Below are 72089 nucleotides of genomic sequence, written 5' to 3'. Positions count from 1 at the left end.
ACACCAGAATATGACGATGTTCACCAAAAAGTGCTATGGAAAGGACGTATAGCCACAGCACTGACACTCTGCCCCAAAGCTACCAGAAATAAGCTGCAAAATTACGAAAATCTGGACCAAATCAATATGAAAGAACTATAGCAAGAGGTTTGTATAATTCTTAAAGTCTGGGAAAAGATATGAAACAGGTAAAAAAAGAGGAGGTATGGACTCTCTGAATCCCCACCCTCTCTAGATCCAACACTGAGAGGATTAGGGAAGAGGGGAAGCGTGTGAAAGGGGAATAAGGCTGAGAGAAGGGGATATAATGAGGGGAAATAGGGAGTGTGTAACAGAGATGAATGAGACGGGGAGAAATGGAGATGATGATGACAAATGGAGTAGTGTGTGTGTGTGTGTGTGTGTGTGTGTGTGTGTGTGTGTGTGTGTGTGTGTGTGTGTGTGTGTGTGTGTGTGTGTGTGTGTGTGTGTGTGTGTGTGTGTGTGTGTGTGTGTGTGTGTGTGTGTGTGTGTGTGTGTGTGTGTGTGTGTGTGTGTGTGTGTGTGTGTGAGAGAGAGAGAAAGAGTTACGTGCTCAAAGGTCTTTCACCCTCTCACAACACTTCACACTCCTTTCCCCATATCCCGCAGTCAAATATATATTCTCTTAGCTCAGTGGCAGGAAGAGACAATACTAAGCTACACATCCTTTCTATAACACTTCTTCGTGACTAGCACCCCGTTTTCGTATCAATCCATGGTAACAACACAACGCTTAAGATGAAGCAACGGCAATTTTAAGCCAAGTTAAAGTGAAAAGAGTACCCAAAAAATCTGACCTTTTCCACAGCAAGTTAAATATAGCGAAATAAAAAAAAATAATTCACAAGTAGAGGACAATATTATCCTCATGCACACACACTGGCTACACGCACACATAAATATACATGAATACAGAGTGCACACGCTAGACACACGCACACAGTTCACACACACACACACACACACACACACACACACACACACACACACACAGGTTAATTTCTGATGGGGTCGATAGATACGAGTAGTTAGAGGGAATCGTCATAATTACAACCCCTTCCAATCGAGTGCGTCTCTTCTGTTTCATTCCTGCTACCTCCAGACGATTTTATTCAGCTTATGAGAGACTTTTCTAGCTGGAGGGGTTTGATAGGGCCTCCGTCAACCCCTCCAGACTCCCCTGAAGCTGAGTAAAATCGTAGGAAGATAGAAAGAATATGGTTAAAATGACGTGCTTGTACTGAAGGTGTTAATAGCAATGAGACGGCCGTGAAGTTAATGATATTCGGTATGTCTCGTGTGTGTGTGTGTGTGTGTGTGTGTGTGTGTGTGTGTGTGTGTGTGTGTGTGTGTGTGTGTGTGTGTGTGTGTGTGTGTGTGTGTGTGAATATTAGTCTTAGTAATTTTTCGTTCGGTATCCAGCCGTGTGCTCATGATACGATAGGATACGATAGGAAATGATAATCACCCTACCTCCCAGAGAGAGAGAGAGAGAGAAAGAGAGAGAGAGATAATGTTCAAATAGCAGTACTACTTTCAAAACTAACAATGCAACTGGTTACCAAACATCAGACTGACAAATAATATTCCAACAACCATTCCTTTATGACCTCCAAAGCATACCTGTGCGACTACAAGCATCCGCATAAAAAGTAATTGGTAATGAATGTTTCTCTTAGTTTTTTGCTTTTTTTTTTTTTTTTTTTTTTTGAGAGGGAGAGGACGAGATCGTAAGATGGCTATGTAAACCTAATCAGGACAATGCATTTTAAGACCAGCAATCATATTTTCCGTATCAATTTGCATGCAGAGTTTACTGAAATCCATCATGTCAATTAGGACCTATTCTCCACAAGGAACACGGAGGCAAAACTAAACCTAATCCTTACACTCCTTCCGCAAGATTTAACAGGAAAATATAAAAGCACTGACATGGTAATCCTGTTTCCTTCGATCACATGGAATGGAGATAATTCATAACATGACCTTTGATCTCTTTCAGGACATAAATCAAAGGTGAAACGGGTCTTAACCGCAGTCTCCCTCCTACTATTGTGTAGCTAGTGGCTATGAGGGTTCTTATACAAGGAGCAATTTATGTCGCCAAGTTCCACGTCAGGACAAGGAAGGGGAGTGTTCCTTGTCCCTCCTTGCTTAACCTATTACTTTTTTCTTTTTTTTATGTGTCTGACATAGACTTGGAGGCTGGTTCCGAAGGGTCTAGAAATCCCCCTACATGCTTCTTCACGTGTGGTTCATTCAGGACTAATGTAATGGTATTAGCGGGGATGTTTTTATGGCACGCCGGTGAGTCATGTAGATAATCAATAGTCTGTTGTAACGAAATTCAAATGATCAAACTATTTCCTTCCCCAGTCTGGGATTGAACATACGAACAATATCCAACTTCTCTGGCCGTTCTACCACCTCTTCCCCCGTTGCCTTTTATAAAGCGCGGGGAATAAATGGCAATAATTTGGGGGAAATCATTCGTTGTCCATCCCAGGAATAACAGGACGAAGACTAAGATTCTCATTTTCGTCACTTAGAGGCTTCCTAGCACTTCTTCCTTGCTAGTTAATTTTCATAAAGTACACCGATATATTCTTGTGTGTAATGTAGACTATGCGGTCTATAACATGAAAAAGGGACTAATAACAAAGTGAATAATAAGCTGCAATATGCTAAATGAATAGTTAAGAAAGAGGTGGTAAAAAAAACTCCTGCGTTGATGATAGTACATGTCGAAGAACAAGAGACAAAGCTTAAATAAGGACACGACAATTAAAGGCTACATCGCAACTCTTACCGCCTTTATCCTACGCACCGCACGGAACAAAACTCTCATGCCGTTGGTCACAGCGAAGAAGGAAAAAGCAGGGGCACGAGTAGAGGCAGGAGCAGAATCAGGGGCCAGATCAAGCATCAAGTAGAGCAGACACAAGCACAGGGACCGGCCAAGCAGGGTGCCGGTAATGATCTGCGCTGATGACCCGAGAGGCGCTAGAGGGGGCAACAGGGTTTTTGTTTACCCGTGCCTGGACGTTTCGGTGTCATTCAATGTTCGCCATTATTTCGCTGTAACTTTTGACTTTCCATATCGTGTACTTCTACTTGTTTAATATATAAACTTAATTTATTTCTGGGTAATAACAAAAGTTAACAAAGTATATCGAAAAAATAACAAAAAAAGGTTTAGCAAAGTTATGTAACAACATCGAGCTTTGAATTTCCTTTTAATGGGGGGAGGAAAGGGGGATCGGACTCCAAACACACACACACACACACACACACACACACACACACACACACACACTCTCTCTCTCTCTCTCTCTATCTATCTATCTATCTATCTATCTATCTATCTATCTCTATCTCTATCTGTCTATCTATCTATCTCGTGGGGAAGGATGTTGGAAAGGAAGAATAGGGAAAAGTAAAATAAAAGAGACGAGAGGGGTGAAAGAAGGGAAATGGAGTGGGAGGGTATGGGCTGCGGAGGAGGAGGAGGAGGAGGACCGAAGATAAAGGGAAGCGGAGGGGAGGAAGACCATAAATTAAGAGCATTTATCTATCCCTCCCTCACTCCCTCCATTCCACCTTTCTAAACATTTTGCCTTCATCAACCCCACAATAGACTGACAAATTGAACCAAGCGTCTGGTACATAAAAAGTGCTCATAAACTCATAAAGACATTCCGTAACCTCTGAGAAACAGGAGAGAAAAAGGAAAAGGAAAAGAAAAAACCAATCCGATATCGAGATTCACTTTTTCACACACCCAACTCTGTCCAAAGTAACTAGCCCCTTTCACCAACGCCAAGGTCTTAGCAAGGGACGCCTTCGTGTGGTGGCGCCGATATAACCAGGCGGCCCCACTGCCTGGTTATACAGACGTCCCTCAGTTACTTCCTAGTCCCCATAAAAGAAGGATTAATTAGGCCTGCAGTCCACTGGGTTCACTTTTCACATGAACCTGGGGCCGCAACAACAACAATCACAAAATACAACCCTCACGCAATCCACTATGCTCTCACTGTAATGCAACCACCCACACCACACCGTATAACTCTCATCAGGCACTACACTATCACAACATAAGCATTCTTCGCCATAACCTTAACAAAAGATCTTCGTGAGCGACCGGTTAAAGTGCCCAGTTTTTTAAGGTCCACTGCATTCACGTCGAGTTGAGTCAGGGGTTACAACAACAAAAACAAGAACAACAATGACGATGGCAATAATAATAATAATAATAATAATAATAGTAATAATAATAACAAAAGTAGTAGTACTAGTAGTAGCAGTAGTAGTAGTAGCAGAAACAACTCCTACGAGGGGTATCTCAAGTTGAATACAATAATTTGGCGCTAACGGGATCGATATTAAAAACTCGTTACTCAACATTAGCGGGTAAGATGGCTGAATGCATACTAAAAAGAAAAAAACATCGTAAAAAATGGATCCTGTAATTTTCCTTATGGCGCCAAAACACCTCAAGCCTAATGGTGCTCTTAGGTTAATGGAAAGATAATATGAGACACCGAAAAGCATATTAATGTACGCCACACCTCTTCCCTTACCTGCATACAGAAATTCCCGCTCCCCTCTCATACCACATCACACCACAGTACACCACAACACTACCATATCACACCACATCATAACACCTGAGACCACAATACACCACAGTCATCATAATACCACCACACCTCACACCACATCACATCGTCCCCCCTGCCCCCCCTTTTTGCGTCCATGCGACTCCCACCTCCCCTAACACCACAGCACCACAAAAGAGCAAGTCCTACCACAATATCACAAGCTTTATACCACATACTACAGTACCACACCTCACACATCACACCACAACACCCCCCCCATGATCATGCCACCCCTCCCTCTTCCTCATGCCACGACACCACACCATTAAAGTAACCCAACTCCGCAACACAACTATACTTAACACTTCACACCATACTACCACAACAGCTAACACCATCACAACATGTCACACCACAATTTAACTGCATTTTACACCAGAACAGTTCGTACCACAGCACCACACCACAATACACCACAACATAACATTTTACTTTATATCACAATACCACAACGTCTGGCACTAAAAAAGGATAAGACTACCTCACTTACACACACACACACACACACACACACACACACACACACACACACACACGAAAGAGAGAGACAGAGAAAGAGGGGGAAGATCAATACAAACAAGTAATGATCAAGGAGTACTGAGACAACTGTACCCAGCACCTACGTGTTTACAGACATTAGTACACTGGATGGCTTCGTAATTGATTGACCAGAATACAGTGTTGACCTTAAATACCACGAAACCCTTGAAAATTAGAGGTTAAAATAGACATAGATAGATAGACAAATAGACAGATAGATAGACTGAGAGAGAGAGAGAGAGAGAGAGAGAGAGAGAGAGAGAGAGAAACAAAGCCTCATCGAGACCAATTAAACACACCAACTGCTAGACTTTCTTGCAAACAAAATGGCCTGATGGTAGCCTCAGTAATATACCCAGGCGCATCCATGGCAGAGAGGGGTTTCATGACTGATTTTACACCATACACCGCCTCAGCAAATTTATCTACCTTATCCTAAATCACGTAACTATGTGCGTTCAGAATACCGATGGGACTTACCTGTTCAATGTGACTACGCTTTTTTTTTTTTTTATCGCCAAACTATTCTATTCAACAAAGAAGAACCATCCAATAATAAAGGGTTAGGTACAACTTCCACAGCCCCATTCAGTAGAGTCTATCATTCTATCTATCTATCCATATTTTGTTGCCACAGTGCAAAAGTTATTCATCTGAAAAAGGACCTCTTAAAGTGAAAGCAGTCCCACACACGGACCGCCTAATCCTCCTGTCACCAGTAATCTTCCTGTTGCCTGCTGTCGCTCTCTGATGTGTGACGAGCAATTGCACACCATGGCCACGTAATCCATAATCAATTTGTCACGATTATACTTCCCCCGCGGCATTGAAAGCTGTGCCATCAATAATTTAAATGTACTGAATTAAGAGTGCTACTACTACTACTGTTACTACTATTACTACTACTGCTGCAACTACTACTACTACTACTACTACTACTGCTGCCATTACATAACAGACAAGCGCCAAAAAGGAGGATTGAAATATCTGTCAGGTAAGAGCAAACTGACTAACTCCTTCACCCCGAGCGGTCACTCCTAAACTAAATAAAATCGTTTGGGGTTTGGCAAAATATGATGCAAAATACCTCCTTATGCAAGCGGCGTTAGTAGAGGATGAGTAACTTCCTTCATCACACACACACACACACACACACACACACACACACACACACACACACACACACACACACACACACACACACACTGACCTAACCAAACAAAATACTCAGGTAGCACAAGAACCCTCAAACTAGTCACTCACAAGTACTCAGGCTGTGGTTGTTAAGTGCTGGTGGAGTGGAATGATAATGATAACGCAATATCGACACGGCTAAGTCAGGGAACAGTTTGAAGATTTTAAGCCCGTGCACGCAGACCTCTCTCTCTCTCTCCCTCTCTCTCTCTCTCATCATAACTTTTCAAACTAGATGGGTTAAATACAGCCTTCACTAAACCCTTCCCTACAATAGGTCTCCCTTAAGTAGAAGAAAAGAGCAGTAGAGAGAGAGAGAGAGAGAAAGAGAATCTGTTTTTGTTTTTTCTCGCCATGACGTGTGGGTCGAAGCCTGACACTTGAGGCGGAAGGGGTGGTAGGAGGGGAAAGGGTAGAGAGGGAGGAAGAATAGGGAGGGAGGAGCAGATGGAAGGGAGGGGAGGAGTGAAGGGGAGGAAAAGGAAGAGAAGGAAGATGGGGGAGTAGAACGATGGGAGGGGAGGGGTGAAGGAGAGGGAAGGGGGGGAAGGAAGGGAGGGGAGAGGTGAAGGGGAAGGAACACGGGCGAGGGGAAGGAAGAAGAGGAAGACGTGTGAGGGGTGAGGCGGGAAGAAGAGGGAAATGAGTGAAGTAATAGCTGTGGGGAGATGAAGGGGAAGGCAGAGGGATGACAGGAAGGAGGAAGGGGGGATGGAGGGGAGTAGAGATGGGAGAAGAAAGAGGGGAGGGTGGAAGGAGACATGACAGTTACCTCAAGTGCACTGTCAACACACACACCAAACGAAGCGGCAGAGGGAGGAAGAGGTAGGCAGGAGTAGGTAGGAGTGACAAAAGGAGGCAGTGGTAGGCAGGGGCTGAGACACGGGCAGGAAGGGAAAGATAGGGGTAAACAGGGGGAGGCAGAAAGAAGCAAGGAGGAGGTAAAGGGAAACAGGAAACAGTACAGGGACGCAGGACGTGAGGGAACGGGTTGACTCTTCTATACTCACTGTGTGACATAATGAAAACGGAAAGCCAGAAGAAGTTAAAAACAGAGGGAAGATGAGGAAGGCACAGAGAGGAAGAGGGGGGCAAGGTAAGGCATAGAGGGGAAGGAAAAGGCAGAGGGAGGTAGGATAAAGCAGAAGGAGGCAGGGTAGGGCAGAGGGGGTGGGATCAAGGGGGGTATCGTACAGGGAGATAGGGAGATGTACTGTGCACTCGTGGGGTAAAGTATCTGCTCATTCTGTACCCCTACCGAAATATTACCTGCTGTTGGTAGTTCAAAGCTTTTTTAAACAGCACAAGTAACAGTGTCATCGCCAGCTGTTCCTCGTATAGTCTATCAAAGCTTCAAACTAGCACCTTCACAATGGAAAAAAAAAAATCTTCGTTCGGTGCTAAACCTTGGCCAGGGCGTACCTTCATCAACGGGTAAAATCAGAGGGTTGGCAGAAATTACAGGTCGCTTTTTAGGAGACACAGGAAGATTCGTGGCACCTATTCCTTAGCAAATTATTCTGCACATTATGCTTCAACAGTCTCTTCTATGTTATTTCTAGTATATCAAGCTAATAATGACAGTCTCTATCGTTAAATTATAAAAGCATATCATGGTTTAATGTGCAGAGTAAATAGAGGGGGCATGAAACCTTCAAAGACATTTCCAATACGACTCCATGGCTTACGAGTGTAGAGGGAGGCAGGGAATGGCTAGAATGATTATTGCATCCATGGCGGAGACCCATCTAAGCGTGCTATGTGCATTGCGCAGGTTACCCTCTCGGGCTTACAAGAGTATATTTCTTCTTCTTACCCTCTACCTAATGTCAAAGCTTTGTTTTAATCATGCTGGTTGTAATGCTGTCCACAACAAGGAAGTGGCTCTCATTACAAGGAGGTTATGGTTTATTGCTCACATAATGTCAATCAGGGATATGAGACTGGTCATACGCCTTACGTGTCTAGACATGGCCGCAGTCAAGGGGTGGGGGCTTTGACCCTCACCCCTTCCTTTTCAACAGAAGCTGAACAGGTAGTCATGAGTCATTTATATCTTCATTTATTCAGTCCAGTATTGCTTATTGATTCCTGGGCTGCTTCCTGTACTATTTAATACTAAATTCTATTAAATTAATCTAGATACAGTTATAATAATTTTCAAGCAGCTGTACATCAGTAATAATGACAACTAAGGTTTGACCACCAGAACAAAATCGTGGCTGTCTCTGTGTTTAGACGAAATAACCTGGCCAGTGGCTCCTATGCTCCTATGGGACAATAAAACGATTGGTTGATACAATATGGTCGAGAATGGGTTAAAGAGATGAGTATGACAGATCGATAAAGGAAGGAAGAGGAAAGGATGATGATGAAAGGAGGGTGAATGGCGGAGGAAAAAGGTGAGGGAAAAGGGGGGGGGGCAGAAGTAGAAATTGAAAAGATCATAGGACTAGAGTAGTATGAGAAATTGATAATAGGAGAGATAGATGGGATGGATGATGATGAAAGGAGGAAGAAGACTGTAGATGAGGAAGTAAGAATAATGAAGAGTAAAGATGACGTACAGACTGATGAAAGAATAGAGAGGAAAAGGATGAAATAAAAGGAGAAGAAAAACAACGATAACAAAAGAACATTATAATGAAAAATGATGAGAGGATGAAGATGAAACTGAATAGATGAAGGAGAAAACAGAATTACGTCGATGAACATGAACGAGAACAGAGTAGGAAAGAACAAAAGTTAGACTGATAACAGGAGTGAAAGTAAGGGTGAATTAGAACGAAAAAAAATAAATGAAAAATGATGGAAGGAAGACGAGGAGGGTGATGGAGAGGGACATGTGGAGACGGGGAAAAAATCTGGATAATGATGAGAGAGAGAGAGAGAGAGAGAGAGAGAGAGAGAGAACGATATTTTCCAGTCCAGTATAGATCTTTCGAATCGGTGTGGTTAGATACAGTCTTACTTAACGTTTTCAGTCAAATCACGGGTTTTATTTATTTATTTTTGTTATTCTAGGTTATTTTATTTAAATTTTGGAGAGACGTCGTGTTATGAAGGAATAATTTAAGGCTACATCTAACTTCCCCAGTTCAAAAAGTCTCTCAAAAGCTGAATAAGTCTCCAAAAATAGCAAGAATAGCATATAACGAACAGTACGTCTTTGGAGGGAAGGGATTAATGTTTTCAATAAGATAAGTCCCTCCAAAAGTAAATTAAATCGTTCTGATGATGTCTATTGTATTCTTTTTCAAACTCCAACACTGTAAGGAGTATCTAATAATCAAAATAAATCGTCTAGTGATGCAATAATAAATGTAAATGGACATGACTGCTAAAGGGGTTAATGGAGGAGCGTTAAGGGTCTTTCACTACACGGGGTATCTCCTGAGCTGAGTAAAATCGTCTGGGGAAAGTAAGAGAAGAATATCACAGGCGTCAACGTGATTAAGGGAATAAAAACACACGCTACGAGAAAGAGATGAAGAAATATGTAAATCACTCCTTGATGATTTAAACGTCCCGGCACAAACAGACGTAATAATGAAAATGATGCAAAGAAGTGGCATACCCTGACGCGAACTATGTACAACTCATTTTAACCACACACACACACACACACACACACACACACACAGTCGCTATTTACTGCCTTCAATTTACAGCTGCACGTTGCCTGAAAATTACACATTATCTAGCGGGTTAATGCACTCCAACCTCGTGTGATCAATAGCGGTTAAAAATGAAGGGGATTTTGAGGTTAACTGCTCACATAACATCACTCGTTGGTAAAGAGACAGGCCCCTCTAGCCTTCATTGTCTGGACTGAGTAAACTAGCCCCGGACCCCTACTTTCCTGATGGTGCAACAAAGGATGAAGGAAGATAACAGAAAAGAGAACACGTACAGCTGTTTCACATTTCCGAACGAGAATCACGAAAACTCTAAACATATTATTCTGAAATGTTTGTTAGTGTTACAAATAGCTCTTTCTGGATTTCGAAAGTCACCACTCACCGTCTCATTATTTATTACTATGCAGTGGATTGATAGTTATATCCGCAGCTGTATTACCACAAACAAAAGTTCGTCAATAATCTCCTGCCAGTATTGTGTCCTGCCTTCCATCCTTTTCACTCCTCCCCAAACTTTAAAGAATATCCTCCGTTCTCATATTCTTGTGTTCTGCTTCATACTTCTATCATAAAAATATTTAATGTTGTTGTTGTTGTTGCTCTACCTCGGTCTGTCTGGCCGAGCAGATTCATAGACCACAGTCAGGCAACTGCTTTCCTATGGCAGATGGAGCCTCCCTGGGGGTCGGAACTTGGTCCATGCACTTGGCGAGATGCAGGGAAATCGGCCTCCACGAGGATGAACTGTGTATAGTAGTTATGTATAAATGGTACGTTCAGCCTGGACTTTGGCTGTTTGGTAAATGTGGTTGAGTTTCCCGCCTGGAAGTGTCGTGCAAGGCCAGCTACCGGGCCTTGGCTCCACATTACCGCCATGATGGTACCTCCCGAAACGATAGTAACCATCCATCTCCTGATTTTTGGTGGGCTAACGGATGTTACACCATGCCCAAAGGTGACTGGGACCATGCAGGGCAGAGGCACTCAACTTCCCTGAGCCGGGCACATGCTCCGACCGCGTACCCCAGAAATTTCATATAATGCCTCCCATTGCCACAACCTTCAAGGATGTGTCGATAAACTTTTGATAATGACAGTACAATGGCAGTCAAGAATGTTGTTCCACTTCCTTATGATAAACAGTCAGTGAACAAGGACTTTCGAAACCCAGGAATGTGATCTGTGGAACCCAATAAACTTTCAAAATATTGTGTAAGAGTTTCATAATCCTTCAACTAAAAATTTAAAATAATAAAGATCAAGGCTTCCATTCGCGACTATACATGGCATCCACTAACCAGGAGCCGCTGCAGACTGTCGGGTATTGAGCTGGTGTTGAGGGATGGGCCGCCGTCCGTCATGCCCTGCAGCCTCACCCTCTTCCACGCAGTCAGGGACTTGAGCAGGGTCGTCGGGAAGCTCGACATGGCGCTGAAAGGGGCAGAGGTTCGGTTAACTTGGGTTAGCTTTCGTTACGACGGATAAGTTCGGGTTAAGCTAGGTTAGGTTAGAATACGTCATGTTAGGTCTGTTAGGTTAGGTAGGTTAAGTCAAGTTATATCATGTTTGCTATGTTAAGTAAGATTAAGACAGCTAAGTCACACCATGTTATGTCTTACTAGGGGGAATCTGCAAAGATAAACTAGAGGGCACTTATTTAATGAAAAAATATATATCCAGTCATCAGTGTGATTTTCAATCTTAAAGAGAGAAAAAGGGAGGTGGGAGAGGAGATTTTAAGCTTCTACACTCACTTTTTCTGCGCATCCAGTCTTGTGGCGGAAGAGGTGAGGGGCTGAAGAGCCGACATCCAGAGTCTAAGCCGAAGAGATGAGCAGCCAAGGCCAGCCAACAAAATCCAAGAGTGCAGAGTCGAGTACACCAGGAACCGATAAAGCGAGGAACTGAAATAACAAAAAGATAAAACAATGTATTGAACCGAGATCGCTAGAAGTAGGGAGTACAATAAAAAAGCTGAAGTGGGCTGTAAAAGTAAGGATCCGAGACTGTTACACACCGGGAGTTCGAGCCAGCAGCAAAAAGTCGTAAAGATAAAGCACAGATAGTTTTGTTAGTTATAACCCGCCTATAGCAAACAGCTTCAAAAAGATCAGTAGGTATGTTGCTGTTTGCTGGCCTTCGTACTTCGTACTGTACCTCTGCACTTTACTGAGAGCACGACGAGATGACTGAGGTGAGACGATCTAGAAAGATCCGAACCCTAGTCTGCGACGCTCCGTCGACCGAGTAATCCCTACCCCTTCCATCAGTCTGGGAAAACTAAGAGATGTTGTATAGTGAGGCAACTACATCAGTATGGTTACACTTGGTAAATTTCAGTCAGCCGATGCCTGCCCAAATAAAGTAGGGAAAGCGTTACTAAAGAACAAGAAAGATCCGAACCTTTGGCACTGCACAGATCGAGCTATCGTGCCCACCTCTTACCACCAACCTGGGAGAACTGAGAGATGCAAGAGGGGGTAGCTGCGTCACTGTGGTACAGGAGGTGGTACACCGTAATTTGATGCCTGCCTAACGACAGCAGGGAAAGTATTATTGGAGAACCGTCTAGAAGGATCCAAAGCTGTGTCGCTGCGTCGGACGGCTTATCCCTCCCTCTGCCACCAACCTACGACAACTGAGGTATGCGCTGAAGGAGGGTAACTACGTCATTATGGTGTAACTTACCACTAATTGGTGGCTCCCGTTAAAAATGCAGATAAAGAGTTGCTCGAGAACATTCTAAAAGCATCTGAACATTGACGCTGCCCCCAACGACTTATCCCTCCCACCACCACCAACCTAAAAGAACTGCGACGCGGGAGGTTTAGAGGTGGAACTACGTCATTATGGCTGCACGAAGTAATATGCCACTAATTGAACGATAACGAAGGTGATAACAGCAAACACCCCGGTATCGGCGAGAGGGTGGGGATGTGGGGAGAGGGACTGGAGAGTACAGATTTTTACTGTGGGTGAAATTTGATATGAAAAAGGTACAGATTTTTATATCAGGTGAAATTTATACAAGGCACGGAGGACGAAGTACAGATTTTTATGGAAGATCAAACTTATTCTCTTCAATCCGTGATAATCTGTTTTATTTATATATTTATTTTACTTTATTTTTGCTACCTCCAAACGATTCTAGGAAACTTAGGGTGATTTTTCGAACTGAAGGTTACATGTAGCGGCTCTTCCTTGACCGCTTCACTTTTAGAGATCACCTCATAGATTAATATAATCGTTTCAAACAAAAAAAAAAGTCCTCGGATTGAAGGGATTAAACAAGGAAGTGCAGATTTTTTGACAGGTGACATATAGATAGATAGATAGGAAGGTAGATAGACAGATAGATAGATAGAGATAGATAGACAGACAGATAGATAAATAGATAGATAGATAAAGTTACTTAACATCGCTTTTATCACCTTAAGAGAGCGTCCTAATAGTGAAATAATTAATGCAGACTAATATCTAACCTCTCCAGTTCGATGTCTCAATAGCTAAAGAAAACCGTCTGGAGATAGCTTGATAAAATTAAAATCGTCAACGTGTCGTTAGTACGATGGTCTTCATTTTTTATACTTGCTACCGATGGACGATTTTATGTAGCTTAGGATGGATCATTCTGAATACAGGCACTGAGAACAGGCTTAATGTAGTGGTTTACCCCTTCACCGTGATAACCTATTTATTTATTTATTTATTGATGCATCCAAATGACTCGGCTCAGCTTACTACACAACGCTCACACTGAAGAGCTTAATGAAGGCGATATGCAGCCCTTCCACTTCGAATTAGATCTGACCATTTCCTCTTACACTACCAGGGTACTCTCCTACTCTTTAGAAGAAATCGTCTGGATAGCGAGAATAAAATGTAAACAACGGCATCATAGTGAAAGGGTTAATAATCCTTCTGGCCTTTGGTTCCTTCTCCTTCGTAAAAAATTATATATATTTTCCGTTTTTCTCCCGACGATTTATTCCAGCTGAAGAAAGACCTCCATGACTGAGTGAAATCATCAGACGAAGGAATAAGGATGGGGAGGGGAAGTGGAGGGAGAATGGGTGGAGGAAGTTGGGGAGAGGGGAAGAGGGCTGGGGTGTGAGGAGGGTGGGATCAGGAAAGAAGGATGGAAAAGGGGGGGGGGGTGAAAGATGTATGGATGAAGAGGAGAGTGATTAGGGAGTGGTAGAGGTAAAAAGGAAGGATGTGGAGGGTAAAAGGGATCTGTGAAGGGAGTAGGGTATAGGATGTGGAAGGTGGGGTGAAGAGTAAGAGTACAGGTAGACAATGGGGGGAGAGAGGAAAAAGCGAGGCAGAATGGAGAGGGAAGGGGAGATGTGGGAGGGTAAGGGAAAGGAGAAGGAAAGGAAAGGACAGTGGGGGTGAAGAAGGTGGGAAGCGGTATAGAGAAAGTAGAGTGGAAAGGGTTGGGAGGGGTGAGAGGAGTTATGCAAGGTGGAGGCCAGAGGAAGGGGTGGACAGAGTAGAGAGGAGAGATAGAGAAGCTGGATGAGAATGAGGAGGAGGAGTGAAATAAAGAAGGGATGGAGAGGGCGGGGACAAGGGAAAGAGGTGGAGATATGGTAGAAAGGAAGATGGAGAAATAGGTGGGGGAGGGGGGAGGTAGGCAGGGATGGAACGGGGAGGACAAGAGTAGGATGGAAAAATAAAGTAGGTGGTGCTAGAGTGGAGTGGGTGAAAGTAGGATGTTGTGGTGAGGGTGGATGGAGGTATGGTAGGAACAGAATGTAGAGGACGACAGAAGGAGAGTTAGGGTGGAGAAAGGGTGGGGTAGAGTGGAAGAAGGGTGGGGTACGGTAAGGGTGGTGTGAGGAGGATGGAGACAGCACGGAAAGGGTGAAGAGAGAGGAGTATCTGTGGAGAGGGTGGAGTAGGGTAGAGGGAAAGTGGGGAGGATAGAGATGAGAGGAAGAGAGAGGGGTACAGTGGAGGGCAGGCGATGAAGGTGAGGGCAGGGTGGGATAGGGTGAAGGTAGAGTCAGCAGGGTGAAAATAAAAAAAAAATGAAGGTGGGAGCGTGGTGGGATAATGATGAGGTAAGGAAGAAAGGGTAGAGCAGCATATTACGGTTCGATTTAACACGGCCATCATTACCGCCAACTAAATGATGTAATAATTATCCGTCCATTAACAGGCACAACCCCACACCCCCACTCGTTAACCCTCGCGCCACCAATTAAGGCGACGTCAATATTTTTTCATGGCACAAGGGCAATACTTAGGATCTCTCACTTTGCCAACACCATCATTATTATGTGTACCCGGCTATGTCCGCTCATCGATCTGTCTACATACCTTTCAGTCTATTCATCTATATACCTACCTGTCTGTCTATCTATCTATCAATTGGTTTAATTTATTTACCTGTCTTTTCCTACATGCAAAAAGGACGAACCAAATAATGAAGACTTTAATGTTGCCCCTTAAAAAAAAATGAACCAGAGTCAAAATCAAGATCCATTCAAGATGACAGAACACTTTGCATTTGAGACCGGAGGTTGTAAACGAGAGAATATAAGAAAGACTGCTCTAGAGTGGGCCAGTCGTGTACAGCACATGAATGACTCAGACTTCCGGTTAACTCGTGCTTTACAGAGTTCGACAGCAAAGGCGTAGGTGTGTACTGCGTGCCTATGTTGGAAAAAAGAAAAAAAGAAAAGGCATGCCAGCAGAATTCAAAAGAACAGTGATGCAGTATTCTGGGAAACTAAGAGGGTTTGAAGGGAGTCAGTAAAAAAGGAAAGAAAGAGGAAAGACTTGGCTCCACTGTGTTTAAAATCTGTTTGTGGTGAATTCGCCCACGTGAGAGTTGCACTACACACACACACACACACACACACACACACACACACACACACACACACACACATACCGCTCGCTGGCGCAGTGGTAACGTTCTCGCTTGCCATCTGGTAGACGGGAGTTCGCGCCTCGCTCAGGTTGCGAAAAGTTTCACTGACGAAGTGGGTGGTTACTGTCCCCCTGGAGCAAGGGGACGGGTGTGTGGGTGTGTGAAGGTCACAGCCTTGCCCTTAGATCGGACTATATGAGCTCTCAGCTCCCTTCCGAGAGGGTAAAATGCTGACGATCACGACCATCAAGTGATCCTGACCTACCCGGTGGAAAAAAAAAAAAAATTACACACATACAGAGTCAATCAGCAACTGTGCAGGGTTTAAGACAGTACAGGGTTGGTTGGTTCCGATCCTGTGAAGATGATTTTATAAAGTGAATTGACGTGTTATCACCAAGGATGATTACGAGGGAAAGAGAGAGAGAGAGAGGATTTAACCACATCACTCCAATGACGTATTTCATATTGCTACCGCATGACGATTTTGTTCAGTTATGGAGAGATTTTCAAAGCTGAAGTGTTTGGTATAGCCTTCATTAAGTCTATACTGCTACAGGTTCGTCCTAGGTTAAATAACGCTGTATGGTGGTTGCAAAAATAAAAGAAAAACTGTATAACCTTAGCTACCAAAGTACAGAATCCTTCCATGTCTTTTGTTATTCCTTGAAAAAGTATGTTATAAAAGTATTACATTTCTTATTTCCCCTGTTCTTCCTGCAAATAACCAAATCGTGTAAAAGTATAGAGTCTTCCCGTGTCTTCCGTTCTTAAAAAAAAAAAAAAAAAAAAAAAGGATGAAGAATCTTAGCTACAATAGTTTAGAATCCTCCCATGTCTTCTGTTATTCTTTAAAAAATAATAATAATAATAATAATGAGTGCAGAATCCGCCCATGTCTTTTATTCATCCTGGAAAAAAAAAAATCTTAGTTACAAAAACATAAAACACAAAATCTCTCCACGTCTGTTGTTATTCCTTCAAAAAAAAATCTTAGTATAGCCTTCAAGAGCACAAAATTGCCCACTGTCTTTTATTCTTCCTGCAGAAAAATAAATCTCTTACCGGAGTGCAGAACCATTCCGATTTGTTATTCTGGAAAAAAAAGGTCTTAGATATGAAAGTATAAAAAAAAAAAAAAATCCGTATCTTTTGTTCCTCCCGTAAAACCAAATCTTAGTTACTAGGAAAATATTATAAATTTTGAGTAATACTATAAACCTCATCCCAGCACCAAAGATTTAATTTTTTCCACCGATCACACAGAAACACAGCAAATGACACCTGAACTGTGGTGGTGATGGCACTGTGGTGGAGATGACACTGTGGTGGTCATGGCAATGTGGTGACGACACTGAGGTGGTGATGGCGTTGTGATGATGACACTGTGGTGTTGATGGCATTGTGGTGGTAATGACAATGTCGTGGTGGTGATGACACTGTGGTGGTGATGATCCTCTGGTGGTGATGGCACCGTTATGGTGATGGCCCTGTGGTGGTGATGACACTGTGGTGGTGATGGTATTGTGGTGGTGATGACACTGGTGGTGATGACACTCTGGTGATGATCGCACTGTGGTGGTGATGGCACTTGATGCCACTGTGGTGATAATGGCAGTGGTGGTTATGAAATACAGGTGGTGAGAGCACTGGTAGTGACGACACTGTGGTGGTGATGGCACTGTGGTGGTGATGATACTGGTGGCGATGGCACTGTGGTGGTGATGATACTGGTGGCGATGGCACTGTGGTGGTAATGACACACTGGTGATGAGAGCACTGCCCTGATGGCAGTAGCAGTGATGACACTGGCGGCGATGGCACTGTGGTGGTGATGACACTGTGGTGTTGATGACCTTGTGGTGGAGACTGCACTGTGGTGTTGATGGCACTGTGGTGGTGATGGTACTGTGGTGGAGATGGCACTGCAGGTGTGATGGCATTTGGTGGAGATGGCACTGTGATGGTGATGGCATTATGGTGGAGATGGCACTGTAGGTGGTGATGGCACTGTAGTTGTGATGGAACTGTAGGTGGTGATGGCACTGTGGTTGTGATGGCATTGTAGTGGTGGCACTGTGGTGGCGATGGCATTGTGGTGACGGTGGCACTGTGGTGACGATGGCACTGTTGTGGTGATGGCATTGCGATGGCGATGCAACTGTGGTGGAGATGGCACTGTGGTTGTGATGGCATTGTGGCGATGGCACTGTGGTGATGATGGCATTGTGGTGGAAATGGCACTGTGGTGGTAAGAATACACATGCGGTGATTGCACTACGGTGATGGTACTGTGGTCATTGCACTATGGTACTGATGGCACTGTTGTGATGGTGCTGTGGTGATGGCACTCTGGTAGTGATGACAGTGATGATGGCACTGGTAGAAATGACTGTGGTGATGGTGGCACTGAGGTGGTGATGACACTGTGGTGGTGATGACTGTGGTGATGACCTTGTGGTGGTGATGACAGTGTGGTACACTGTGGTGGTAATTACACTGCGGTGGCGATGATGTTGTGGTGGTGATGGCATTGTGGTAAAGAACTATAGCTGGGACTTTGGTAGAGAACCAAAGATGGCACTGTGGTGCAAGGCTAAAGATGGCGCTGTGGTAAAGAACTGGAAATGTCACTGTGGTAAAAACTTATAGATGGCAGTGTGGTAGAGAATTAAATGACACTGTGGAACTGGAGACGACACTGTGGTAATGACACTAGTATATGTGGCACTGTGGTAAATATTACACTTGTAAACAAAGATCGTACCGAATTTTGGATGATCCTGTGGCAGAGATGGCCTTGTGACAGAGAACAAGAGATGGCACTGCGGCAGAGAACGAGAGATGACACTGCGACAGAGAACAAGAAATGACACTGTAGCAGATGTGGTCTTGTAGTGGCACTGTGGTAGCAATGACGCGTGGTTGGAGTGACTTTGTGGTGGTGGTGGCACTGTGGTAGAAATAATACTGTTAGAGAGGGCGGTGTGGTAGAGTTGGACTGTGATGGTGGTGGTGTGGTGTGGGTGGAGCCTGACAGTGCCACACCACAAATCCCGGCACTCCTACCTCACCTGTCACTCCTCCTACCCTCACTATCCCTCTTCCCTCCTCTCCCCTATCTCTCTCTAATGTCCCGCCCCTCCCTTATCTCTCCCCTCTTCCCCTCCAACACTCTCAGTCCTTCTCCCTTCCTCATCCTCCTCTCCCCCTCCCTCACTTCTCCCTTCCCTCCGCATTCTCTCTCTCCTTTTTTTTACCCTGTCCTCTAACATCGTCTCCTACATTTCCCCCTCTCCCTCCCCTGTCACCTCTCATTCATCTCCCACTCTCATTCCTCCTGCTCCTCTATATCCCTAATTAGACTTATGGAGCCGAATTTTTGTTTGTAAGGAGGCTCCCTGGCGCCTCTTACTTATCAGTATAATTTTCTTCATATAGAATGTTAATATCGTCTTTTTTGTGTATGAAATTTGTGACAAAAATGAAGAACATGGACAACATACAGATGAATCATTTAAGTGTTAAGTGCTAATAACTTACAAAAGAATTGTTGTACAAACAATTCACTAGAGATGACATGCTTCAAAGCCTCCTAAGCTTATGGGACTAAGATTAGTAGAATAGCTACCGGGTGATAGCCTGTCCTATAGCAGTCTCGAAAGAATCAGTTTATCTTTTGCTTCTTGCTTTCCTTTTGTTTCCTTTGTATTCATTGCCCTCACTCTCCCTCCAAACTTTCCCCCCCTATCGCTTATCCCTCCCCCCGTCTCTCTCTCCTTTCTTCCACCTCTGCCACCCTCAACAGCTCCACCCACCACACACACACACACACACACACACACACACACACACACACACACTGAGAGAGAGAGAGAGAGAGAGAGAGAGAGAGAGAGAGAGAGAGAGAGAGAGAGAGAGAGAGAGAGAGAGAGAGAGAGAGAGAGAATACCTACTTCCATCCTCTAATCAAACAACTTACCACTGAGAGAGAGAATACCTACTTCCATCCTCTTAGCAAACAACTTACCACTGAGGTCTGAAGGTAATCTGATGACAGTTATATATAATGAACTCAACTCGTCTAGCACTGATACTGTTAATTAATATATACTCATATTCATCTACCTATTCCCCTCTCCTAGGTGGACTGCCAATCAAAGCTGACGAGGTCCACCCACCCTGCTAGATGGCCATTGGCTAAGTAGCTCATCCATCCTTTGACAAGGTTTGTTTTTCGTTCTGCGGGGTGCCCAACCACCCTCCTCACTGACCTAGGCCAGTGGGGTTGCCGGTTTAGTCGCCGACGATCCGACCATGAAACAGGTAGTACTGGATTACATGTTACCAGTAGCAGAGCAGTGTCTGACCTGACTTGGATATCCCTTGTCAGGGATCCCACGCCCCTGTTCACAGGCTAGTGGTGAGTCCTCCCCTGACTGGAGGTGTGAGTGAGGTTTGCATCCCCTCCCTGTAGAAACTTACATCTTGTGCGTCTTAAGAAGAAAAGCGATTAGGGTCAGCGTGTGTTGCCTGTCCCTGACCCAGTTTTTCCGGGGATACCCCCGCTCACGTGCCAGTCTGATGGGGTTTGGGGGCCCAATCATGCTGGCATCAATTATGATGGCTGCTGCGTATCAACGGGATGAATAGAGGGGGTGGGGACTTGCTTGCCCCAGTGCTGTTTTTAACTCGCGTCACGATGGCAGAGAGGGCACATGAACCTGCAGAACCATGTACGGGTTTAACTTTTGGAATGCACTACAAGTGAGGGCCTTAAACGTTCTAAGCCTTTCGAAGGATGATTGACTGCCTTTGTTGTTACGAGAGCTGAGACGACTGGAGCTTGCCATAACTGCATTATCAAAAATGGGCCAGCCTAGGTATAACGAGATCAGTAGCGATGGTTGTACATACGAGCACTGCTGGTCTGGCTGTGGCGATGGCACCCAGCTTAGAGGTATTGCTGTGGCAATTGCTGCTCGCATTGTCTCTTGTGTCAACAGAGTTATACCAGATGACTAGCATATAATGCTGGTGAGATTGATGCATTTCTTGTCCTTCATCCTTCTTACTGGCGTGTATACTCCGAGATTAATGATCTTGAAAAGACGGAGCTTTTATGCTAAACTTGATTCAGTTGTGGAACAGAAACCCTCATGCGATACACTCTCGGTCCAGGGTGACCAGTGTGGTTACTATGACGATGTGCAGGACCACATGGTTCTGGAAGCAGGAATTTCAATAACTCTTTTCTTCTGGATTTTGAATAGTCCTGTAAGTTGAGAATTACTGGATCCTGGTTCCAGCAACTCAGAGCTTCACTGCTGGCCTTGGTAATCCAGTATCAGAGGGGCTGCAAAGGAGATCGATCATATCCTTGCTTGTACTCACTGAAGGATCCTTCAGAACTGCAAGGTTTTCAGGAGTGCAGAGTTCTTTCCTACTGATTTCAGACTTGTTGTTGCAACTCTAAGGCTACAAATCAAAACTGAGAGAAGCTCAAGATGCTAACAAAAACAGTTCGATCTGTCCAAACACGTGGTGAGAATGTGGAAGTCTTGCAAAGATTTCCATACCTTGGCAGTGTGGTAAATAAGAACAGTAGCTTAGTTTACGAGATTTCTTGTTGCATCGGTCTAACTTACAGGTATCTGGAGTTATCATTCTTTGTGTAGAAGGAAAAAATTTGCATCTTCAAGGCAATTATGCTCCTTGTCTTACTCTGTGGCTGTGAGGCATGGACACTGGACAGTGACCTGAAATGGTGGATTAATTCCTTTGGTACTGTCTTCACAGGATCGGGGAATTTTGTTCATGCGACTGGGTACATAACGAGCAACTATTCCATGAGACTAAGTCAAAGCCTATTACCCACATAATATGTCAAACTCCAGTTATATGGGCACATGGCCTATTTTCCTGGGGTTGACTGTGCCCACAGGGTCATCTCTGAGAGTTAATCTGGGGTGGGGTAGACCAAGGGGAATGCCACAAAACTCATAGCTGGAGTAGACTGATCGTCATGTTATGAGATACTTAGAAGATGAAGAGTTGCTACCTGGAGGGTTGCAGGAAAGAACTCTCGTGGGTGAAGACAGAGGGTAAGTGAGGCTATGCACCTGAGGATGTTTGTACCCCTCCCCAGTGATGATGATGATGTCTATTTATTGCCAGGCACTTCACCTCACCCAACTGTTATCACTCACTTCATTCCATTAGTCTCATTTTTTTTACTCTTTGTCCATCGCCTCACTCCAACCTACTGACTTCATTTTTCTACACTTTATTCATCAACTCATTTTATCCCATTATTTCACTCCTCACATCAGCCTCACTTCATTCCCTTGTTCAATGCCTTGCTCCTCTCATCAACATCTCATTCATATGCTCTTCATTCACTGCCACACTTACATACATTCAGTACTCATTATTTCACTTCATTTCACTGACTTCACTTCTATGGATACTTTGTTTTTTTCTCATTCTGTTCTTTATGTCCCAACCATCACAATTTATTTTATTTCATCTTATGGTCAGGACAATTCTAGTATAATATGCTATTTCAGTCAGTCAGATGAATATATTCAGGTGTGTGAGTCATAGGAGCCCCAAGTACTAACTACCTCTTATTACCCCCACCTCCACTACTTTGTTCATATACTCGTTCATTCATCTACCTGTTGCTTCCCCAAACATGTGAACTAGCTTTAAGTGGCAAATGTCTAATAAACCCTTCCTTATGTTTATACTAATCTGATGAAGATCCCTAGTTCCTTTCACCTCAGTTGATAGCAAAGTGTATTATGATTGGTGTGTTGATTTGACTTGTAATCTTATACTCATTCATGCCTCATTACTACGGCTCCACAAATATCAAGCAACCATGACTTAATATTCAAACTATGGGAGAGGTCCAGTTTCATCAGGTAAAAACAGACAATCGGATACAATCTTTTTCATAATTCTTGATATCTCGGTAATTTTATTCATCTTAAAAGTCTTTAAATTGATGGGCTTTGATATAACCTTCACAACTGTCTTCTTCAAATGAGTAATCTTTCCTATGCCGTGTAAAATCTATAAATCATAAAAATAAAAATAACAAGAATAATTTACAAAAAAGATGTGGTTAACTCCTTCGCTATGATGACATTTTAAATTTTATTACTTGCTAACATGAACTCTAGTCCGGGTGTGAACTACTCAAGTCTTGACGTTTAAGCAGAAGGTGAACACGTGCTCTTTCCTGAGTCATATTTTAAGAACAATAAATCCCAGCCATCCCTCAATGTAAACGCAACTTGTGTCTTCACCCACTAAACCTATAGGCAGCAATCTAATTATATGGTCACCACACAACATAGTAAATGGTTTCCTGGGCTGCATGGAACAATTTGGTTTGTCAGTACAGTAACCTGCTGATACCACTTCATACCCATCCTAAAAATTCCTCTCTCAATATGCATCAGTTATCAGTCAGTGCAGTGTGGTCTGCTACATAATTCCATCTTCCCTGAAAAAGTTATATCTCTTCCTCCTCCTAGCAAAGTACAAATCAGAAAAAGACATTTGCATTGAAAGGGATTATTCCCCCATGTTAGACCTTGATTGATCATATAGCCCTGCTAGGGTTACAGGAGAGCGCTACCCCTCCCAGCAAAGGCAGCCACCGGGCGCGGTGCCAACTCCCGACCTAGTGATCTAGAGTCACACATTTTACCACTGAGCTCCCTTGCTCCCCCATTTGCATTAAAAGAAGTGCACATTAAAACTGAAATTATGTACTGTAATGGCTCTACTTGTGTGCTAGTCTCTAAGATATCCATGCAGTTGAAGGGTTAAATGTCCACCACAGCTAGGGGAAAATGGTGGACAAGTGCTTTTTTGTCTTAAAAAGATGCAATTCATTTCCAGGCTGGGGCAAGGAGCATTATGATTACTTTATCTGAATTTTGCTAAAACTACTGATCTACATCAAGATTTACTGACATGTCATAAAAACACCTTTTATAATCGTCACACACCAGTCCTGCATGAGACAGTAAAAAGCCTGTATTCAACTGACGGTGCCAAGTGGTGACATAATATGGTTTTACATATAAACTGCCGAGCCTTAAGCAGCAGGCCTTTACAGTTATGTCTCAAGTTGGATTCATGGAAAAAAAATAATACTTATGATACACACAGGTAATGAAATATGTGCTACTACTTGGCAGCCATGGCTCCTAAAATCCATCATGTTTGTTTGCATTTACTGTAATAAGAGAGAATAAGTTGGATCACAACTACTACAACTGTCTAGGGGAAGGAATAAAATATAGATATCTTCAATGGGAAGGGATTAAGAGGAAAGTAAAATTGATAGGACATGTAGAATGCACGGAGATTTTTAAGATAACAATGAAGAAAAGTGGATTTAATGACAAGAGGAAATGAAGTACTGTTGAGAAACAGCTTGTTGAATAACCCCAGTCTGTCTGACTGAACAGACCCATCATTATCATCATCATCATCATCTAATCCTGTGTTGCACCATGAGATGAGTAGGAGCCTGGGGCTGGGCGAGTTGGTTCTGACATTTAAGATTAGAGTGACCAGTCTCACTCATCCCTGAGTGGCATTATGTGAGCAATAAACCTCAACCACCCCTGGATATAAACTTGCAAAGGCTCAGTCCGACAGGAGCACCTTAATTATCCACTAAACCTACACGCGCCATAATCTGATAATGTGGTTACCAATCAGCAGAGTAAATGGTTTCCTGGTGTACAGGAAACCATTTGGCTTGTCACACAGTGTAGTCACCCATAGGCAGAAGGAAGAGGAAAGAATGAAGGAAAAAACTAACAGAATAGGGAGTGTAGAGACACCTGTAGGCATAGGGAAGAGGAAAGAATAAAGAAAGAAAGACAGACGAGGATGGAAAGGAAGAAGGAAGGAAGAGAGGAAAGGACAGTCACCTGAGATCTGCACTACATCAAGTGAGTGGATGGTGAGTGCCCCCACCTATCACTAATATATAAGATTTATCTCTTCAAATTCATAATGTATTTTTAAATTCTATTCTTCCTATCTACTGTAGATGATTTATTCCCCCAAGGCTTTTTAAGCTGGAAGGGTTACACACAACCTTCATTAAACCCTTCACTACCCAGTGGCTCTCCTTTGCTTAATATAGTTGTACATAATATCCATTATTCATCATTGCAATATCCAGCCCAACACAACATTTGACACTGCTGGCTCGGCTCTATTAAGGCAATATCTGACAAAATTATGCAATATTCGGTGCCAAAACGGGACCTAACCAACAGTTATAAGCAATATGCAGCACTGAGGCATATCAACCACCTCTTAATCGGTAGCCAACCAGTACTGTATTATAGTACCGTACTTCTGTATTGTATCATTAGATTATTGTATTTTATACTTCGTTTTCATCTTTTACTCTTGGGAAAGTTTTTAGGATAGAGGCTCAAGACGGATAGCGACAATATCCGGCTCAATGCTGAACGCTAAGCCGACGGAGGGTACTATGCAATATCCGACAATTCACGTTATTTGGTGTAGGGCTTGGCTGAATTACAGTGGATAATTAAGAGATTACTGTAACGGAAAAAGAAGTAACTTGATTTTTTTATGGGGTTAACACAGCAAACTGGGAAAATTACCACAATAAAATATAAGCATTTTACACAAAAGTACTGTGTAACAAATTTACAGTTATAAGAAAGATTTCTTGTTCGTATTTTTAGTTAGTTGTTTTCCGGGTAGGGGAACTAACCCTCCGGCAACCCACTTGCTGTCATGTAGAGAACACATGTTGGTTAGTTATAAGGTTACCACCCAGCATTGTCAATAAATTTCTGGTTTACAGAAGTTGGAGAATGCATATGACAAGGTGGATAGACAAGGATTGTGGGAAGTATTAAGAATATATGGAGTCAATGGGAAGTTGCTGAATGCCGTGAAGAGTATGTATGAAGGTGCTAAGGCTGCAGTGTATATTGATAGTGAACCGAGTGAATTATTCTATTTGAAGGTTGGATTGAAACATGGATGTGTTATGTCTCCATAGTTGTTCAATCTGTATATGGATGGGGTTCTAAACGAGATACAAGGTAGGACATGGGATGGTGAAGCAGCCCTAATGAGAGAGGGCAGTGTGTGGAAACTCTCTGTGCTGTTGTTTGCAGACGATACTGTGTTGTTAAATGAAGATGAAGGGGAGCTGCAAGGCTTGGTGAATGAGATTGGGAGAGTATGTAAAAAACGGACTCTAAAGGTGAATGTAGGGAAGAGTAAAGTTATGGTCTTCAAGAGAAATGAAGTCACTGAAAGTACAGTGAGGTTGGATGAGGAGGAAATGGAAAATATGAGTGCATTTCAGTACTTATGTAGTGTGATGAGTAAGGATGGAAGTTTAGAGGGTGAAGTGCTTGAAAGGGTACAACAAGAAAAAAGGTTGATGGTTCCTCGAAAGCAGTGATAAGAAACAAGGAAGTGAACATGGAAGTGACAAAGTTACTGCATGACAGTACTGTGATACAAACTCTAGTGTATGGAAGTGAAGCTTGAAACTTGTTGGAGGGACAGAAGTCAAGAGTTTGAGCAGTGGAAATGAGTTATTTGAGAGGAGCATGTGAAGTCACATGGAGAGACAGACTGAGAAATGAGGAAGTGAAGGAGCATTGTGGTATGGATGTGAATGTGATAGGAAGCATTAGGAGAAACACAATGAGATGGTATGGCTATGTGGACAGGATGGAAAGCGTGAAACTGGTGGGGAGCGGGTATGTGAGTGAGGTGGAGGCCAAGGATGAGATAGGGGGATGGGGTGGAGAGGTATATGAGTGAGGGGGGTGTGAGCTGGGAGCAGGGCAGTGAAATGGCAGGGGACAGGGCGACATGGAGGCAATTTGTTTGTGGCCTCCCCTTACGGGGTGAAGGCGTTTGGCAATAGATAGATAGATGGATTAAAAAGGCAGATTAAATGCACAAGTTAACCAAATAACCAAAGACAATTGCCCCTGCAAGGTCATCCCATGCAGTGAATCTAAGTTCCCTTGTGGAAGACAACACACAACACGGCACAGGGAAGTGTATGAATATTTGGTTTCTCAGTGGATACCGTTTTTTGCATCTCTCCAATCAACTGCCAAGGTAACCATAGAAGGCTTCACACCACCCTGTTATATGGTTACTATCCAGAAATGTAAATGGCTTCCTGGGTTACAGGAAACCATAAGGCTTGCTACTCATTTTATGGTCACATATAGGTAGCACTACGAGTGACTGGACGATGGGTACCCCCATCTACCACATGAGAGAGAAAAGTAAAGCTGAGGAGAATATGTAATGTGTTCCATGCAGATGTATTAGATCAACCCTAGCATCAGGTACCGTATCCCATTTAGCAACAGAAAAAGATAGGTTGGATGGCTTGTATTGGAGAGATTTAAGGAGTCATACAGAAAATTCCAGTTAGATAGTTTGTTGCTTACAGCATATGGCTGTGCAGCTGCCTGAGTCATAACAATGGCTCAAAAAGTTGCTCAGGCATACAGTTATGGGTAGCTGGAAAAAAAATTGCATTTAAAGTCAATGACACCTCCGTATTTATTCATAACGAAATGTGAGCACACTGGTTTGTCTTTTACAATATTTTAGTTCTCTTACAAAGATAGCAAAAGTAATTGTAATTACACAATACAGCTAGTTATTAAAAGCTTAGTAATGTACTTCCCAGAAACTGAAACACCATTCACATAATGAACAAGCTCACTGTGAATTGTTTCAAGTAAAAACTAAATGTTCTTACAAACTTTCAATCAAACAGTACTCATCTGTGCAAAGAAACACATCAGGTCCCAAAATACAGGAACACATCCTTCATATCACTTGCCATACAAAGAACATTAGAACCCAAAATATCAGGTGTCAGCCACTTCAATAATACTAGGGCATCAGCATAGATACTCACAAAAATTCCAGACCAATTCCTAAAATAAAATAATGTCCATATCAGTAAATTATTGTTGGAAATAATTTGCTGTTTCTTGCATTTTCAACATAATTCACACTAATTTGGATTTCACAAGTTTGGCAATTTTATGGTGGGGAAAAAAAACAAAAAAAAAAAAAAACATGCAATTTAAGTTTAACAATTTTTATGAATATAGCTCTAAATAATTTGCTAGCCTTTAACCTGAGGATCAAACTTGCCAACATTTCATTATGGATGCTATGTGTCTGTGTGTCTATCTATCAGAATCGTGGATTCTGATCAACTGAGAATAATGGCTGGCATCTAATGTTCTTACATGTACACACTGCAAACTTACTTAGATATAAAACTAGGAATAACTCATACATCAAATCATTCTCATCATTCAGAGAAAACCCATGGGCATAATTAATATTAATAATGATAATAAAAAAAAAAAAAAAAAAAAAAGATATATCATGCACCCTAAACAACTGTGGGAAGCTCAAACAAACAGCAGTCATTGCTAGTGGCAGTAAAGACTCCATTGTCAGAGATAACTCCTCATGTTTCCTTGCCATTTTTCAGATAATGGGTATTGCAAATTTTTTAAGATTGAGCAAGGCAAGGAGTAACGTAAAAGGCAAAAAAGAAGAGATGGAAAGCAAGATACTGACAGATGGTACATGAAGACAATCATAAGGAAAATAAAGAAAAATAGGAAAAAAGAAAAAAAGAAGTAAGAAAGAAAGCACAAAAGAAAATTAGTGCCTGGATGAACGATGGGAAGAAGATTCCCTTTCTTCTCTGGTCCTCACATCCCTTTCACGCTCCCTTTCTCTCTCCCGATCCCTCTCCCTCTCTCTAACAGGCTCCCTCACATCCTCCCTGGTGCTCCTCTCCTCTATCCTCTCCCTCACTGGACGCTCCTCTATCCGCTCACGCCTTCCCTCACGCTCTCTGTAACGCTCATCATAATACCTGGTGAAAAAAGGGTTGAAACTGATAAAGAGAGCATAAACACAGCAGCCACACTTATCTTAAACCCTACTCTTAATGACTGGTCGGAAAATGGTCAAAATTAAGTTAGAATAAACATAGGTGTAGCCCGCCCTCGTTGTACGATGAGGATGCATTTGAATGAATCCATCACATACCGGTAATAATTTACCGTATATTAAATCAATTACAACATGGGATCAGAGTGACTATATCCTTGGCCAAGGGTCACCAACCCATCAAAATCTAAAATCAAGTTTCCAACTCACTTAAAGTGACTACTATTTCACTTCACTGCACCTAACTTACTGCTTATCACCAAAAAGTAGCTACCTGTAAGTCTAAAAAGTTTTCAACTCACCTATGCCAGTAGTTATTTCTCTTCACTGCACTTCACTTACTGACTGAACCCCAACACCACACTACTGTTCCATCAATGATGCTAACACATCCAACAGTGAAAGTGGAAAGACCACCTCTGAACAAAAAAAAACGCCTAACAACTTGCGTGAGCACAACTGTACAGTATATGCAAAAACAACGATTGTAATCGACCAATGAGGCTTCGTACAAGATAATAATCGTCGTATGAGAAAAAATTCTATCGTATACTGAAATGGTACTTTTTCGTCATCTTAAAAGTAATTGATCACATGCTGGTTCACCGTATAATGAGGGTCTGCTGTACTACCAGATACTTATCCAATACAAATAAACTTTTACTTCTTAATGAGATTAGATTCTAGTTACTGTATATTATAAACCCTCCACACTGACATCACATCTTGTACATTTCTGGTACTAATCAATTTTATTAATTTTAGGTGAGCACTCTATCAATGAAGAGGGCTGATGAAGGCTACAGTTAATTCCTATAGTTCAGAAGTCCCATCTGTACTACATAAAACCATCTGGAGACAGCTAAAAAAAATTTATCATCAAAGTGAACTGGTTACTTAAATGACCTTTAGCTTCAGGAGAAAAAAAAAATATTTCTGCCACCTAACAGTACCCCTGTGCTCAATAAAACACATACAAATGGAAGCTAAACATTCATCTGCAATGCCCTCTGCATTTCCTGCATATGCAAAGTTACCAAAAGAAAACAACTGCAAAATCCTCATCCTCACCTCTCTCGGTCACGCTCCCTCTCTCTGTCTCTCTCACGAGCCCTGTCATATTCCCTCTCCCGGCTGTAGGACCGCTCATAGTCTCTGTCCCGTTCTGCTCCACCTCCCCGCTCTGCCCCAGTTCCCCGCTCCCTCTCACTGCGGTGGCGGTCATATTCCCTCTCCCGGGAGTGTGAGCGTGAGCGGTCTCGATACTCACGATCCCGGGACCGCGATCTCTCCCTGCGGTGCCGGCGACTGCTGGGTGTTCGAGAACGCTCACGGCGCTTGCTTGATCCCCCACCATAGCTCTTGGCCTCAATGCCATGTAATGTGTCCTGAAGAAAATCATTATCATCATCATCATCTCATCTGACAATGAAGAATACTTGTATACATTTTCACTCTCACATCAGATAAGAGAGAATATATACATGTCCAATAACATAAGAGAATATATACATGTCCAATAACATATAATGACCCAAACAACAGAAAGAGAAGCTAACAAATCTGACAAATTATGACATAAAGTCCCAAACAACAAACCTGCAGTGAGCTGATGAGAATCTTGCAGCGATCATCATGTGCAACCTTGGACTGCTTGATAAGAGAAACAGCTGTCACCAGGGTCTCTATTGCACTTGCATATTCACCTGTAAAGAAAAATAAATAAATATCATCACCCTAACCTTTTTTCCCACCTACGAATGGGGTTGTTTGGATCCAGAAATATGGAAACAGAGAGTCCAAAAGTTGGAGAGTTATCAACATGTTTAGTGAACCTGGTCAGCAAATAATACACATACTATTACAGCTCCCTAAATGCAATATAAAAAAAAGGTACTTTATCTTCTCAACACAAATTGCTGACATATTTCTGTGTTGTATTTATTATACTTTAACACTACATGCACATTATCCTATTTTTCTAACATTATTAGAATCTTTCCAAGTTTATTAAAGTCCTTCCAACTATGGATGCAACTGAAACAATTTTGCTATTGGAGACAGTGTAATAAGGAGGCTGCAAAATCTTACAAGTGGAATTTCCCCCAAATGTCAACTGACGAACGAGGGTACAACTAACTACTCTTAGAATACAACGCTACTGCCCACCAAACCCTCCAGCTAACACTAATACAAAAGAATAATAAGAAACTCTATGTAATAAGAAAAACTGGCATTAAAAAAAAAAAAAGGCACCTGGAGGAACAAAAAATGCAATCAAGTCTCCACATTTTCTTAATATTATCAACAAGTATCAGGCCTCCTTTAATACTGCAAAGAAATACTAAACTCTTCCTATAAAATCATGATACAAAGTTTCAAGAATGAGAATAAGACATGAAAATATGGCGGCATACCTGACGATGCATCAGCAACAGCACGAGCAATAGCAGAACTAGACACAGTGCGGTTACGGTTCATGATATCCTCAAACTCTGCCTCTGACAGAGGTGGTGGGCCCTCTATGCGATGATCACCCCCGGCAAAACCGTGCTGAAAATAAATCATCATCATTGATGTATGATCCAGAAACAAAGAAAAAAGAAAGTGCAAAAGCAGGAGAACTAATGAACAGCATGCCCAGTGAAATGAACAGGACAACCATTTGTATTTTTAGGATTAGATAATGTGTATGATGACAAACTGAAGGGTGGGGGGGGGAGGAATCAATGAAAACATTCTTTGAATGTTGTTTGAATACTTCATTATTATGATGAGAAAACTGAAATACATCAGCCATCCAGAAAGGAGCTACAGCACATTTATTCAAACCTGATGATCATCCTTAACCAATTTCAATCATCAGCATCATCTAATCCTGTGTTGCCCCATGAAGAGCATGGGAGCCCAGGGCTAGGCAAGTTGGTTCTGACATTTAAAGTGAGAGTGACCAGCCTCACTCATCCCTAAGCGGCATTACATGAGCAATAAACCCCAACCACCCCTTGGACAGAAACCTGCACAGGCTCAATCTGATTGATGCACCTTACTTGCCCACTCAACCACCAGGTGCCATTATTTGGTTATATGGTTACCATCCAGCATAGCACTGTAAATGGTTTCCTGGTGTACAGGAAACCATTTGGATTGTCAGTCAGTGTAGAGTCACCATTATGCAGGAGAGGAAAGAATGATGGAAAGAAAGACAGAAGAGAGAGTGTAAAGTCACCCATAGGCAGTAGGAAGAGGAAAGAATAAATTAAAGACAGAGGAGGAAGGAAGGAAGAGAGGAAAGGGAAGTGACCCAAGGGCAGCACTACTGTACATTGAGTGAGTGGATCCTATGATGACAAAATGCAGTCAGACTGGAGGGACAATTTGATTAATAGCCAGGGAGACTCATTCCTAACCTGTTAAAGTTCATATAACCACAAATTAAAAGATGCACATGGTTGGCTGATCTCGCCTTAAAACCTACCCTGAGCACCCTAACCTTTCTCCCCTACATTCCTTACTGGTAATAAAGGACTGGATGACGGATGGACAGACAGTTTAGAATTCAAACTGGGAAGACAGCCAATTCCATCAGGTGAAAGCAAACTGACGACAGCAAATGCAAGACACAATCCTGCACTCTCTTCAGTTAAGCATGCTCCCTAGTATCACTTCCTTACTAGCTGATTCCTTATTATGGATTGTTTATATCCAAGGGCTTGTTGGGGTTTATTGCTCAGGTAATGCCACTCAGGGATGGGTGAGGCTGGTTACTCTCATTTTAAATGTCAGGACCAACTTGCCTTGTACTGGGCTCCTATGCTCCTCATGAGGCAACACAGGCTTAGATGATGAATGAATGAATGGTGATATTCTCATATAAACTACCTATGCAATCTGCATCGATATAAGGCATAAAAAGCATACAATAAACGTGGAAATGCAAAATAAACGTGCAAGTATGAGGAGCTAGATATCTCCCTACCCTTGCATGAATGCGATCCACAAATTACGTGGTATACCTGGTGTGAGGATGGTGGTGGAGGGTAATGAGCATGGGTGGCAGCTGCAGCAGGGGGTGGTGCACTGTTGGGCGGGAAGAAGGCGGGGTTGACATGGGGTGCTGGGTGCCCAGGGTGTGGTGGAGGGCCATGGGGTGGAGGTGGTGGACCTGGGTGACACAAAAACACAATTTAATTAACTATGTACTATAGCAGCCAAACTGCAAACACCTGATCTTGTATATGTATGTAATGTATGGGCCACAATGCTAACTCGTGATAAGTATGAATGTGCAGTACTGTGGCAGGCACACTGCAAATGAATGATACTGGTGAACATTTTCAAGCGGGGTTTTATGGGTCCTGAAGACCAACCTATCTGTATGGCTGTAGAATGCCATTCTCAAAGTCCTTGTCATATATATATTGCTTGTTCTGTCCTCTTTAGTTTTATTTACATTCACAGTAAATCACAAAGACTGCCTAGTAACCCCTTCAATCCAATGTCATATTTTATATTTTAATCTTGCTACCACAAGATTATTTTCATTCAAACTTAAGGAGAGCTATATTACATTGAAAAGTCTCTGAAGATGGCAAAAATATATGAAAAGATGTTCCCTGGCTGAATGAGTTGTTACTTCCGTATAAACAGAGTTGGTAGTGCTGGATGCATTAAATATCACCGACATTAAAGAAGAACTTAACTGAATTTAAATATGACTTTACAAACCTCTTCAAAACATGAAAATACAGGTTGGTTTTTCATATACAATGCAGTGCAGTACTTATCATCACTACATCATTACTTGACAACAAAAGAGAAGTACAGTACAGGATATATATTCTCACTTCTTGTTTTCTACTCAATTACCTCACTATAAATAATTCATTCTTACAGACAAAATTTTAACACCACATGGCTGGCTTTTCAGTAGTTTGGGGAGGTTACTCCAAGGAACAAAACTGCATACATGAACACATACTGCATCACACATATGTACTTTATGATTAAGTTCACTAGCCATGAGACCACTCTGACCAATAAAGGATGAAAATATACAAGGGAAAGATTACAGCAATATTTACAACTTCATACAAAATCATCAAGCACATCTCCAATTACTTCATTTCACACTTTTTTTTTTCTTTTCTTTTATGGCAGAATAACAAATGCATTTACACTGACAGTAAATCCTACTTATCAATGCAAAGAGTAAACTAAACATTAAAAGAAAAAAATGGTTTGCCAGTTTGCTTTTTACCACAGTAATAAAGTGGCAAAAAATGATTTAACCTTTTCACTACTATGACTTTTTAATGTACTTTATTCTTGCTGCTGAGATGCAAGATTATCCAGCTTAGGAGAGACTTTATTCACTGAACAGACTCAATACGGTTTTCATTAACCAATTCACTAAAAAGAGATCTCCCCTACAGCTGAATAATACCATCTGCTGATAGAAAGTATACAATTTACAGCAATGTCATGGTAGTAAAGGGGTTAAAACAGGGAGGCTATGTATCAATACAGCAAAAATGAAAAAGGCAAATAACAATATTTCACAAAAAAATAACTAGGATGCTTTTGTTATCAATTTCATTCCATTTACGTAGGTAACTGAAGAAAACAAAATTAACAGATAAAAAGAGCATGTCATAATGAGGGAAGTAACAAGCCAACCAAGACAATCACAACTGTTGGTGGCAAAATAAAAGGGTAACAAAATCAATCTTTAAGACTACATGGCTGAAGCAGGTATGTTACTGAAGGTCCGTATTCTAAGTAGCTTTGGAGATTTTGTAACACCTCAACCTTAGTGACTTCTTTTGCACATTACACCTCTAACAGTTTCTTGGTGCTGCAGAAGGTTTAACTACATGTGGTCACACTGATATATTGTTGGGTAATACTGTACAAGCTTTTCTCAACTTGCTCCCTGTCCCCCAAAAGAAGGATAGTGGACTGCAGGAGAAGGGCAGTCAACAGGGTTCACATTCAGATGAGCCTTGGGCCACAACAATATTGTACCTTTTCTATACTGCAAATACATTTTCAGTACAGTACCAAAAAAGTCTGCCGAGTAACATAAAGGAAGAAAAGACGTGAACACGTTAAATAAACTGCCGAGAAGGAGGTGTTTTAAAGTCTCCTATGCCACCTAAAATATGGTTTGGGATGCCAACCCACACTGGCCACACCACACGGCTAAGAGCATTACCGTTGCCATAAAGGTCTGTGGTGGGGGTACCTTGGGAGAGTGTGGGGGGCCTGGAGGGGGGAGCCAGGCTGTGGGATACGGAGGGGGGGCTGCTCGTGGCTGGGAAGCCCCCTGTCAAACAAACACTGCTTTACTAATCTGGAGAGGTAGCCAGCTGTCCTCCCCAAGGGAGGCTGCTAGCCAACTTTATTCTATTCTACTAACTTTTCCATCATTATCATTTCAACTGCCTGAATACAGAACTCAACTCTGGTCTAGTTACATTTTCAATATCATCAACAATGTCACTGTATATCAACCACCTGAATACAGCAGCATTATCTTCATTCAAAAAAAAAAAAAAAATGTAGTCACTTTCTTTAGCTTCTGCTCACTCTTTATCTCTCTTCCAAGCTGAAAAGAAGATGTACCCAAGATTTCACATCAAAGACAACCTGTTGCTGGAAGTTCAGAGCCTTTCTAGACTGCACCAGCAAAAGAGTAACTGCAAACTGTTCTTTGTGTAATCTAGCAAAGCTACAAACTACCACCTCAACACTGAACAAGTCTTCATTTAGTGTGAAACCCTGACTATAACTTCCCTTCTGTCAAGGGTAAGATTAGATACTGCAGACCTATGGCTAACAAGTGTACTCTGATAATAAATGGAAATATGTTATAATGTATACTCAGTGCTGACCCTTACTACCACCAATGCACTCCATAATTTTATAGTTCTTAGGCTGTTACACGACACGAATGTAAGATTACAGTTCCTTCAACCTGCTCCTAGCTTTTCTTCCTAGACCAACCTCTGATCTGACCTGCAAAGCACCAAAATGCAGATGCAAATATGTCATGCACTTATATCATGTTTTACAACCATATAAACACATCTGTTATACAACAGATAGCCTATATGGAAAAGATATCCTCTTCAGTAAGGAATGAACAGCATATCTCCTCCCCCCTCCCTATACCCCACCACTTATGAACAATCACCAACAAGAGTGAATCTATAAAGCAATATAAGTCATGTATAATACCTGTTTAATATATAAGCAGGTAATTAAATTTATTCACATTAATGCCATGCAATTACAGTTTGAAATCTACAGTTTACTTCACTTACATCTGCTTATAAATAGTACAAAACCATTAAGCTAGACTTAAAAGTGCAGTATTCTAGGTGACAAGGTAATAACCATGCAGTCTTGAAAATAAAGACCTATTCCCATTACCCAAGTACGGTATACAAAGTATAAGTAAAAACAATAATGTATTCCTGCAGGACACACCAATGATTTATCAGTAGCATACACATCTGGTGAGGGACATACAGTACCATATCTGTTTATCATCATCTGCAGGACATACATTATTTGTTATAAGTATCATGAGTTTCCAATGAAATGAAAGATGGGGACAGAGGTGACCTCCAGTTGTAGGGAAGGGGGAGGAGGAGAATTGACAGAAGCAGAAGTCAACTACAGTTGGATACAGTACAATATTACTGAATACAGCAGACTCCCGTTTTACAATGTACAACCATTACAATCCCATTAGGACCCAATGGTTGATGTACGATCACTATTCTTGCTTGTACAGTACAATCATCGACATAGAAACTTACCGTCATTTGATTTTTTTAAATTGGTACTATCTGGTGTGTCAGTGTTAATGATGGAACAATTGTGTAGTGTCTGAGTTCAAGCAAAGTGCAGTAAACTGAAACAACTACCTGTTTAAGTGAGTTGGAAACTAAGTTTAGACTTGTTTTGGGGGGTATGCAGCAAGTGAAGTGCAGTGAAGTGAAATAACAACCACTATAGATGAGTTGGAAACCTGTGTTCAGACTTTCAGAGGTGACTGACTATTGGCAAAAAATGTATCCCCATCGACCCACTGTTACAACTGACTCAATACATGACAAATCATTGTGCAATGGGTTTTATACAACACATCCTCACCATAAAACGAGGGCCTATTGTATTGCTGAAGTGGTAAAAAATTACTAATGACACGGTGAAGCTCTAAAAAAGGTGGAATAAAAGCCAAGATCTTTTCAGCACACAAAGAAATCATCATCATCATCTGGACATCCTTTCCCACCCCAGGGCAGGGTGAGAAGCAGCAACATCCAGACAGCCAAAGTTTACTCAATTCAGTGGACCACGCTTCCATTCACTCATCATTCAAGCCCTCGAAATCCTGGCTCCATCAGACAGGCCAAAAAAATTTCATCACATTCGGCAGCTTCAAATATACACTACCAGTCTGATACAGCAAAGAGAATAAATAACAATTATAAATGAAGTTAGATGAAACTGTGCCTACAGAAGTCAAACATATAACAGATTTTCTACATCCAAAAAAGTTGGCTCATATGGGCCTATAACAAGTAAGAAGTCACCAGTCCTTCCAGTATGCAAACTGGAACACAGATGGGCTAATAGGTCTATGTACAGTTAACAATGCAAGTGATGCTATTAGGGGGTAAAGAGATATCTTTAAGCTCTGTTCAGTATCCTGCAGACTTTAACTAACAACACCTCTTTCCCATCATTTACCCATTAACAGAATCTATGGTACTTTATATCTGTATGTATGTATATATATATATATATATATATATATATATATATATATATATATATGTATGTATGATAGGAGTGAGGTGAACCACGAGAGAGAGGAGCAGTCAGGGAGAAAGACTGAAAGTCAAGAAACTATATATATGGTATATATATATATATATATATATCTTAAATATCAGGACTAACTTGCCTAGCCCCGGGCACCTACGCTCCTCATGGGGCAACACAGGATTGGATGATGGATGGATATATATATATATATATATATCTTAAATATCAGGACTAACTTGCCTAGCCCCGGGCACCTACGCTCCTCATGGGGCAACACAGGATTGGATGATGGATGGATATACTTATTTATATATATATATATATATATATATCCACAAGCCAAAGAGGCAGTCCTCATTATCTTACTGTAAGCTGCTTTTTAAACTGAAGTAAATCTACAGACAAGTATTACAGGTATCAAAAGAAGTTTATAGACAACTGTGTTGTAATTTACTGTGGACTTAAAACCAAAAAGGAATGTAGAAAATATACTACAATTACTACTTACTGAACTATATAATACCTATCCTGATACAACCAGGATGTTTCAGGACCCAAACAAACCAATAAACTCACACACTTACCCTGGATGAAGTCTGGCCTGGGAGGAGGAGCCCTGGGATCCATTGGGGGAGGGGGTCCTCTGGGAGGTGGTGGTCCATGTTGGCCTGGTGGGGGCCCCATGTTTGGAGGGGGACCACGAGGAGGAGGGCCACCATGACCTGGCGGGGGTCCTCCAGGTCCTCCTGGATGCATGGGACGCTGGATGTGGCCTGGTGGAGGTGGAGCACGTGGTCCCGGGCCTGGTGATCAGTGCTCAGTTGTAAAATGTCAGATAAACATTATTATCACCATCATCATCCTACCATTTTCTCCTGCCTAAGAATGCACTCAGGTAAGGTCTGGAAAACAATGGAGGAGGATGCACAAAAGAACTCTAGTGTTCCCAGTGAAAATGTCAGAATCAAATTCACACAATGTTTAAGAGCTCATGAACCTGGTTCTTACCTTACAGGCCTTCAAAAACATAAATGCATTACACCTTAATATTTACCTGAATGTTACGTTTACCTCCCAAATAAAAGAATAACTTTCACTGTTAACATAAAATATCAAGGTGCTACAGATAAATAAATCACTCAGCAATATGTGCTCCAAAACTTCCAAAGCCAACAAGAATGGGTGTTCAAGAATACTCACCTATTGTGACTGGAATGATGTCAGGATCGGGTGACTCATTAAAATCTCCAATTTAATCATGAAACTGAGCCACTTAAGCAAGTGTTTTAGCCAGCAAACTGACCAGATTCATCATCTATGCTACCTCAGGAACTAATAAAGACTAGATAGTTTTGCATTCTTACACCATACAGGTTTGGTGGGTATGTTTTAATGTCTTTTCACTATTTTACTTGCTTAAAAACTGCATATGGGAGCACATTTCTCATCAGTTAAAAACCAACTTAGCAGACTAGCAGAGCTGCAATTTGTTCATTTAACTGATGATCCCTAGAATACATGTACATTAAGAACTACTGTTGGAAACTGCATTAGGTAAGTCACCTTGCATTGGTGGTGGTCCACGTGGAGGGCCCTGGTGAGGACCATGGTGGTGAGGAGCAATTCCTGGGGGTCCGTGAGGTCCATGAGGTCCTGGGGGTCCTCCATGGGGCGCTCCATGAGGTACACCATGAGGTCCACCATGTGGAGGGCCATGAGGACCACCATGAGGGCCACCGGGAGGCCCATGGGGACCTGGTGGACCATGAGGAGCACCATGAGGTCCCTGATGGGGGCCACCATGAGGGCCACCATGTGAACTCCCATGGGGGCCATGTGGCCCAGGTGGTCCTGGTGGACCATGGTCCATTCCTGGTGGAGGCATACCACGGCCAGGGGGTGGCATGCGGGGTCCACCAGGACCTCCTGGATGCCCACCTGGTCCCCCTGGTCCCCCTGGAGCCCCAGGACCTCCCCGGTGCTGATGCTGAGGACTAGCTCGAGTCTTGCTCTGTGACTCAAACTGTAAGGGAAGAATAACATCAATGGCAGCCATATTTCTAAGGCTGACACTATACTGTAATCTGCAACCACCTGGTTAAAGTTTACGAAGGTAGGTGGGATATGACAACACCTGATAAAAAAACACTAGACGGAGATATTCTAACTCTGTCTTTGTTATGACACAGAAACAGCAATCTTAAGATTATTCAAACAACTTTTTCTCTAAAATAACTCTAAGGCATTTTTTTCTACTAATGAGTACTTCAGCTGTTAAAAATTCACAATCAGTTACTGATTAATGATACTGCATAATAAAATAGTGCAGCAAAACTCCTTTAAATTGGACCCTTTTATGGCAGATAGTTAAAGTGTTACAGACATTTCCAAAATGAGTGGGCTAAACATAGCACAAAACATGCCATTAAGGATGGGATCAAAACTCTACCACTGTTCATTTACTTGCCCTTCTTTTATTACTGAGTAAAACACTGTTTAAACTTTACAAATACTGATAATAAATTTCATAAGTAGCAAACAACCTGCTACGATGAAAACCCCTCTCCCCCTAAACTGTCCACTTTAGAGGGGCTTTTCTGTCTATTCATTCACAAGATGACTTTGTTACATACATTTTCCTCTAAAATAATCCCTTTATTTACTTATTAATAACTTAAAATTGTTACCAGTATAACTGAACTCGCTCTAACCCCCGTTACAATCTTTACGGTGGACGACGTTTTCCTGTGACGAATAATCCAGTCTGTCATTATGAAGCACACTACATGGCATGGATGCCTTACCTGGTTCAGAGCCTGTTTGCTTGGGAAAGTTACAACAGGATTCATGCCATGGATCTCCTTGCGGGGCAGCTTCTCCATCACCAAACGACTGCTACTATCAGATCCTACAGATATGGCACAGAATCCCTTACTCTGGCCATTTGCTCGGTTCTCAAAAAACTTCACATCCAAGAAATCTGTCACTCCAACACTTTGAACAGCTGCAGCAATATCATTGTCAGTAGTCCACTGTAAGAAATTCGTGCAAATTTACTAGGATGATGGATATAACACATCATCATATTATTAACCCACTCCCAAATAACAGTTATGAGAAAAGGCATGATCCATACACAAGGAGTAAAAGTATACTTATCACACAGCATGCCCTGTGAAGTGGGTCACATATATCAATCAAACTTTCAGAATCCTGGCTAATTCTCACAGGCAAAGTCACCTGCACATATGAGTTGCTCCGTGCCAGAGGGGCGACCGTGCATTTTGCTTATTTTCGGTAATTAGTATTTAAACTTTGACGTGACTAATTATACAATGGTAAAACTATACCCATGAAAATGCTAAATAAGACCATTAAAATGGTGGTAAACATGACATGTTTAAAGTATATTACAGTTTGGTAATTAGATGTCAAAGTAAATAAGCAAAATGCCCGGTCGCTCCTCTGGCTCGGAGCACCTCATATTATGTATCTTTTTCTTTACAGACACACTGAACACGCACCTGTGGGAGACCATCAATCAGCTGACAACAAAGTTAAGAGGGGGTTACCACAACCTCATCACATGCCCCTCCATTCATTTAAATCCTTTATCATATCCTTACTGTTCTCAACTTTCACATCACACACAATCACAATATTCTATATCATAACCATTCACCCTCTTGGCCTACCACCACTCCTATGGTCTTCGCTCACATATACTCACCTTCCCTCCCTAATTATAACCAATCTCCATATGACTAACCATCTAAGCACACACTCTTCTACCTTATTATCTTTCTAGTTCTCCTTACCCCACACCATTCAAATTACTATGTTTCTTATCCTATCCACTCTATGTACACCACACGTTCAATTGTTCTACTCCTACTGCTCTTATTCTTGACATTAAACCATTCAAGTCATGTCAGTCTTACAGCCATGGGGATATAACAGAGCCTTTTCACACTCAACACTAATATTAACTCACTCATTTAGACATCCAATTATCTTAATTAACTACCTTCATAAAAACTATTAACAGCACTGGACATCGTTCATTCACACATTCAACTGTACAACCTTTCATAATCATTCTTATCCACCTTGTCATATGCTTATTCCAGATGCATAAATGCCATCTCATATTCCTTCTCCAGTGCTGTCTCCACTATCTTACTGCAATACTCTCACCCATACAGCCTTCTTCCATGCCACTTGTAAAGCTCTGCTGAGCCCAGTTTTCCATCATATATCCAGCAAACACATTTCATACTCTCTTACACTTTACCATACCTGCATGTACCTTATCAAAACCTGCTGACTTCTCATTCAACCCAGTCACAGCATTCTTCACAATTAAGGCTACATTTTCAAGGACTAAGTTCCTTCACAGTGCAAATACCAAAGCCAATCCTTTATATACTTGCTCTGCACTAATGCATAACCTTACACCCTCCAGTCACAGGGTGCTAAAAAAAAAACATTATTTCATAAAAAATACAAACCATCTTTTTTTTAAATAAACAAAAAACATTATTTTCTTGGTTTTAATGGTTTATTTGGTTTTAATGCTTTTTTTTTTTATTAATCATGTTGAACGTGCATGTGTGTATATATATAAATGTACAGTATATATATATATATAGTTTTTTTTCTTTTTAATGCTGGGTAGAGGACTTTGGTTTTAAAGCATGTAGCACTTCTTGACCAGATGCCCTTCTGATGTACCGGTATACCAATGACCCTTGGGTGGACTCAAACCTCCAATCCTTCAGTCAGGGCACCCTAACCCACTGCACCACAGCTGCTACAACCAGCTAAGTGACAGGAGAACACTACCTTTCCTGGCAAGACAGCTTACACAGGTGCAGTGCAAACTCATGATGTCGATCTCAAGTCAAGCTCTCTACCACTGAGCCACCATGGCCCCCCCCCCTCTATGTACTGTATATATACAGTATGTATGCATTTATTGACATTCTAAATACTGGAACATTAAAAGTGCAATTAACTTATATTATCGAGAACACGGAATCAACGTGACTGGGTTGGAATACTTTTTTCTTTATATTACTTTTCGTGTACCGGTATATTTTTTTTATGGAGACAGATTAATACCGGTATATGATTTTTTTCCATTTTCAATTAAGTTTGTTTGTTAAGAATCTGCATCAGTTCCACAACTATATGTAGCTATACTGTATTATTTATGTGAAAATACAGTAATGGGCATAAATAGTCTTGTTTTAAAGTTTGCTGTTTTCCCCAATTTGAGATATGTCTTTTTTCCATAATTAGATTATGAAGTACAGTAGTGAGTATCAACAGTTACCAGTAAATCTGAAATTAATAGCTCTGCATCTGTCACAGAAATAGGTGCTGGACAAAATGCAATATTTTGCAGTACTGGAGTGGGTTACAGCACTCCGCTCTGGCCAAAGGGTCAGAGGTTCAAGTCCACCTAAGGGTCATTGGTAGATTCTCCACGCTCCAAACCTAAGCCCTCTACCCAAGTGCAACACCTTAGCCATTATATAATAAAAGGGACACGGCGTAAAACTAAAAATATACATACAGCATATAGAAAAAAATAAATTAAAAAAAAAAGGTTATACCAGTCATTCCTTTACTAAAACATTATCAAAACTTTCCTTTGTCTAGGAATTCTTGCAGAGTTTCATACAATAAATATTATGTAACAATAAGTATAATGTTAAAATTCCCTGAAATTCCCTGAATTGTATTCAAAGCTTAAGAATTAAAGACATATCAAAAACAAAAAACAAGCCATTGGGCTTATTAAAAAAAAAAAAAGTTTAAACCACTTGCTTTAAACCAATCCACCCTGTCCAGTCACTGTCCATTATAATTCCCCCTCCCCCCTCCCTCCCAAAAAAATCTTTATTCACAAGGTTAGTTTCAACTATCAAGTCTTACACAAACAAAAATCCTAAGCATTTATCCTGTCACTGTTAAGATGATCCTAGAACCTGTTCTTCTCTTCCAAACCTCAAGCACCATTCTTGTGGCCCTGGGCTCATCTGAATGTGAACAAGGACTGCAGTTTAAAAGCTACTCTTCTGAAGTTTACCACCTTGCTTTCAGAGGATTGGGAAAGAGCTGAGGGACAATTGTATAACCAAGCAGCGCAACCACCCAGTTTTATCAGCGTCACCACATGGTGTAGTAATGTGGTAACTCCACTGCCCAATATTTCTGTTCCAAGAAACCTCATTCTTCCTACAGGAGAGGTGAGGAGCAGAGACTGAAGAACAGTCTTATCCTTGACCTGTTTGTCATTATTATATGGTGTAATCAGATCAAGAATGAAGTGATTAACAGCTTTGGTACTATTAAACTCAAGAAAGGAAGACTGAGCAGGTGTCAATCTCCCCATCCACCTTAGCAATGGCAATATAAGGCTGCTTGAGGCAAGTGCAAGGCATTGATCAGCCTTGCTAATAGTACTTTAATTTTTTCATCCCTATGCAATGATGGGGTCAAGCAGTTCCTTTGGACAAAGTTTGTTAGAAAAGTTTTAAAATTATGATTCAGTAGCACCTGGGTGGCCTGCCAGTAAGAAGTGATTCCTACCCTACCTCACTTGACGGCTCTGTTTCACCTTCATGAATTTCATTTTTGTTTTATCTATTTCCCTCAAAGTGATACTAAGGGAGAGGGCAAGTGTGCCAATAATGCTCTTCAGTTTTGTGATTTTACCTTTCAAAATGGCACCCTTTTAACTTTTTCCTACGATCTACTGCATTGTCTATGGGCCATATTTTCTTATGAAAGAAAGAATGAACCAAAGGCTAGGAGCCTGCAAGGTTGTTTCTTCCAAAACAGAAAAATAAAAGAGCCAAATTAACGATCCGTCATTTTGAGATGCTACAGCCCCATGCCCTTAGCAATAACTGTGCATGCCTTGCCACACACCAACTACCCTCCAAAAATAAATGAAGAAATGGCCTGAAAGATAGCAGAAAAGACTGCAATGTGAATACTGTATCAATGATATGAAGAAAGTAGTTGTTTTCAAAGTGAACTGACTGTATGACAAAGATAAGAGGCATGATTTTATGAATGAATGGCATGACGAAAAGTTGGATGTGCATGGTGGTGGTGATGCGGTTACTAAGAAATGGGGTGTGGGAGGAGAAAGAAAAAGTTCATGGAGTGAAGATGGTTAGATTGTGGATGAGAGCAAAAAAGGGACATAAAGGTAGGAAGAATGATGCGCTGCTTTGTTGCTGTAAAAGAGAATGAAAAGTGTGTTAGTGCCATGCCTATCTGTTATAAGTAGTTTGTAGTAACTGCAACTCTAGGTCCATCTAGATATCAACCCAGTAGACCACAAGAAACCACTGAGTGCATTATAGGGGAGGATATGTTGTGCTTTATGCGCATACATGCCGCTGAACAGGGAAACATGAAAAGGAATGAAAGCTAATGGAATGTTTGGAGAACAGGTGAATGAATATTTAATGAAATACTGAAGATGTTAAACAAGGAGTTAAAAACATAAAACTGATGTATGCAAAAATTTAGAACACTGTGGGAGGGCAGGATATGGAAGAAGAGAATAGGAATGGTGAGTTTTTAACAAAAGTTTGTGCAGAAATAAGTGTTTTTGCAAACAAATAAACTTGACAGTGAGGGAATGATTAAAATGAACAGAAAGCAGTTATAAACTATGTAACAGAGGAAGAAAGACTTGGGAGTTATGGATGCAAACTCAGATAAAGTTACTGACAGGAAGAGGAATAATTAAAATCTGGCACCAGGTAGCAAAGACCATATGGCACTAAGGTTAGAAAAGATACAATAAAACAGGGTATGAGAAAATGCTTAAAAAAAAAAAAGAAAAAAAGAAAAAAAGAAAGCTAAAAAAAAACATGAAATCATACACTAAAAGAAAAGAAAAAGAACAGAAAAACATTTCTAGAAGGAATGAAGATGCATTCCGCGACATCATACCCAAGTCTCTGTTATGATGCATAAATGCGATTTATAGTGAATATTTTACAAAGGTATCTTAATGTTGACGCATAAACGTGTCATCAGAATCTCTGAGGTTGGACTTGACGCGAAAATGCATCATCAGAATCTCAAGGGGTTAAGAGCATGAAGTTTGGCATTTATTGCCAAGGACCTGCAAGACTGCCATCTATGTGACAAAACTTTGGAGAAGGCAGAGAAGAAGTCAGTGACAGGGAGAGAATGGAAAGGGAGGCGAGGCAACCAGACAGAAGCACAAGCTATGGTGTTGACACTTTCATTGCCTGGGATACTACCGTGACTAGGCACCCAAATACACTGTACAGGTACAGACTTGTGCTTTACATAAATCCAGAACAGCCATTCTAGGATCCGCAGAACTATATGGTGAGACCGAGATGCCAAGCGCAACAGAAGAAGGGCACTAAGAGAATCGGAAAACAAAACAAACGACATAGATGTGAATGGATAGGTAAAAGTCTGCCGACTGCAACGAAGAACGCATAAGGTTCAGCAGTTAAAATAGATGCCACAGAGGGTAAACTGCGCTTGTACGAGCAGTCAGGAAAGGAGACAGCAAACCCTGTACCTTCCAACGATTCAGAACCATCAGTATAGACCTGGACAGCAGAAGAATGTTCACGCAAATGAGCACAAAAAGACGAGAGGAGAACAGAAGAAGAAGCAGAGAATTTAGGGCAAGGCAAAATGGAGGAACAAACTGATGGACGGGGTAAAAGCCAAAGTGGAAAGACCACTGGATTAAAAAAAAAAAAACTTTATCCGAAGTGGGAAAGAAGCAAGAAGAGACTGAATGCGAATAGAAAAGGGGGACAAGTGGGGGTGAGCGGAATAGTAATCTGTAACAAAGGCAGGCAAGCAGAGGACTGACAGACCTACAACTGATGAAGCCTGGCAAAATAACAGAGGTAGAAAAGTGACAGGTGACAGGTTATTGACAAATCAGTTCAATTTGCAGTATCTGCCAAGATTAGACATATGGAAAATATTACAGACAGATGCCACTACTGAAAGACTAAATATGGTTGGACAATCTGGAGGAGAATAAAACTGCTGAAAGTCATTGGTTACCACCAAGAAAAATGGGAAGCTGAAAATTAATGCAAAACTATCAAAGAGGAAATTATTTAAAAAAATGAGGGGGGGGGGATTGGCATAGATACATCTGCAGTAACATGCTAAAAAAAAAATAAAAAAAGTGATGCATGACATTATTTCTAAAATTATGCACCAACAGATGCCTGAGATAGATGCAGCGATACAGGAGTATGAGGCAACAAAATGAACAGCAAAAAGCTAGAGCAGAGTGGGAAAAAAAAAAAAAAAAGATAAGTCTGACTGGAATAGTGGGGTCAGATGGTACTGTGAATGAGGACGAAAACACTGTAGCCGAGATGGAGAATATTTCAGCACTCTAGCTATGGTGGATACATAAAACAGAATTTTTACTTGGTCAATGCAGGTAAGGATGGTGGTAGACCTGGAGTTCAGGGACAAATCAGCACAGAGGAAATGTATGAAATGTATTTACCATTAAATCCATTGAATGCTATGACACTGTTTTATTCTTGATATTTCAATATTTATATTCCCCTAGGTACATTTTTATAGATTTGGAAAGGTCATGTATACCTTTCATTAACCCTTTCACTATTACCAATCCTTTCCCAACTAAAATAAAATACAGTAGTTTGGTAATAACCCCCCCCCAAAAAAAAAAAAATCATTTAGGAAATAATAAGGTCAAGTTGCAACAGGCTAAAGGAAAGGAAGGCATTAAGGTGAAATATTCAGATGTAGAGGACAGGAGGCAGTTAACATAGCAAAGACTGGTTCTACTGTGGAATTCTGAGGAAAGTATCGTGTCAGACAAAGGCAATGAATAGCTTCTTTGTACAAAGAAGTGAAGGAAGTTTGAATTACAGAGACCAGTCTAAAGTACAACAAAGCATACAGGGACCAGCCTGCAAACTCAAAAGAGAAGGTGTAAAGCAGAGTACGTGGAGGCACATCACAAAGCTATGATAAACAACATTCGAATTAAAAAAAAAAAAAGGGGGAGGAGGAGTTTAGAATGGGTAGGGGTATACAGATCAGATATTTACAATGAATATATTAACCAATAAATATACACTACTGTACTTCAATGGATAAGACTATGTTCCATTTTTAGAATTGGAGAAGGTTTACAACAGGGTGAACTGGGAGGAATTATGAAGTGTATGAAGCATTTTCAGTGTATGAGAATTTGCCAATAATGGAAAAATCCTTTTATGTGTAGTAGTGCATGTGTAATGGTGGGAAGAATGCTTAGTGAAACTTTATTAATATGGCTCTAAAACAGATGCATTATATCATTCTGGTTATTTATTGTATACTGTTGACTGATAAATTAGTCAAGAAGTTATAAGTGAGGTCAACTAGAAGGGCTACTTGTACTGTATGCACAAAATCAGTTTGTATGATGATGATGCACTATGATGGCAGAATATGAATGATCTGCCAAAGTTGGTGAACGAGAATGAAATCATTTGTACAAGAACACTCAAAATGAATGCAAACAAAATAATAGTTAACAAAAAGGAAAAAGTATGCAGTATAGGATGGAAAAGAGGCATGATGAACTGCACTATACTAATAAGAGAAATGCTCGAGAAAATTATTTTGAACATCCACATACTGTGTTGTGCAACCATGGTAATATAATAGAGGGTGGTGATGAAGCTAGGAGAGTAACAGGAGAGCTTAGTAGTATTACGAAGGGCAGGATCGTTATTTTGGAGAAGATGAGGACTTTACATAAAAATGCATTACTGCCAATACTTTCATCAGTGAAAAAGGTGCAGTATTATTATTGCTTTTCTTTCCATTACAGGTGGCTTTACATTGAGTGACAAGCCAAATGGTTTCCTGTAAGCCATGAAACCATTTACAACGCTGGGTTGTAACCATATAACCAAACCATACGTGCTCCCTACGTGTCAGCAAGTGGGTTGGTGGAGAGTTAGTGCCCCTCCTCATAAAACAAATAACTCAGGGTCAAATGGCCACCCCTTACGGGATTATGGTGTCTGGCTATAGATAGATAGATAATTATATATACTGTATATATATAAAATCCAGTGTTGCCCCATGAGGAGTGTAGGAGCCTGGGGCTAGGCAAGTTGGTCCTGGCATTTAAGATTAAAGTGACCAGCCTCAATCATCCCTGAGTGGCATTAAGTGAGCAATAAACTCCAACCATCCCTTGGATATATACCTGCATTGGCTCAATCTGACTGGAGGGCCTTAATTGCCTACCAGAACACCAGGCACCACAATTTGGTTATATGGTTACCACCCAGCATAGTTAATGGTTTCCTGGTGTACATAGTATAACATATATATATATATATATATATATATGCAGAATGGATGTTTTAAGTACACATTTCTGAGTATTCTGGCTTAGAAGAAACAGCAATAAAAGTGTGATGCAGAATTAAAGAAAAGCTCATGAAAAATACACAGAGGCTGATACGCTCAGATTGCATACAAACAGAATACCAAGGAAAGGCTTTGAAAGTGAGAAAGAAAGATGTGTTGGAAGAGAAAGATTTGTGTGATGAAGGAGAATGAATGAGTGAAATGGTGAGAGAAGGAAGAACAGTGACAGGAGTAAAAGGGGAATGTGGGGACAAAAAAAGTCTTAACAGGATTTTGTTGTGAAGAAACAGCTGTGCACTGTGTATCCAGTCAGTGGCCCAACAGGATTGAAGAGAGAGAAAGCAGAGGCAGAGAGCCATCCAACTGACTTATATTACCGAAGCAAACTGGGATGGTTTGTTGAAAATTGTGTGCTGTTTGTGTAAAATGTATTTAAAAGATACTGGGTATAGAAGAGTGATTAAGAAAATATCTGGTACAGGTAATACAGAAACACCTGACTCTTGAAATAGTTTACTTGGCAACATAAATATTCACTACAATAAGAATGCATGCCAACTGTACAAATGCTCATGGTTTCAAGAAGAATGTAATAAAAATTCATCACTCTTTGTTCAAGATAAATAAAACATTTGTACTATCACAACCACCACCACTCTATTCAAATTTCCCATAACACTGAGGTGGTTAAATCCAGAGAAAAGAAAGAAAAAATGAAAACAGAAGTTACCAAGAGAATACAGCAGCAGGAGCTGTAAATCCATTCACAAGTTATTAAAGTCTTTAACCCCATGAATCTAGTGACTTATTTTTTTCTAGATTATTCTTGCTGCCAACAGACAATCTGAACTCAGCTTAGGTAGGATACAATTAAGGGGTTAGTCAAGTCTATATCTAACTCCTCAAATTCCAAAAGTCCACTGAAAGATGAATACAATTACCTGGGGTAGCATGAATATGTCACTGAATTCAAGGGGATGAAGTTCTATTCCATTTCACAGGCTTTATCATTCAGTCACAACAGAAACACTTGTATGGTACACTCATAAACCAGTTCCTCCTCACCCTGTAATCATAAACCTACCTCTGGGAGAAAGGAAGCAAGAGCCACAATTTCACACTGAGCAAAAACCCATTGTTCACAATTTGAAGCTTTCTATGCTGCATGATAAATGTCACTACAATGAAAAACCTGATGTTTGCAGTTCAAAACTTTCTACATCCATCCATCCATCATCCAATCCTAAACTGCCCCATGAGGAACATAGGAGCCCAGGGCTAGGCAAGTTGGTCCTGACTTTTGAGATGAAAGTGACCAGCCTCACCCATCTGAGTGGAATTACATGAGCAATAAACCCCAACCATCCCTTAGATATAAACCTTCACCGGCTCAATCCGATTGGCGTGCAGTAATTACCCACTAAACCACCAGGTGCCAAAATTTAGTTATATGGTTACCACCCAGCATAGCAAATGGTTTCCTGCTGCACAGGAAACTATTTGGCTTGTCACTCAGTCCAGAGTCATCCACAGGCAGAAGGAAGTGGAAAGAATGAAGGAAAGAAAGACTACATTGCATGGTAATACTGTAAACTGTTCCTTACGCAATCATGCATTACCATCTTAACACTGGTCAACAGGTCTTCGCTCAGTGTGAAACCTGGTCTACAACTCTCCTCCTGCCTGGGTTAAATTTACAGGGTGTGTAAAAACCATGTATCAACCGTCTACAGCCGTTTCAACAGTTGTCAGTTTTAAAATGAAGCTGCAGTTCATCACGTGCATTCTTAAACTTCAGCCATACTAATTTATCATTCATCAATTCTTCCACATCCAAAGCTTCCAAACATTCATACTCTGCAAACAGAACTATGAAAAATTAGTCTCCAGAAAACTAAGTCTCACATCTGTTATAATGAATAAAGTACAGTGCACTACTGTACACATGAAAATGATTTAAATACTAACAAACAAAGATCTTGTATGATGTAATTTGACAGTTGCCAAGGCTGACTAACAAACCCTTCACAGACAGTGTTCAGTTAACAGACACCCACTGTGGTGAACTGGTCAAGAGCAACCTTGATTAACCCTTTAGCTGCATGGTCAACTCAGGTACAGTACAATATTTTTGCATCGAGAAGCCCCTCACAGTAAAAGGGTTAAGTGTACATGCAGTGAACAACTAAAATTTATCACTAAAACAGTAAGGCCTCTACTAACATTCAACACAACCATAGTGGCAAACGGATAAGCAGTAACTTGCTATAAAGTAAATGGCAACTTGCCTGGTTCCTATACCTTAACATACCCACCTTAAAAATAATTACACAGTATATGCAAGTCAATATGATGCTTAACAGTGTCTGATAACTACAACTTCACTAAATTTTTAAATGAAAGTAAACAAGCCCTACATAGGCACTAAACAATACCTCTTAAATACCATTAATGTTACCACTTCTTCCAATTAGGACACATTGGTTAACAGAGACCTTATTGTACAATCAACACATCTACAAATAAGTGAAGTAAGCATAGTCACGGACAAAAGTTGGCCAATTAATATCCTGTTTCTACATCACACCAAGGGCATATCCACCACTTTCCTCATCCTATCAAAGAGCATCATCCATGGGCAGAAAAATAAACACACCTTTCTCTGCTTAAGAATATTAGCCGGCAGAGGAACGTGAGAAGAGGTGAACTGTTAACTTCGTCCAGGACTACGGTATACTACCACAATCAAGTCTGCTGATACTTCCCTGCCAGCTGTGGCAATGAACTATGCCCCATGAATACTTTTCATGTGACAGGAATGTGAGGCAAATAACAACAGTATGAGTGGGAAGCATGCTCTTCAACATTTAGCTATGGAGGAATGAGAAATATGATAGCCAGGACACTGCTAACTGGGACTGCTGGCAAACTTTTGTCTGCAATAGTACTGTACTGTACATACAAATGAACATGAGTGTGGTGAAGAAGTGATGTGGTGATGAATGTAGATGACTCACCCAGGTGAGGTTGCCGACGTAGAGTTGGAACTTTCGTCCGCTGTAGGGGACAGGTCCTGAGAACACTGAGCGTTCCTCTGATGATACCGAGCGGCCCCGCGGCCCACCCCCAGCTGTCTGGCGGGGTGGGCCACCTCCTCCATTGCGTTCAGCAGCAGCTGTGGCAGGGCTGGGTGGGGCATCGCGCTCTCTGTCTCGGCCGCCACCAGTGAGCACCGCATCATACAGGTCACCATCGGCAAAGTCATCCTACATAATAATGGGCGAGCAGCTGCCATTAGACTCAAGATACACTTGCACCAACACACAACCTCAAGCACACATACATACATACATACACAGCCACACAATAACAGAACAAGCTGCTTAAATATGGCTCAGTAAATGTCTAGGTGCTATTGTCTTTATTTACATTACAGATCTATCTTTTTATAGGATTATCATCAAAAGCTAGACATCAGTCAGAGCCAGTCATTACTCTTAGCTTAGATCACAACATACCATAGTTAGCCTTGTTACAGTGGGTTCAAAAAATTACTGTATTATGTACTGTATATAAAAAAAAAACTGACATCAGCCTTACCATGAGTGTCTGAACCGTCCTGTCACTTTCGCTCTCTGACATACTTGCAGTTACATACACACAGCAATTTGAAATCTTGTGCATTATGTACACATACAAGGACAGTGTTTGTGTTAAGTTATATACCGGTATAGGCAACATGCGTTACATATCACAGTCCTATACTTATGGCAAATATATAAAGCTAATAAACTATGGCAAACACTGCTTCAAGAAATGCTGCATTACTACTATCACAACCGAAAGTCAAGATGGTAAAAGTAGACTATACAGATACAACTAATCCCATCACTCACAACATTATTGTATGACATTTTCTAATACTTTATGTGGAAAACCAAAAAGAAAAGTCGAGAAATAAAGGGAAGCTAACACCTGAAACTAGTGATCTTTTTCCAAACTTGACAGCATTGTAAAAGCTACAGGAAACATCATTGCACTCGAAACTGCTTCTTGTTAAAACAGTTTTAGACAAAGTTGTATTTCTCTATTGATAAACACTTCATCTCTCTCTAATACATTTAATAACTACATAAAATGCAATCTCAGGAAGTGGTCCTACAATACAGTACATTTCATTCCTCTCCTAAATTAGGAAAAAGAAATGTTTTAATTGTGACCATGATCGACTACTTTTTATATTTAACAGGACTAAACAAATCTGCTAAATGTAGCAGTCATATCAAAATAATTATACACCCCTTTAATCAAGAGATATATTCTGCTATTAAACTGGTATTCCTGCTTTCTCCAGATAATTTTACAGTATTTATTTGGGAGGAGATTTCCTCTCACAGATAAAAGGTCAACGAAAGCTGTATATAACAGCCTAAATTAGGAAAGGCTCTCCTGAACTTAATAAAATCATCTGGAGATAGCACAAATAAATACAGAATACATCATGAGACCTCAGAGGCTAGAACAGCAGCTACATGTTGGTTAAGAGCTTCATGCTTGAAACTCTTTTCAACTATCAATGAAAATCAAACCTGATACTGATATCCACTGTGATGGAGGGATTAGATGTACATAATAACACTGTACAATTTACCGCACTACAGACTGAGTGAATAGCATGTTTCCTGAAGTTTTAACTCATCCCTTTATGCATAACCAGAAAAACGTGAATATGTACCAGCATTCAATGTACCATATGTTACAACAACCTTATGCAAATGATTTACAAACATATAACAGGTAAGAATATATGTTCACTGTACTGCAAATTAAAGTGAAGGCCTACACTCACCATGCCTTACAAATTCCCCCCTTCTCAAACACCAGTATGGGTACTACCTTACAGACACAACAGGGCTGCTGACCATAGATCCCTAGCATAAAAGCAACAAGAGCTACAAAGGGATGATCTGTCTGGGAACACTGAGGTGCATAACATTCCTGAAGCAGTGTTAAAAAAAAAAAGAAAAAAAAAAAAAGAAAGAGAGATCACACATCAAGGCCAATTCTGATCATTACAAACTAAAGTTGTTTCACAATTGGCTGTTGTCATATTTCAATAAGCAAGAGAACAAAAAGCTTCATTAGATAGAATCTAGTCACTTCTGATGAACATTTGTAGGGTTAGGCTGCAATACTTAAGGCTAAATTAATAACAATTAACCTTACTCCAATATGCTTTGATCAGAAGTAAATAAATCCTACAACATAATTATACACCATAAGAAAAAGGAACATTTAAGACTGTCATCATTGCATAAAATATATAAATTCATATATATGCATATATCAGCAGTCTTTCCTTCCCTGTAAAGAACAACAATTATTTATCAAGTGCCCAGTTTACTAAATGCCACACTATCTACAACTGGCAGCACAACACACCTCTCCCAGTAGAGAAGGAAATCCTCAGAGCAGAACAAGTATATCATATACTGTACTCAGGTAGAAAATATATCCAAATAAAGTTTAAGTAATTACTAAAAAGGTCACCAGTTATTGGTTCTACTACTCCCCACAAGATCATTAAATTATCTCCATGCCATATCTAAGTTATAATTCATTTGGTTGAATTAATACATAGGGGCTACTTTAAGCAGCACTCTACCTTCAGTTACCCTGCACTCTGGTCCTGTGGCTATAAATAAAAACAAACAAAGAAACAATTTAAGAAATATACCACACAGCATCTCATGACCTACTTTTAAAAAAATAAATAATGCTGAAGAGTACACAAAACTTACTGATCAGGTCTGCAAGGTATTAGAAGGAAAACTGCTGCTTTTAGCAAGTATAAGAATGTATAACGCCGAAATACCGCCTTAGCACAAGGCAGCAATATTTTTCAAACAATTGAGGAAAAAAAAAAAAAAAAAAAAGGAAAAATATTAAGCAGTCTTATATTGGCATATTCAAATCTGCACTTCTACAATTTGGTTTTGAGCTTGACATGCCTTTTCTTTGTACACAGCTAAATGCTTCATCCTTGCTGGTCAATCCCAAGGCCTATGCTAATCAAACTAAATCACCGAGATTGCTACTGAGCTAAAAGTATTGCCGTGAAAGACCATGAAATAGATTCCCTGACAAAGTGCTTACAGTCTTTCTAACACAACGTAAGGTGAATACACAATAAGTTGTAAGCACAATAAGTTATATCAAAGAAAAAAATAACTGCAAGTTAATAGTTCAACATTCAAAGCTTTTCACACTGGATGACTCCATTCATAATTTCAAAATATCTAAGCCCTGTCACGGTTATTTTTTTTAATTATTTTTTATTTTTTGAAAACCATAAATTTGCTCAATGCATAGTATTAGGAAAATAATTTCATAACTAAACTAGGATAATTTTGAAATACTGATGATCAATCAATATTTTCAACAAGCACCCATAAAGAAAAAATTTCATTAATACATATTTTAAAAACTTTCATATCTCAACCTTCTAATAAACTTAAATATATCTAAGAAATCCTAGTACCAAAATACTGTATGATTAATAAACTACACTTTCTTCAAAGTCAAATTACAATGCATTCCCTTAATAACTATATAAAACCCTTGTATAGGCATCACAGATTTTATTTACAAGCTTAGTTAGGTAGGGTCAGGAGACACACGAGTGCCACCTGACCCCCACCCCTCCGAGCTTGCTAAGCAATGAGGTCTGGCATTAACCGCTGAGTGAACCATTAAAGCATGCTGCTGGCTAAACAAAGTTGAAGGGTAGGAGCTGTCTCACAAAGGGTTAAAAAATAAATAAAAGTTTATCCCATTTCACCTCGAATCAAAAGCAAAATACTATACCTTTAACAGAACATCTCCTTTCAATGTTTATTACTGCATTTATTTTCAAAACATTGTTTTATTATGGAAATATTAAGCTTCATAACATAATCAGTCGAGCAATCACACTATCTCCAGTGTGTTCAGCTGCTTCACACCACTCTAGTACAGCATATATTATTACTGGGCAGGAACAAACAACAGGTAAAATGACACCTACAAGGTGAAACAAACCACCTCATTATGTTAATACATTGGTCACTTAAACTGTATTGAGCAAAACTGTGACACTTTATATTCTTCTGCATAAAATAATATATTAGTGGTACGCAGTAACACAACTACTCTTGGGTTTTCAAATACAGGGGTGTATTATAAGTGCCGCTGGGGATTTCATAACACCTATTCCTTCTCAATTAGCCTTGCACACTACATCTCAATATCCTCTTGTACATTACTGATGCAAACTATTTTGATAGTTGTTTTTGTTGCTGCCCTTAGCTCATCTGGTCATGAGCCAAATGGACTGCAGGCTGAAGCTGCTCTTTTCCCACAGTCCATTATCCTCCTATTGCTGAACAGGAAGAGAAGTGCGGGACATTGGTAAAACTGGGAAGTGAAGCAGCCCAGTTGTACACCAGTGGTGTCACTACCTGAAGGTGTCCTTCTCCTGCACCATGTCGATATTAAAATAAAGACAACATACAAGAGAATGTTAAGAGTAATATGCAAAATAATTTGCAAAGAAAAATGTGCTACCAAGCCCCCTATGCCACTTAGATACAAGTCAACAGTACACGTCTGACACCTGACAAGCTTCTGCTAACACTTTATGAAAATACTCTCAAATCCCTAATATCCAGGTGTGATTGTGCTCTCAGCAGCCATTGAGACAAAATGAGACAACTAAACAGCATCTGTGTTAAAAGGATCAAGTCACACCTGTCTAGCTAAACAGAAAGGAACCAGCAAGGATGGCAATTGGAAACATTTGTTCAGACATAATAATATCAGAAGGAATGCTTTTTTCAGACATATTTATATGCAGAATGGTGGAGGGTGCAGGACTAAACTTCGCAGGAGATCGGTTCATACCAGCTCATTTCGCGATCCTGGAATGAACAACACCGAAACTGTCAATCTCAAGGTCACTAAAAATGTGTGCGTCATAACCCTGATGGTCACAGTCACTCCAAGACTATCAAAAAAAATGACAAATGTTTGAAGCAAGATGACTTTTGGCTTAGTTTTGGGCCAGTGCACAAACTACCTACAGTATTTCACTATCCCACCCAGAATAAAACTCCAAGCCCACCCAAGTAAATGATAAGTACAGTATATTATTTGGGTAATAGTTGATGTTTCTGTTAATTAAGTCTCAGGAAGATTATGAATGTACTGGTTTTGGCAAATTAAGTATTATAAATACTTTCTATTAAAAAGAAGATGTTTTGAATTTTTATACTTCCCTTTGTAATACCTGTGATATCCTGCCGAGTCTGACAAACTAAGAGCAAATTATACGGTACCAGGAAGAAAACATCAAAGTTAAAGGTTAAGGCTTAATGCAACAACCATCATTTTTCACTGACAGGCAAACTGATGTAACTTGTTCAACAACCTAACTAAATATATATATCTTACAAAAACCTTGTAGAAATTCTCTTGCAGAACATGATGTAGGCTTTTAATTATAAGAGCCCACATGCTAACTGTAAAGGCAAAATTATTTTTTTAGCAATTAGGTACCACTGAAAGGAAAGTAATTAGTTAACACAACTTCAAATAAGTTGTTATACTGTACCAAGACCTTTAGTTCTAAGTAATGTTCATCAACAGCCACCATTCACCTGAAGCTTCGTCTACATAACAATGCTGGCGAGCTTGCAACAAAGTTTGGTTGAACAATTCAGAGTAGAAGAGTCTTCACTAATGAAAGTGTTAATAAGAAAATGGCCATGGTGGAGGGGAGGGGGCAACAACAATTGTACTGATGAGGATAAAAAAAAAGTAACTAATAAACAAACAAATAAAAATGCTATAACAGCAATGTGTGTTAGGTCAAAAAATTGAATAACATACCTTATGGCTGTTCAATGGCTAGTTTTGATGACATGCAGAAATAATATACTTTTTACAAATATCCTATCACGAATTTATTCATAGCATCATTTATAAAGGCTCCAACACGTTTGCAAGTGTCAGCCTTGGTCACTTAATGAGGGCTCTCCATGCTGCTCTGGCAGAAGCCTATTAGGATGACTAAACCACTTTGGTTTACCAGCTATGGTAATTGGTTTTGGAATTTGCTTTCAGACATAACTGCCTCATTAGATGTTAAATGAAAAAATGCTAAACAGAGTCTAGCACTTGCTGGAATAAGGTAATCAAACCCATTACTACGGCTTGCAACTGTACATCATGAAACTGTAAGAAAATGAGTGCCTTATGTGCAAAGATTTTATTAGCAAAGTCAGCTGGGGAAAAAAAAAAAATGCCACGAGGCATTAGCTAGTCCTCTATCCTTAACCCTTCAATACAATGATTTTTTTTTTTTCTATTATGGCTGCTTTCAATCAATTAATTCAGCTGAGGAGCCTCTCTAACTGAATGATTTAACAAGACCTCTCTTTGACAGACTCGTTTATACCAGACTTCAGCTATAATAGAGCCCGTGACCCTAACAGCAGTTGACCCTAAGAGCAACTTTTGTTATATACCAAACCAAGGTCTGGTATAGGGAGTGCATCTGGTGACCTACAGAGAAGTCTGTTAAATACCAAATCCAAGCCTTGTATTTCCTCTTCTTTTCATTATTATCTATTGAAATGAAGGCCTGTGGTAGGTGGGGGCACTCACCATCCACTCACTCGATGTAGTGCTGCTCTCGGGTGTCTGCCCTTACCTCTCCTCCCTCCATTCCTTCCTTCCTCTTCTTTCTTTACTTCATTCTTTCCACATCCTTCTGCCTACAGCTGACTTTACACTCCCTCTTTTGTCTTTCTGTCCTTCATTCTTTCCTCTTCCTTCTGCCTATGGGTGACAACACTGAGTGACATGCCAAATGGTTTCCTGTACACCAGGAAACCATTTACGGTTCTACGCTGGAGGGTAACCATACAACCAAATTATGGCGCCTGGTGGTTTGGTGGGTAGTGGAGTCTCATCCGAAAATCATGGGACTTTCAAAGTTTTGTTTAATCAATTTTTTCGGATAAAAGATACTGTAATAATATGTAGGATACAAGGGAAAAGTATTGTACTCACCCATCACCCATTTCTGGTGACGTTTAGCCCACACCACCACCAGCACCTCGAAAGCCACTCAAACCGTCACCAAAACACTTAATACTCTGTAGTAACTATGTATGTAATTGCACTTTTGTAACTGTAATAGAAACTGTCAACTTAAATAAATCTTCACTCAAATAAACTTAAATAAACCTTCACCAAAACATTAACATAATTCACTGTAAGCAATTCAAAAAAATAAAGTCTTAAACCTAATTGTTTTTTCATATTTTTTGTTTCCTTATTCAATCATTTCCACATCATCCAAATCTTCCGAGGTGGTGGATGGGGGCTGGCGCAACCAACACTCGCTCTAGTGACTAGCTCAGCAACCGTAAACTAACACTAGTGACGCAAAACAAGCCCGCTGTATTTGAATTTTCAGATAGATTTCAGATTTTTGCGGTTAATCGAAATGAGAACGTTTTAGTAAAATTTATGGTTAATGGCATATTACGGTTAAAAGAATTTCGGATAAAAGAGACTCCACCGTGATTACAGCGCTCCAATCGGATTGAGCAGGTGAAGGTTTATATCCAAGGCGTGGTTGGGGTTATTGCTCACGTAATGCCACTCAGGGATGAGTAAGGCTGGTCCCTCTCATCTTAAATGTAAGGACCAACTTTTTTTTTTTTTTTTTTTTTTTTTATGTGTCCGTCTCTGGGCATAGGCCTGGGCTCCTACACTCCTCATGGGGCAACGTAGGATTGGATGATGGATGGATAGATGAAATGAAGGCCAACATTAGTTCTGTATTGCTAACTAAACTATTACAGATCAAGGAAAACAAGCTAAAATCACACAATACTGATTTATATAAGTCTTAACTTGTCCTCTGTGGGGCATCTACAAGACTATTTTTCAAAGTACAAGTCCAGTATAGCAGGTCTCCATGAGAAGTCGTATATAATGAACAATCAGATATATAGTACCATCCACCTTTTCACCCAATTAGTTCATTATAAAGAGGCCTCACCGCATTACCCCCATCTATGATGTGTTTTGAAATACTATACCATCATATCCTAGTACTGTACACTCCAATGTGAAAATTATGTAAACTCAGGCCTCACTATACATTTGTTTGCTACCCAAATATGATAAATTGCCAGAACAAACTAAGTTATACCCAGTTTTGCTACAACAACGAAGATATGATCAAAAATTCGCCTGAACGATAATTTTGGTGACCATGTATGACAGTGCCATGCATACATGGTGCCTTCCACACATGATAATGATCAGCTGTCTGAGACAAGATGGCCACCCAGTGCTTTGCATTTGCTGTGATTGTCTCCCTTTCCTTCCGTTTGGACATCCAAGGTCACTGAAACACCACTGCTATCACCACATAGCAATGCAAGTGCGTAGCAAATAGCGCAATGTGCAATTTTATGTGACATGACAACTTTTTGTGTGTGAAATATTAAAACTCGTGACTTGGAAACAATGTCTAGCAAGGATACTACCCCAAACAAAAAGTGTGGTGCTACCCACGGCACTGAACGAGTAACAGGTATATATATATATATATATATATATATAATATTTTTTTAAGATTTCTGGGTTACGAGGTCATAGGCCCCCTCCCGATCCCCACTGAAAAATATGAAGGATTTGCTTTAAACTGAAAATATGTACAGACCTGTATCTGTTGTTTTAAACTGCTAATTCAAAATTGGTTCACATTAAATCAAAATTCTACTGTACTGTAATGAATTATCAGGCTGCCTTCTCTTGAAACAACAACCATGAAACTGAACTTAACAAGTTTCTTGACACTACAGTAAGCAAAAGCTACCATGAATGGTTTCCCAGTTCAGGCATAAATGCATTTGGAAATTACGATTATTACATTAATGAATCCCTGAGAACTGGCAATACCTATGAGTCCTAGTTATCTACGATTTTCTCCATCATTGCAGAAAGTAACCATATATTGTACACTCCTCAATACTGCTTTTCAGTGTGTCCTACATTTTAAAACGGGATGCAAGACATAATGGACTCCCAATGACAAAACAATGTCATTAAATTAGTTTATTCTTTTATGTGCCTTGAAATGGTTTTTAGTGCCATTTAAACTTCGTAGGAAATTATGAAGTACAGTATAAAAACAAGCAACAAATTTATGGAGCTCGATTTTTCCATTACATGCAAATTGTTACACCAGATATGCAACTTGTAAGCTGGACAGTCATAGAGCCAGCTTACATACACCAAGGGATGCTCAGAAAGTGAATTCACATTTACCTGCCATATGAAATTGGGCCTACAGGGTACTATATTCCATGCAGTTTGCAAAATGGTAGCAAATGGGGCTTGTGTTCATGACTGTTCAAGAACTGGGGCAGACCACAAAAAAGGAAACAAGTACTGTACAGAAACAGCAAACAGCTATAAGATGTGACCTTTGGATGAATATGCTACGCACCAGTTACGAACACATGGATTTCTAAGTTTACAGGCCATCCAAACCACGTTTCTCCTTGTCCCACTTGATAAACAGCCAAAATTATATGCACTGACTCACAAAATACCAGGCAAGTGCTACCGGTATTAACTGTACAGCAGTCAAATGAGGCAGAAAAAAGTATCACATAAATTCTTCATTTGAATGTATGAAGGCACTTAACAGCCAGCTTTTACCAAAACTAAAATAAAGTTCTTATTTTCTTCCATAGCCTTGTTATTTATGTTTCTTTTATCAGAGTTTCATGAAGGATATTAGACAACACCTGACTATGAGGTAACAGATCTCCACACATCCTAATATCCTCAGAATCATAAAAAATTCCTCAGAAAAGTGGGGGAAGCTTTGACAATCTGAGAATGTGGAGCTAAAGATATAAGATGCCTGGCCAATACAGCAGGATAAACAAACTAGTCCAAAAAACTGATAACCTGGCCAACTTTTCTATTTCTGAACATTAACCCTTCTAAAGCTGCAGACATCATATAAAGCACAATGAAGGTCTGCATGGGCCAGGCTGCAAACCTTATATGAGGTGCAATTTACACTGGTTATAAAAGAATGAGATGGGGAGATAAATAACCTTACAAAAAATCTGCAAGTCAGGGTTTAAAGAATGTTGAAATTTTTAAAATCTTCACTAACCTTTTGAAATATGAGTTAGGTAATGGGAAAAACTAGATATGCTACCCATAATAAAAACAAGTGTATCCAGTACAGCATGCACTCAATTAACAATGAAGATGGTTTCTCATATATCATGTCAACTACAGTACTGCAAGAGGGGATACTTTGTTGGCCAAGGGTCATTCACCCAACAAAATCTAAAGACAAGCTTCCAACTCACCTAAAGTGTTTGTTATTTTATCTCACTGCACTTCACCTGCTGCTTGCCACCAAAAATACGTCTAAAACAAGGCCTAAACTGGAAGTTATTTCACTGCACTGCATTTCACTTTCTGCCTGAACTTCAACACCAAACTACTGTTCCATCACTGACACTAACACCCATGTGATGAGTGGAATGGCTATTTTTGAACAAATGAATGATTGTAAACTTGCGTGAGGGTTTGCATATAAGCAAAACAGCAATTGTATATCAACCAGTGAGGCTCTGTATATGATCACAATGTTCATATAAATAAAAATTTTACTGAACATCAAAAAAACATCCAGACTTTTTCTTCATCATATAAGCAATTCATCGTATAACAAGGTTCGGCTGTCTAATGAATGACTGGTTAAGAGTAATTTTTGGAAATAGTATCAGAAAATCAAAACACCTAACTTAACTTTGACCGCCATCCCTATCAGTCATAACTAAAACAGTATTTATGAAAATACAAAAACCAAGCCTATGATGCCCTTGTTAACTGGGGGTAGAGATGCAAATGAGGGTTCCATCCAGGCACTGAATCAGACCACACTATTCCCCCATGCCTTGCTAGAGCACAGGACAGCCCTACAGAGGCAACGACTGAGTTGATGAATCTGCCTAGCCAGACAGACCAGGGTTTCTCAACAAAAACACAGACCAAACCCAACAAGATCTACTTTATGAAATTCACATTACTTGGTCCAATTTTTCTCAACTCCTGAATCTACAATTGGCAACCTTTGGTCCTAACCTATGCATTCCTCCGCCTTCAGTTAAATAAAAGTATACCTCAACTTACGAGCATTCAAGATCTGAGCATTTCAAAGATGTGAACACGAAAAATATAACAAACATTTCACAGGTACAAACGTAACCACAAAAAACTAATTTAGCTTGTAACGGCCTGTTGCGACCGCTTTTGAATGTGGCAGGTGACAGTAGTTGCAAGGCTGGTCACTAGGCGGCAGTGTGGGTGCTAACCCGCCATCTTCTGATTTTTTGTTCACCTGGAGGAGTAAGGATTGCTGCTCATTGTGTTTTTAGTACTTTCACTCCATTTCATATAGCTGATAAATGCAAGCGTGTGGATAATGGTGCTTCTGGCTCATCTAGGAAGCGATGTGCCATCTATATGGTACAAAAACTCTAAATAATAAAGCGTGTTGAACAAGTTGAAAGAATTAGTGCAGTGGTGGATTAATTTGGGATGAACAGAACAACAGTGGGGACAACTGTTAAGGATAAGGAGCGTATTCTTAAGCATGTGAGGGTGCTGTTTTCATGAAGTCCTCCTCTCACTTCCTGCAAGTCCTGCTATGTCTGCCCTCAGGTAAGCTACGGTAATGTTTATAAAATAAGATACCTCTGTTATCGCTTATGTCTAATGTGTATATACAACTAACGAAACAAAATGAAATGCTTGTCACATCCACATCTTTGCAGGTGGCAAACGTTCCATTATCTTTCGTCAGTTGTAAATAGGCATCAGACAATAGCAGGAATAGAGTTGTCTTATACTGTACGTTCTTCTTGTGTATTTCTTGTGTTAACTTACGCATTTATATTTCATAATACAATATAAACTGCTTAAGAACATTCAAAACCCTACCGACAGATCAGTAAACAATACTGTACAGTGTTTTTTATGTTGTACATGTAGCACTGTAAGGGATTTTCATTTTGCGAACAAAATCAACTTGCAAACGGTCTCTTGGAACCAATTATGTTCGTAAGTTGAGGTATGCCTGTATCTGAACTTCAACAAACTTTCTCTCCCATACCAAATGTTGCCCAAACTATGAATACAGAGAATCATTTCTTAGTAATAAGACTATGGAAAGCACTTTGGTACAACTCGGTAAAATTATAGTTATATACTGTATTTTTCGAATTTTATTTCAGGTGATATTCTCCTCAAACAGTTGTTAACTAGTGCTGAAAATGCTATACAGTGTAAGATATTTATCACATAGTCCTTCAGCCAAGAGCTTCTAGTTCCTACAGTGTGAAAGTTTTGAAAATCCGGACAAATATAGGGTTAAAAAGGGCAAAACAAGACAAAGTGTGAACAGAGGATGAAGGTAACTTCTACATTTAACCTTTTTACCTGGCAAATTTTTTACTAGCCTGAATAAAATTGTCTAGCACTAGCAAATATAGGCCTAAAATACAGAAGCACTGCATGATCTCAGGCTCACAGAGGTTAATTTCACTTTTTCAAAAGTTAGCTTGGAATTCCTGACTTTACTTCCTTTGCTTATTGTATCTGCCAATTATTTTGTTTCTTCAAATCTAACTCATTGACTATGATGATCTGCTCTTCATTTAACTACATTAAAGTCATCTCCCTACGTGTCAAAAGGGGTTGGTGGAGGATTAGTGCCCCTCCCTGTAAAACAATTAACTCTAAGCCCTTGGCCACCCCGTTTGGGATACATGGCGTCTGGCAATGAATGAATGAATGAAACCACCAGATTTGCTTTTTTCAGCTCAGGGAAGAGCTATACTGTAGTAGTGAAGGCTCAAACATTTGCTCAGAACTCAACCTATAGCTATATGGAGAAAAGAGAGAGAGAGAGAGAGAGAGAGAGAGAGGGAATGAGAGGAGAGAGAGAGAGAGAGAGAGAGGGAATGAGAGGAGAGAGAGAGAGAGAGAGAGCGAGCAACATTTAAATAAAAATGACATTAACCTACTGTACTAGAGGGATTAACTTACCTTCCCTATTCTTCAAAGGTTTCCTCACTTCTATGGGTACTTAACCCTTTTGTACCCTAAGTTCTATACAGAGGACAATGCCAGGCTCTTTGAAACTGAATGAGTCGAATGTTGGTGATGTCTTATATTATTCTTGCTGCCAACATATGATTACTTGGGAAGGATCTAATATTCACATGCTGCCTGGTAGTAGGTGGGGGCACAGCATTCACTCTCAATGTGATGCTGCTCTCTTTTGTCTGCCCTTTCCTCTCTTCCTTCCTTCCTCTTGGCTTTATTTTCATTCTTTCCTCTTCCTTCTACCTGTGGGCGGCTTTACACTCCTGCTTCTGTCTTTCTTTCCTTCGTTCTTTCCTCATCCTCCTGCCAATGAGTGACTGAATGACAAGCCAAATGGTTTCCTGTACACCAGGAAATCTTTTAATACACTGGGTGGTAACCATACAACCAAATTACAGTGCCTGGTGGTGTAGTGGGTAATTAAGTTGTTCCAATCAGATTGGGCATGTGCAGGTTTATATCCATGGGGTGATTGGGGTTTACTACTCACATAATGCCACTCAGAGATGAGTGAGGCTGGTCACTCTCATCTTAAATATCAAGACCAACTTGCCTAGCCCCGGGCTCCTACGCTCCTCATGGGGCGACACAGGATTAGATGATGATGATGATGATGATACTACTACCAATTTTATTCAGCTTGGGTCAGATGTCAAACTGTGGGGCTAGATCAGCCTTCCTTAACCCAGTGAACACAAGAACTTTCCTAAATTGTGAGATCATTTGGAGGTAGCAAAAACAACTTTACAAGATGTCACTGTATTGGAAAAGGTTAATAAAACTGACTTCTGTGAAATTCAAAACATCACTTGTCTTAAGAGGGGAACATGGCATTTCTTTTCATGACAGGGAGGATTTGGTGGGTAAGAGAGAGCCTTGTTTGCTATCCTTCTTAGTCTTGTAATCTAGTAACTTCTGTAGGAGCAGCTTAGCTTGGGCAAACTGGCCTACTGCTTTAGAACATCATTGCTATTCTGTGTACTAAGCTGCAACCATAAATAAAAATGAAACCAACACAAGTAATAATTAATCTGGCATGAAGTCCACCTAGTGGTTAACTTAAAGTATCCCCAGTATAGATAAGCTGGCTGCAGTGCCAGTGCTACCCAGCCTGTAGGCTGTATATCTGAGCAGCATGGCTTTGAAATAAAAAATCGACAATAATGAAACAGACAGCTAACTTCAACCCAAAGCTTTGTCTGGTTAACATCCTCTCCAGGAAAATTCCACCCAAGAAGCACTGATGCTGCTGCTAACCCTGCCACAACAAAAGGAAAAAATGTCAACTCGTACAGTACCACCCTGAAAAACAATATTAGGTGAAAGAATGAGGTTGATGTGGTGTCTGACCTGTGTGAAGTCCTGCTCCACGTCCCCGTACAGATCAATATCCACGTCCGCCATATTCCTCCCACCGCCACGCTCAACGCCTAGCAAGATTCACCAATTCACGGCTGCAATACAACAACAAAACTGTAATCTATGTGCTTATTACCTTAGCTGTATCCGGCATGATGAATCGAATTCAGGCAACGTACTGTAATTATTATTACACTAACATTTACGCTGAAAAATGACGACGAGTTTCCTGATCAAAGATGGAGCGGCGTCATCCCCCTATCGGCTTCTCCGTTATGATCAGGAGTGCCGGGTTATATTATGTGAAAAAGCGTTGCTATTAGTAGTAGGTGAGCAATTTATTACATTTATATACAGTGACAATTTCCATAATGCAATTTTCTTCGTTTCTTGAAAAAGCATCCTCAGTTGTGAGGATAAGCAGTCATTTCTACTCGTTACCCTTTTCATGGATATGCTGATTGTTTCAAAACTCGTAATGATGTATAATTTTTGCAGCACGATCAGAGTGAAATATAATGTTGTCCGAGGATGCTAGGCTTAATAACCCCGACCTCTCTCTCTCTCTCTCTCTCTTCTCTCTCTCCCCGCATACCGCAATCTTCCCGGTAAATTTGAACAGTAAATCAGCAAGAACCCATTTCTCAGTTTCTGAATCATACCTGTTTCTGTAATGAAGAAGTAAAACACTGCCTAACGTGTACTTACATCAGTAAGTAACTATGTTACATTATAGCTTTTCCCATAGTGACAGTCTGCATCACACAAAAAATTACTTATTCTAACCCAATTTCCCACATTCAACAGTTGTATGGAGATAACAACACACCAAATTCACTAGGGAGGATAAAAAGCATTGCAGATTTAAGCTTCCCCCTTTCAGTTCTATGGATTTAAGTTTACAGTGCTTTTAATGCAAATGCTGACTCAAGAAATTGTGAGTTCATGCCACACCCGGGTAAGCTGCCTTCCCAGGAGAGGTAATCCTCTCCTGTCACCTAGCTGGCTGTAGCAGCCGTGGCTCAGTGGGTCACAGCACTCTGACCAATGGGTCGGAGGTCTGAGTCCACCCAAGGGTCACTAGTAGACATCAGGAAGGGCATCCAGTCATAAAGTGCTACACACTCCAAAACCAAAGTCCTCCATCCAGGGGCAATGCTTTAGCCCTTGTCGAAAAAAGGGGACACGGCATAAAACTCAAAATATGTTGTATATATATATATACTGTATATATAAAGAGGGCAGGAGGAATTAAAACTTCCTGTTAAGAAGCTCCAGCGTACCCACTCGTTAAATTCAACACAGCAGTCAACAATGAATCTGTGGGATCATTTTGTAGTTTTGGGAGAACTATCTTTTTCCCCTCAGACTGAAAGTTTTAATTTTATTTGTGGTGTGTCCATCACATCTCAGTGTCACATTGACATCAGTTGTAACTGTATACTCGTTTTGCCCTGGATGTAAAACCTAACACTTCAATCCACAGTATAAAAAGATGACCACTGAACCACAGCCTGTTAGGCATCATACAATCCTATAATGAACCTGCAAGCATATATTCCTGACTAGGTTTTTTTCCATAGGTCCTGGAACTATTTCTGGGCTCAATAAAACACAAGAGATGGTTGGGAAAGGGAGGCGGCAGTACTGGGGTACTTTTTCTTTTCTTCTCTATCAATTCTGGCATAAGCTCCAAAAACAGGCATAACCTTCAACTTTGCACAGACAGACACCATAATGCAATACAGTAGCAGCTCTGTATTTAGAGTAAGGTTGAGCAAATTACATTTGGTTAGTCTATACTTGGTCATCCCAATATGCTGCATCAACTGAGATAACAGAAATCTGCAAACTTCATGTATACCACCACAATGTTAGGGCAGTTACTAAAAAACTGTTGGATACAAAAGAAATATCAAATAGAGGGGAGAAGGGAGGAATGCTGTATGGTCAATGGTCACTCCATTAAAAGGTAATTTCTGCCAGCACAAGACAGTATTTTTCACATTTTTTTTTTTTTTAATTAATGGCTATAGTACACAAATACCATCAGCTAAACCTAAATACTCATTGCTCAAGTGCAGTATTGCTATCATCAATAAGTGAATAAAGTATGAAGAAAACTTAGGATCAGTTTTGAGGTAGCAGATGTGTGGCTACTAATGACCCTGGGAGGTACTACCATTGGAGTAAAGCATGGCTACAAGCCTGGTGACTAAGCACGCAATTATCACTCTCAGGCTGGGGAAATATGCAGCTAAGCTAAAAGTAGTCTCTTAGTGATCTTTTCTCTAAGTGACTTCAGTACAAAGTCCAAGCCAAAACTTTCATACTGTTGCAGATCTTATGATATCTCAAATATCATTTTTTCCCAGCAGTTTCCAGCAGTGGCATCCACAGATAATTTGGAACGCAGGGGGATCTTCCAAGAAAAGGAAAGGAATCACCCCCTCTGCAAGTTACTTGAGAGAGAGAGAGAGTGTTTAAGAGGGTACTTGTAACTGGCAGGGCAAAGATGCAGGGTCTGCAGCTGCTTTGAGCCATACATATGCATGCCCCTGGCTTCCAGTAACTGTTGGGAAATATTTTGCTAGTTCTGGCACCTGGTTTAGCTTCCAGTCCATAAAAAACAGCTGTACTATGACCTACCCCAGTACTGGGATTCCCTCTGAGGAAGCATGGATTCATTTTAACATACTCTAAGTTATGTGTGCATGTTCAGATCAGTTTGTTTCATCAATAACTACAGTACAAGGTACTTGCCTTCAGTTACCTATCTATAACCAGCCACCTAGATTCCTGGGGGAAGTGGCCATAAACAAATCACCTCCATATCACCGTGTCCTCTACCATCACAGTGATGTGGAGGCACTTATTTTTGGTCGCCCTCTCTGGGATTATGACATCCATTATGAAGAACATGTAAGCAGCTTTTACAATATTTGCTACATACTAAGCTCAAACATGCAAGGTTAATCTACATATTTTTGTAAAAGATGGCAAAGTAACACAGTATCCTGCAAATGGTAAAACTGTTCTTTTCAATCCTTTGTTTGAGACTGAGGGGAATGGACTTGAAGTGATTCAAGGGGTTTCTAAGCTTTGCATACAGTGTGAGACTGCTTGTTTATACTTTTATTTCATTTATAACTACCATACATTTCACAGCCAAACAAGAGTGAATATCAAAATCAAGCATCCAACCGAATAAAATTACTCCCAACAGTAATTAACTGCTAGAAAGACTGGTTTGCTGTATAAACTGCTTAGGATCCTTCATAAATACAAGCCCAGACCCCACCATCCTGTCTCTTTTAGTTACTTTGTACAGGATTAATGGAATTCATGGGAAGTGTGATTTTCTCCTGCCCCAGACTTCACTTATGATAGAACTGGGACACTCCCACAACTTGAATATAAGTTGTGGTTGCATGAAATTCAACTGAACCTTAGTTATGAGGTAGGAATGAAAATCCCTTGTTACTAGTCAAACTGACTTTACAGTCACACTACACTTGCCCATCAACTGAGCTTACAGGAGTTAAGGATCTGCCAGGTTAAAATATATGCCCTATAAATTTTGGCTGCTCCACCTTTTCTTGTCTCTTTCTGGATATTCACTCCTTATACAGAATGACCTTGTTAAAAATCACAACAATGTTCAGACAATTGCTGCTGTACTTTAGGAAAAACTGGAAAATCAGTATTACAGTTAACAGTGGAACTACCGTATAATGGACAATTTTTCTACAACTAACTGTGAACTTCACAGCAAAAACCACATTAATATGGGTGACTTATAACATAGACTTACTGTATGACTTTTGAAACTTTATAGGGTTATCTTGGGTTGGAAGCTTACACTGTTGCTACTTTAACCATTCATAATTTTAATCTCCATTACATACATATTCAACACCTCAGTTTTAACTATGCTCTGTATTCCAATTTGAACTGTTATTATTCAATGATGAATGATGAAAGAGACTAATGAAGAGGAAAAAGTAGGAGGTAAATGATGATCTAGGAAGAAAAATGAATAGGAAGTTATTCTGGAAAGAGGTGCAGAAATGTAGAAGTGACAGTGGAGAGAAATGTGAAAGTGTGAAGGATGTAACGTAAATTATTATCCCATGGGGATGAAATAAGGACCAGATGGAAACAATATTTTGAAAGTCTGATGAATGGAAATGGAGAAAGAAAAGCAACTGTAAACATGATTGGTTTTGAGAGCATACAGAGAAGGAATGCAGTCCCAGGAAATGACACTTGCACAGGTGAAGAACACTGTGAAGTGGCTGAAAAATGGGAAAGCAGCTGCGATTGATGAGGTGTACGCAGAGATGATTAAGTGTAGCTGAGAGAGTGAAATGAAGTGCTTGTTAGAGATATGTAAGAAGGCATGGATGAGTGAAACTGTGCCAGCAGAGTGGAAAAAGGTTGTGACTGTACCCCTGTACGAAGGTAAAGGTGATCGAAGTGAGTGCAAGAATTATCATGGCATAAGTTAACTGAGTGTTGTATGGAGGTATATGGAAGAATTATTATACAGAAAGTAAGAGAGATATCAGACGTCCTAATGAGTGATGAACAGGGTGGCTTTAGGAGTGGCAGAGGATGTGTGTATCAAATATTTGCAGTGAGACAGATAGTGGAGAAGGCTTGTGAGAAGGATTATAAGGTGTTTATGGCATTTATGGATCTTGAAAACCATATGACAAAGTAGACAGAGAAGGATTGTGGAAGGTGCTGCACATGAAATGGTGCAGATGGTAAGCTGCTTGGTGACATCAAGAGTTTTTATGGCGGTAGTGAGGCACGTGCAAGGGTAAATGTTGTGTGATGTCCCCATGGTTGTTCAACATATACATGCATAGGGTGTTGAGAGAAGTAAAAACAGGAGTAATGGAAAAGGAATGGCGTTGGTAATGAATAGCGATGCATGGAATATCTCAAATTTGCTGTATGCTGATGAAGCAGTGCTACTTGCGCCGGACAAGAACCTGGTAACTAGTGCTGTTTTGCTGATGTCTGTGAGCATCGTGCCTTGAGAGTAAATGCAGAAAAGAGTAAAGTGATGGTAACTGTGAAAGAAAGTGACTCCCAGAGTGACATTACAGTGAATGGAGAGAGACTGGAACTGGTGAGGGTTCACTGGGGACAGTGATAGAAAAGGGAGGA

At 40.5% G+C, this 72089-nt stretch overlaps 1 protein-coding gene across 1 annotated transcript; it reads right to left on the bottom strand.

Annotated features, from left to right (window-relative positions):
- Positions 1-27566: 27566 nt before the first annotated feature.
- Cpsf6 (cleavage and polyadenylation specificity factor subunit 6) lies at positions 27567-67174 on the bottom strand. Its single transcript, XM_080271285.1, has 11 exons — positions 67109-67174; positions 66900-67003; positions 52304-52552; positions 40640-40867; positions 39399-39858; positions 38420-38638; positions 33008-33156; positions 31409-31544; positions 30591-30697; positions 30063-30379; positions 27567-28914 (listed from the first exon to the last, which is right to left on the bottom strand). The coding sequence occupies exons 2-11, from the start codon at positions 66951-66953 to the stop codon at positions 28698-28700; spliced, it is 2136 nt and encodes a 711-aa protein (XP_080127411.1). The 5' UTR covers positions 66954-67003; positions 67109-67174; the 3' UTR covers positions 27567-28697.
- Positions 67175-72089: the final 4915 nt, after the last annotated feature.

Source organism: Coenobita brevimanus, chromosome 45 (assembly GCF_032717465.1).
Source record: "Coenobita brevimanus isolate Jiangsu-jjx chromosome 45, ASM3271746v2, whole genome shotgun sequence".
Lineage (NCBI taxonomy): Eukaryota > Metazoa > Arthropoda > Malacostraca > Decapoda > Coenobitidae > Coenobita > Coenobita brevimanus.
The sequence above is the reverse complement of the archived record's forward strand: the minus strand, read 5'-3'. Positions and strand labels throughout refer to the sequence as shown.

Excerpts from the sequence above, each read along its gene's own strand:
- Cpsf6 (XM_080271285.1), bottom strand. The coding sequence starts at position 66,953 with ATGGCGGACGTGGATATTGATCTGTACGGGGACGTGGAGCAGGACTTC. Across the intron at positions 30,698-31,408 it reads TGTTGCTGATGCATCGTCAG|GTGAATATGCAAGTGCAATA; the intron begins GTATGCCGCCAT and ends TTTTCTTTACAG. Across the intron at positions 30,380-30,590 it reads TTCTCATCAGCTCACTGCAG|GACACATTACATGGCATTGA; the intron begins GTTTGTTGTTTG and ends GATTTTCTTCAG.